This window comes from Sander lucioperca, chromosome 14 (assembly GCF_008315115.2).
Source record: "Sander lucioperca isolate FBNREF2018 chromosome 14, SLUC_FBN_1.2, whole genome shotgun sequence".
In the NCBI taxonomy this organism is placed as follows: domain Eukaryota; kingdom Metazoa; phylum Chordata; class Actinopteri; order Perciformes; family Percidae; genus Sander; species Sander lucioperca.
Genome location: NC_050186.1, coordinates 6,771,700 through 6,835,700, shown reverse-complemented (window position 1 = coordinate 6,835,700; position 64,001 = coordinate 6,771,700). Strand labels below are relative to the sequence as shown.

The 64,001-nt window shown below is 39.6% G+C and overlaps 1 protein-coding gene and 1 long non-coding RNA gene across 4 annotated transcripts; one reads left to right on the top strand and one right to left on the bottom strand.

The window, feature by feature from the left end:
- Positions 1-5,589: 5,589 nt before the first annotated feature.
- syk (spleen tyrosine kinase) lies at positions 5,590-61,496 on the bottom strand. Of its 3 annotated transcripts, none has more exons than XM_031282192.2 (15): positions 61,482-61,496; positions 40,138-40,264; positions 31,009-31,482; positions 29,827-29,987; positions 20,355-20,493; positions 18,822-18,900; positions 18,618-18,673; positions 17,643-17,705; positions 15,460-15,541; positions 12,821-12,980; positions 10,203-10,412; positions 8,968-9,157; positions 7,485-7,625; positions 6,502-6,614; positions 5,590-5,928 (listed from the first exon to the last, which is right to left on the bottom strand). In XM_031282192.2, the coding sequence occupies exons 3-15, from the start codon at positions 31,408-31,410 to the stop codon at positions 5,856-5,858; spliced, it is 1,869 nt and encodes a 622-aa protein (XP_031138052.1). In that variant the 5' UTR covers positions 31,411-31,482; positions 40,138-40,264; positions 61,482-61,496; the 3' UTR covers positions 5,590-5,855. The 3 variants fall into 3 exon arrangements, with proteins under 3 accessions (XP_031138052.1, XP_031138044.1, XP_031138062.1); XM_031282184.2 differs by lacking the exon at positions 61,482-61,496 and adding an exon at positions 40,316-40,423 and having other exon boundaries at positions 40,138-40,224; XM_031282202.2 differs by lacking the exon at positions 61,482-61,496 and adding an exon at positions 40,316-40,423 and having other exon boundaries at positions 17,643-17,702; positions 40,138-40,224.
- On the top strand, positions 37,572-54,152 carry LOC118493116. The gene is made up of 3 exons (XR_004895078.1): positions 37,572-37,743; positions 38,538-38,542; positions 54,131-54,152. It is a non-coding gene; the product is annotated as an uncharacterized LOC118493116 (long non-coding RNA).
- Positions 61,497-64,001: the final 2,505 nt, after the last annotated feature.

The following is a 64,001-nucleotide window of genomic DNA, read 5'->3' as shown; positions in this document are numbered from 1 at the left end:
TTAGCTCAGTCGGTAGAGCGGACGCACATATGCAGATGTTTATTTCTCGATGCAGAAGGTCCGGGGTTTGAATCTGACCTGTGACCTCCGACCTCTCTCGCCCCTTTCATATCTCAGCTTTTCTATCTAATAAAAGCAGAAATGCCCCCAAAAAAGTAAAAATAAATAAATAAATAAAAAAATGAAATAGATATAGCAGTGACAACAGAGTGGGTGTATATATTGGCACACATAGAAACATTTTTAGAGGTTAAGGGCTAACAAGTCAAAACATGTTTGAGTCACTGTTTATTCCTGATGTATGTATGTAATTATTGTATGCAGTATTGCAATTTAATTGGGATGGTGTTTGCTGGTATGAGTGCAAAATGACCCGTGTCTTGTCTTGACTGAGAGACACTCCCATTGAGACGTGATTGTCTATTGTACCACACCTGGAGACACAGAATGGGAGGGGAGAAATGTATTTAAAGTGGCCATATTATGCTCATTTTCAGGTTCATAATTGTAATTTGAGATTGTATCAGAATAGGTTTATATGGTTTAATTTTCAAAAAACGCCATATTTTTGTTGTACTGCACATTGCTGCAGCTCCTCTTTTCACCCTGTGTTCAGGTCTCTGTTTTAGCTACAGAGTGAGACCTCTCAACTTCTGTAAGATCTTTGTTGGCAGTCGCACATGCTCAGTTGCTAGGTAAGATCACATGCTCGGTAGCTAGGTAAGGATTACATGAGCTTGCTAGCTGTTTCTCCAACTTCGGCCTGTACAAGGCAGGATTAGCCGGGAGACTTCTTCTAAACGAGGGCGCACTTCCAACTTTGTGTGGAATACCTGCAGAACAGGGACATGGAAGTATTCTATACAATTTATTTTGTAGATTAGGGTGAATTCGTGTGTGTTGTAGCAGTGTTTTGCCATTGAGAACGAGCTAGCATGCTAGCGCTAACATGCTAACGGTTAGCCCCCTAGGCCCCTTGTTTCGGCTAGTGATGTAGAAAGCTGTGTAGATTTTGACCAGCTGAAGGAGACTGAAGGCAGGACACATTCAGAAACCGTATCTCACTCTAAACAGCATGGATGGTTTTTTTTCCAAGTTTGTATGCGTGTGGAAGCACCAGAGACACAAAATAACTCCCCAAATCACAGAAAAAGTGATTTGATTTGAGTGTTATTTGAGATACTCTTGATGAAGGTCCAGAGGGACCAAAACGTTAGTTTTTGTAAATAAAAGGTGATCCTATAACAAGAGCAGAGTGCGGAATTTTTTTCCTTTGTTTCGTAGTTGATGTTATCGTCCAACGCACCTGAACAGGAGAATTTGTTTGGATGTGCGAGCTGTTCCTACAAAAAGGCACAAATCCAGAAAACCGTCGAGCCAACATTCGGGCCAGTCGAGCTTAACAAGTGAACACTGTCAGTCAGGGGAATAATGTCGTACAGATATGTGTACAAGAGCACTCAGAAACAAGAAAAGCAGCTGTGCTGTTGGTGCAACATTCAGATTGGCATCACTTTGACTCTGCTGCCACCTGCAGTTTCCCACAACTCACCAGAACAAACTCCTGACTGCTCCAAACAAGCTTGGTAGAGTTGTATCCCAATGACCTCACTATGCACATCTGGATTTGTACATTTTTAATCTCAATTTTCTCACAGTGGAATTAATAATTCACATTAAGTTAGGTCTCAGATAAAAAGTCCTGGGTTACTTAGCCAACTGTTTCAGTTTGTTTAAGAGCCATCAGAGACAGATTTGTGACTCTGTTTAGATTTTGGAGTTTCACAGCAAAAAAAAAAGACATTTTTATATCCTGCTGCACTTCTGTACAGGGTTTAACTTTTGGTAAATAAATGGCTGGTCTTCTACTCATTTGATCAAAGGAGAAGTGAAGAGAGATGCATTATCTCTGTTTTACAATGTGTTGCAGTTTGGAATAGGGGCGCGTTTTGTCCTTAGAGGCCACCATAAAGTGATATACAACAGAACATTTAAATACTTTTTAAATAGTTTTGAAAAATATTACTTTGGAAGAACAAGATTCTTCTTATTTTTTCAGAGATCATTAGGATTTTGTTTGCCAGTTTCTCTGGTAGATGGCAGATGGATCTGTATTTTAGGACAGTGATCCATCTTGGTGTTCCTAGAAGGTTAGTCTCGCATTGCCAGACCTTCCTTCACAGCGCTGCAAAGGAAGGTCTGGCTAGTCCACACAGCATTCCTGGATGGGAGAAAAACATGCTCTGGTTTATTGGCATTTCTTTAAACCAATCACAATCGTCTTGGGCGGCGCCAAGCGCTGGACAGAGCCACGGTGCCTCTGCTAAATAGTCTCAGGAAGGAACTTGTTTTGGTGGAATGCGTATATGTTCACAGGGCTTAAAGTGAAAAAAAATCCTGAGCCTGAAACTTTTTTTTGAAGGGGGGGTGGGGAGGTATTTAACTGGTAAAACAGTTAGTCCTTCTTACATTACACAATAATAAGTCATCATTTTTAAGAAGCAAAAAGTTTCGGATACATTTGCGATAATATCATAATCCTACAGTGAATCATTGTGAAAACAAACATTTCTAGATGTTGTGTTGTCACTTTGGCCAGGTCATTATCAAAAAAGAGAATTAATACATTCATGATTTTGTCCATGCTGATATTAGTTGCTTCATGTACATTTATTAAAAACGTTGCATTGTATAGCTTTTCATATAGCTAGACGTCTAAACTCTGGGACAATGCCGTGATGTTTAAATACCTGCCATGCTGATTCCAAACACACAGCTTTGGGTTTCAGATAGCTCTTACACAGTGGCCATCGTTAATGACAAATCATATTCCGCTATGAACGTGCACACACGTATTGTTTGTATCACGGTCGGTCAGTGAAGGCGCAGTCGCAGTGGTAGCGGTAGCCGTCGTTGCCGGTAACTTACTCGTATGACACAAGGGGGTAAGCTTCGCCTCAGAGCTCGAATCTCCTATGGCGCCATTTTGATGCTACAAAGCGATCACCTGACGTTAGCATTCCATTGACTGCCATTCATTTTGACGTCACTTTGACTGCGAATAACTTTACATCTGAAGCGTTTAAAGACTTTATTTGTCCATTGTTTATTTCTAAAGAAACACGACAATGTATAAAAGGCTCCATTACCTTGTACCTTACGTTATGGCTCCGTAGCAGACGTTTTTGTAAAAATAGGCTAACGATTGGGTCATAACCACGAGACTTACTGTCTCATAGTAGAGTATAGTACAGGAGAAGCTCGCAGGCAGTTTGGACTTACATTAGCTGTTTAAGTGTAATTACTAATGTTAACTAGCATTTTAGTTAGCAATAATTAGCCTGTGTCCATGTTATCTCCTTACATATACCTACACTCTCCTTCTCTGCAAGATTGGGAATGATTGAGATTTCTCTTGGCACAGCTACCAGAAGACTTCCAACTTTCAGACAGGTTGCTCACGTCACATTTACGTCGTTTCTCTCAGTTGGAGGCTGCGCAGTAATGCTCAGCGCTCACCAGAAAAGTGCTTCTAACGGCCTTCACTGGTCTCCGTCCAGAGACACAGGATCTGTTGGTCCATTCTTATATACAGTCTATGGCAGCAACCCGTCGATGCCGCTGTCACTGCTACGTCACCCGGATCGTTGGTCTGATTGGTTGAAGGACTATCCAATTGTGCCCAGAGGCATTTGAGCGGCGTCCGTTGGTGACGCCCCTTTGGAAATGTGCTGTGAATGAACCTTCCCCAGACCCACTCTCAGTTACAACTGAGAAGGGTCTGGTGTCAACCAGGCTAGAGCAGTTAACCATAGTCCTCATAAATCCACCAGAGGTTAGAACGCCAACACAAAGACAGAAGAAGGTGACGGACATCCGGACAAAAAGAAGGACATCCGGCGGAATTTCCGTCGGCAACGGAACAATCCCGGAAGTGGAACGTCGTGGATACTAGAAGGTTGATCTGAACGCGATTTCATCATGAACTTTTCTTTAATTCATTTTATTAGCTGATGTTTACTGACACTACATACCTGTTTTAAAGTAAAGTCAACCAAAAGCTTGAAACTGTAACAAAGCTCTGTCGTTTTGGAGAAATTCTACTCTCTCATGTTTGAAATATCAATGGATTTCCTGGACACTACCTTTAACACTACCTACTGACAGGTGTTAGCATTAAACATGAGTCATGTATATGTGAAAAGGACACTCACTCGCCCAAATTGGAATTTCATGATATTGAATTTGGCACTATAATGAAGGACAAAAAAAATAAAATGAAATTATGTGTAATTGTCTAATTGTAATGGCCAAACAAGAGGTAGATTTACTGGTTCTAAGCCTTTATTTTTAATTTTCAAAAATGAACTGTTGAATTTAAAAAAAATAATTGAAAAACGTGAAATTTCAACTGTGTATGAAAACGGCCACCTTTTGTTTCCTGACTAGACCTCTAATTAAATGTATATTTATACTTTATGGTATACAAGGTAGTTCATTTAATTATTTGAAGTTATTTTGTATTTTGTTTGTCAAATATTCTATCTCAGTCTTTTTGTATCATAGATAAGTGAAAAAAATGCATAAGCCTGTATTGGTTGGTACACAATAAAGTTATGATAAAATATACATATTTATGAGTCACAATGATGGAATTTATTCATATGTGAGTACCGAAACACCCATCCTACTGATAACCACAGGACGTGGATCCACAGGATTTTGGGATTCTGGGTTGAACTATAAATTCATTGTAATGGTGCAGCTATATGAATCCAGGTAATCTTGGAATGGCAGCCTTTAGATATTTTGCCCCATTTCTCTGGAATGATTTACAGAGTAATCTAAAAATGGATGCACTGATACCAACGGGTCGATTCAAAATTCTGATTAGAGACCTCATACAAACCATATTTGACAACGCTCCTACTCAGAAAGTGATATTACAAAATGTTGTGAACCCAAGGCTTTTGTAAACTCATTTCAAGCACCAAAATAATTTAGTGTACTGTAGGTATATTTTTAAAGAGATTTGAGAAATATTTATGCTTTAGGGCCAAATTATCTCTTAACACATTGCTCTGGAACAAATTTGGGTCTCACTTTCCAGAAAGCTGAGTTTTTTCTGAACATCTTGATATGAAACACATCAGGGGATCAGGTTAGATACAAAAACCCTTAAGACGAGAATTCTAGAATTCTCGTCTAGATATCTACAAATGCCCTTAGACCTCAGAGGGTCAACTGTGACTGTTTTACATAGTGTAGTCATACGTCTTTGTTTTGGCATCAATGTCATTTTGAATACAATTCACTTTCTAGTGTTGTTTTTTCATGAATGGGTTTTAAACATTTTTCATTCTTATTTGTAGGAAATCCTGTTATACATTTTTTCCAAGTATGCCTGCATACTGCTGTCTACTTGTCTTGATATTACAATATTTTCTTATTTTCATTTAATTGTATTTTTGTGTGATATTTCACTTTGTACTCAGGCCTCACTTGCTAATGAGATCTTGATCTGATGTGATTTCCTGATTAAATAAAGTAGATATATGTTTATGAAACAAGATGTAACATGAATGTGTGTTCATAAAATAGGATAGACTTGGATATATTTATTACAACTTCCACATTGTATACATTCAGGAATGAACGAGAAAAGTAATAAAATAAATGGCATTTGCATAATTATGGTATATGTTTAAAAGTTAGAATTATTCCTCCAGTTGAAGTCAATGTTCTACAACAGCATTTATATTTCATAACACGAAACAAGTCATTCGTACGCGATTAAATGGAGCTTTTCTCATCAACCAATAGTTTGGGTTCTCTCATAACATCCATGTGAAGAATCACTGGGAAATGTCGTAATAATACTCTCGTAGTCTCGGCTCAACAACGGAGAATCCAGGCCTTTCATCCAACCTGTAAGACATGAAAACAGCAGAATGAGACAATGAATGAAACGCGAGCTGCCCTTATTATTCCGTGTGATGACTTAGAGCACATGTGTCCCTCGCACATTTCGAAATCATGGCCCACATATCAATTTTGGTTCACAATACGTTTTGGTCCACCTAGATGTGCGCCAAACCAAAAAGACGGGAAAGTGCTTTTAAACTGCAATTACGCGACACTCAAAGCAGACTTTGGCAGATTCGTCGACTTTGACACTCAGAAATTCCCCCAGAACATGAGAGTTTACATATTCAGGCTGTGAAACAGGATGCTGTCAAAAAAAATTTAATCTTTGTTTTTCATGATTTGCTAAACTCTACGATGGCTAAGGAACTTTTTTACTGCTTTATGTCAGCCAAACTGTAAGAAAGCCATATGAGACATGCAAAAATATAGTCAAAGATGTTTGACTTTCGATTAAATTAAAGCATGTCAGTAATCTCTACACGTCTGACCCTTGATGTGATTCTCTTTTTCCAATGTGGCCCTTAGTGACGTTGAGTTTGACTCCCCTGACTTAAAGAGTAACTTGTCACTTACTTGTATGTCCAGCAGGTATTCATGAGGTCATACATCTCTGGTGGACAGTTGAGCGGGGCATCCATTCGACTTCCACTTTCAATCATCTGCATGACATCATTTCCTTTCATTCCCTGTGAACAGCGGAGCATTCAGATTAAAGGTGACATCATCAGGCACACATGTAACACCAATTACCACAGGAATGGGCAGGTGCAGAATTTAAAACAAATTTAAAAAAATAAAATAAAACTCAGAATGTTAACACATCCCCAGCCCATGCAGAAAAACTAAAGTCTGCAGATTTTTTATTCTGGATCGCCGGTGAAAACCGTAAAAAAATAAAAATAAAAAAAAAGGTCGCATGCACTTTTACTTCTACATCTGCAGGTCAAACTACTGCTGCTGTTATCCCCCAGTGAGTGAGTGTGTGAGCAGTGGTGGAATGTAGCTTCTAGCATCTAGAATCTAGCTACATTTACTCAGTACTGTCCTGATGTTGAGGTACTTGTACTTTACTTGAGTCTTTTCTTTCCATGCCACTTTCTACTTCTACTCCGCTACATTTCAGAGAGAAATATTGTACTTTTTGCTCCACTACATTCATCTGTTACAGCTTTAGTTACTAGTTACTTTACACATTAAGATTTCTGCACGCAAAACACATGTAGTTGATAAAATCTGATGTTTGATTCTAAAGTAAACTAGTCAACAATATAACGGCTACAAGTCCAGATGAGATGATTAGACCATTAAACACACAACTGGTTGGATCCTTTACTCTTTCTACAATTATTTAACACTTTACCTACATTTTCATAATGATACAGACTTTTACTTAAGTAATATTTTCAATGCAGGCCTTTTACTACAGTATTTTTACGGTGTGGTATTAGTATTTTTACTTAAGTACAGGAGCTGAATACTACTTCCCCCACTGCGTGAGTGATATGATGTGTGAACAAAGCGTTGTCATGTCTCCGGCTGGTGTGAGATGTTTCTACCTTGTATGGTTTCTGGCCGTAGGAAAAGGCCTCCCACATGAGCACCCCGAAGCTCCACACATCACTTTTGGAAGAGAATTTGAAGTAGTTTATACACTCAGGAGCGTACCATTTCACTGGCCACTTCCCATGACCCTTGGCCTGGAGGAGGAGACACACAAAACATTAGTGGCTAGGACTTCAGCTTATATTGATCATTTCCAGCCTCAGAATGCAGTGTGCTGTATTTTGGGATTCTGGCAGTTATTCTAAGGCTCATTCTCATATTCTTTTGTTTGATGAGCAAGCACAGATCTCCTGTTTTGACTGACTGTGACCAACTGATGAGCAGCGATGTTTACAATATGCTCATAGCAAGTTGAGACACACAAGGAAGCAGATAGGTGCATGTTAGTCTATATCGACGACGTTTCATTTACGGCAGGGGTCTTTAACGTTTTTTAAACCAAGGGCCCCTAACTGAGAGAGAGGCGGCGCAGGGAGCCCCTACTACATTTATTGTATAAAATGAAGTTGCATATTAAAGCTATAGTGCGTAGTTTCTGTCACACCTGTGAGGAATTCTAAGTAATAACAACAAAACTGTCGGTGTGTCCACATGATACAAGCCTTCCGTGATCGCCCCCACATACCTTTTTAGTGCATATAATACTAAGCTATTAAAATAATAATTGTTGGCATGGTTTTATAAATCATCATGTGTCACAGTGAATCCTCAGGATGAGCTGTATCTGTGGATGGCTACCTCAGTGACTACCTTACCTATAGGCCAGTAAGCCTATCATCACTGGGGATTTATATTTGCTGATATATATGTTGGATTCATGTTAAGACATCTGAGGACCCTAGGGGTCCCAGATCCCCTGTTGAAGATCTCTGATTTCCGGGATTGTTCTTGTGCTGCTGGAAATTTGGCCGGATGTCCCTCTTTTCGGCCGGCTTTCCTCTTTCTTTGTGTTGGTGTTCTAACCTCTGGTGGATTTGTGAGGACTATGGTTAACTGCTCCTCAGATCTCTGCAGGGTAAATCCAGACAGCTAGCTAGACTATCTGTCCAATCTGAGTTTTCTGTTGCACGACTAAAACTACTTTTGAACGTACACATGTTCCACCAAAACAAGTTCCTTCCTGAGACTATTTAGCAGAGGCACCGTGGCTCCGTCTGACTAGTCCATACAACATCGATATAGACTAGAACTAGCCAGACCGTCCTCCGTAGCACTGTGGAGGAAGGTCTGGCAATGCAAGACTAGGCGCTTGTTAATATTGCAGTAATTTTAATGCTTGCATGTATGGGCTTACTTTAATGCACATATAAAAGGGACCAATGCAGTGGACCATCAAGACTTTTGGTGCAAATACATCTGCTTAATTTCATCATATGAAATAAAGATTTGATGTGATAACAGTGACAGATCATGTAAGAAAAAGAAATATGTATTTATTTGTGCTTCATGCTTGGCCCACAGCCTCCCAGCTGTTACCTTGTAGTAGTTCTGCTCCTCAGCGACAGCTTTGGAGAGGCCAAAGTCGCTGATCTTGGCGTAGTGCTGCGTGACCAGCAGCACGTTCCTGGCAGCCAGGTCTCTGTGGACAAAGTTATGCTCCTCCAGGTACTTCATCCCCATAGACACCTGGTGGACCAGCTCCGTGATGTTCTTCACCGTTGTTTGCCTAAAGATGATCAATTGTTTATCTTAATTGTTTAATTATAAGTAGTAAGTATCTGTTATTCTAATTTTTTTAACTGTAAACCTCAAAATATAAAGATGACAGGCTGATCACTAACAATCTTTTGAGATGACTTCAATTCTGAATATCATTTTTAAAACTGGTTTATCAATATCAAAGTGTAAATGGCTTTAAGTTTTTTGCTATCTTATTTTTTGTGGGCATTTTTTGGCCTTTATTTCCACAGGACAGCTTGACATGACATGACAAGACATGAAAGGGTAGAGAGCAGGTATATGACACGCAGCAAAGGGCTGCAGGTCTGAGCGTCGAGGAGTAAACCTCTATATATGGGCGCGCGCTCTACCATGTGAGCTTTCCAGGCGATTGTGAATGGCTTTTAATTATAGTTGAAATGTTTGCTTCACAGCCATCTGAATTAAACTAAAACTTTAGTTCTAAACGCTACATTTTTCATTTTGACAAGTCCTCAATCATTTATTATTCCCAATTCATTTGAAGTGCACGGACTGTGGGAGGAGTCCAACTGAACCGCTGCACTTTTGCAATTCCTTTCAATTTCAAACCACCTGCACTATCATGACAAATTAACATAAGTGTATGGTCTTTTTAATACTTTGGAATAACAGTCTATGTGGGTTGGGCCCAGGCTCAGCATAAATATATATGTATATAGTGGGACAGTTTTTTGAGGACAAAATAAAATGTAACTTATTATCATGAAATTAATTGTGCAGCTTTTCATGATAACTGAAGTATAACTAAAAATGGAAATGCTATGTAAATATATTTGCATGTTTAGGTTCCTTATGGCCCATAGAGTCCCTATACTTAACTACAGATAATACATTTAAATTTGCAACTTTAATACAAAGTGCACTGTCCTGCCTTATCTTTGATGTTCAATTCAGAGTAAAATGGAATTTTAAAAAGCGAGGGGACATCCACAGAGGACATCACGTCCTTAGCCTCTAGGAATGAACATACACTGCCATAGGTGTGTATCACTATGCCTCCGAGTACATACTTGTGTTTCTGCAGGAACTTGTGGAGTGGTCCCAGCTCGGCCAGCTCCATGACCAGCATGAGGCTCTCTGCCTCACATATACCGATCATCCGGACGATATAAGGGTTGTCCAGCTGTTGCATGACATTGGCTTCTCGCAGCATTTCATCGGTTATTGATTGGAGGTTATCATCATTCTTCAGGATTTTGACTGCAACTGGCTTCTCTGTCCTAGTACATGGGAAGGGGTAGCATTAGGATGGATGCGCCACACCACACAGATGCACCTTACAGAAATGTTGGCCAGTACGCCACATGTTTTAGACAACACAAAAAAGGATCATCCGCATATAATCAGTAATGCAACAAAGGGTGGAATAAGGGGTAGAAAAGTACACAAACTGAGTCAAAAGATCAATACATGAATTGCCCATCACTTGCAACCGTTATCTGCTCAAGTCATAAGTTCCGATTCACAAAAGATATTGATATTATGATAATGACATTACAGCGCAAACACGCCTGTAAAGTTGCAGTTGAGTGCAATCCCCATAGATCCCCATGTTAAAATGCCCAACTTTACAAATGAATTAAACATGTTTACAGTCTGGTACAAAAAACAAATTTCCCCCTTCATGACAACTGTACTGGCCAGAATTTTTATATAACTCACGCGTTATTTATAAACCCGTATATTAAGGCTAAAGTTCTGCATAATTAAGGGAATGGCTGTTTTGACTGGTAGGTGGCTGCCGTCACAAGGGGGAACCACTAGCTGTCAGCTCAGCTGAGGCATTTGACCTCTGGGCCGTGTTTGTGCGTTTGTGCCTTGTGGGGAACTTTTCATGCAAATACTGGACAAATAATATGGCTTTGATGTATTTGTACTAATTGTACCAACAGACCGTTTAAAAAGTCTGTGTTCCAGTTTTTTTGCTGAGTGAAATTCTAGTATCATTTTATTTACAGTATATGTTAGCATTATTATTTCTCAACAGTCATATTCAAGATAATAATCTTCACAGCACTGTCGTTAACGTTACACACAGTTTTAGTCCCCCGCAGACCATCAGTGTCAAAAACATTAAAATGTGCACTGTTTGCAATAGTGGTGTGGGGAGTTATATTCTAAAGATTATTAACATTATCTCATTGCGGATGTGTCATTGTACTCTAAATTCAGGTTAAATGATTTGCTTCAAATTGTTCGTTAGACATCTATTAAGTACAGTGTTTCCCACCGAATTACATTCTATTTGTGGTGGTAGCTGACTGAGAAGCGAGGCCTTTGGTTAGCTGCTGTAGCAACTCAAATTCAGCCAACACAAACCCCAGCACCGGGGGTCTGATTACTGTCCGCCCGACTCCCACCTGCCACCAGCCTGCAGTGTCCGCTGGTGCTGTGCTGGCTGGGGTAGCCGGCTAGCAACGTAGCATATAGGCTTGCTTCTTAGACTTTTAGTCTTTGCTAGCTTGGTAACTTCGAGCTAGGTGGTTTGTGCAACCAGGCTTTGTTCGGTCGGCCTCAGCAAATATTGGCGTAGTAAAGTCTGCAGAGGTCGGGCAATCTGCAGAGGTCGGGCAATCATAATCGGGCAATCATAATCGTGGTATCATGACATACGATATGGCGATTCAACTGGAGATGTTGGTGTTGTGTGTACGGAGGTTTAAAGGTGACATATTATGCTTTTCCATGTTTTCTGTCATATCTACGATGTTATAATGTTGGATTTTCATGTTAAACGTGGCCAAAACTTCAAATAATGAGACAAATCCCTGTGAGCTAAAACATTCAGAATTCCAAATATTCTGAACACTCTTGTTTTAACAGTTTTTTCTACTCTCGGCTAAGTATTACGCAACTCTTAGCCGGCCTTCTATGATTGGTCATCTGCTCCAAGTAGGCAGGACTGGAGTTTTTCTTTTTAAGCCACTGCGGTGTTAACATTGTCCCATCTAGCTACATGCTAACAACAATATCACCTTGGCTGAAACATTTTCTGTCAGTAGTATTTGGTTTAAAAGCCTTTAATTGCAATTTTTTGACTGTAGAAATTGCTGCCATATTCTATTAGTGTCAATTGCTAACGGCAGTAAAAAATGTCATGAAACATGTCTGATTGGGTAGTGTTTGGTTCAGAAGCCTTTATCTGCAATTTTTGACAGTAGAAAGTGCTGCTTCGTTCCATTACAAACTTACGTTAGCATACGGCAAACTATTAAGTAGCTACATGCTAACGCAACATAGCTGTAATCTCGGCCAATGCTGGTCATTTCTCCCCAAATTTCGGTCACTTTACTGCTGGGACATGTCTGGTTGTGTAATATTTGGTTCAGAAGCCTTTATTGGTGATTTTTCACAGTACAAAGTCCTGCTATATACTCTGTTGCAGTAGCTCCAGCTTCAACTAGTGAAACACGGAGCGGAGGCTCCGGAGATTCCAGGAAGCACGCTGGCCAATCAGAGCAGACTGGGCTTTTTCGGGAGGAGAGAATAAAGAGACAGGCGCTCCTACAGAGCATCTCATTCAGAGGGTGAAAAAAAACATTAAAGCATATAAACATGTTGCAAGTATAATCCTGAACATGTTATATAATAGTTGCCCTTTAATGTGATGTTATGTGATTTAGCATACTTTCTCATCTTGTAGATGCCCTTCATGACTGTACCAAAGTTCCCAGAGCCCAGTTCTCCATCCTCCAAGAAGAGCTGGCTCCGATCCACTGTGGAACTTCTTAGTTCATCAGGATCTGCGTATGGACTCTCATACACCTCCGTGTCCATCGGCATGGCCTCTGATGGAGAAATGACCATGACACATTTGAGTGATTGACACATCAGTCTGTCTTGCACAGTATGCAAACTTGTATGTGAAGTGAAGACCTAGATATCATTAAAAAAGGGGGTAGTAAAAAAGACCAAAAATCTGTCTAAGGACGCAGGTTGGGTCAAACAACACAGGACTTCCACCCAGGAGATCAGGGTTCATGTCCCGTTATGTCCTGCGTGTCACTGAAACATACATTTTTTGACCCCATCCAGTGCTTTTACCATGCACGTAGTCTGGATCGACAACAGTTTATTTACCGGATCGCCGGATCTTCCGCCGGATCTTCCGCCGGACGTCCCTCGCCTTGCAAAACTTGTTTGTTTCCGGAAGCAACAACAAACTTTGTTTTTTTTTTTTGTTTTTAAGACTACCTTGCACGTTGATAAATTATGCCAAGGGGTCCCGAGCAAAAGCGTCAAGTCAAGGTCAAGGTCAAGGTAAACTTTATTATCCACAAGTAGGAAATTCATGTGGTCACCATTACACGCTCCATCGTTATACAGCCTACTGCATAACCTTAGAAACATAAATACAAAACATTAAAAGACAGGAAAACAAGGACAAGACAGACAAGGCAGTAAAAAACATTGAGGAAACATGACAAACATGTATTTAAAAGTTGAGTGTTGATATATACAATATGCTCATAGTTTAAGATGCCTAAGAACTTATAAGTCTATTATTGTGCAGTCTAATTGCTGTAGGCACAAAAGACTTGCTGTACCTTGTAGTCCTAATGTTCCTTTGCAGGAGTCTGCCACTTGACCTGTTGCTTCTTAAGAAATTCTGATGAAGAGGGTCGGTTGAATCATTTAGAATTTGTTCAGTCTTTTTTAAACTAAGGTCATTGTACAGTTGAGCTACAGATACCTGATCAACTCCAATGATCTTACTGGCTGTTTTGACAATTCGTTGCAGTTTCTTCTGGTCCTTAATATACATGTTACCAAAGGCACAAATAAGGCCAAATGATAAGACACTCTGCAAGAGAGCTTTATAAAACATCTGAAGAATACAGCTGTCTATTCTAAAATGATTGAGTTTCCTTAGAAAAAAACATCCTCTTCTATAACTTTTTGGACTTGTTTTGTGCACTTTCATTAAATGTCAGTTTATTGTCTAAGGGCGTTTTCACACATGAAGGTCCGGACCAAGGTTCATGTTTTTGTTACATTGTAACATTTGATCCGGTAAGTTTTGGTTTCACACTGCAGTTATGCAAGCGCACTAAAGATCTCTACGTGACAAAACTACGTCCTGCCGTCATCACATACATGAGCTGCGTCTCCAGATACTTATAATTGATTGGTTTGTAGACAGGCTTCCCCGTCCTCTCGTATCCTCTCTCTGTGTCGGAGTTTTTTCAGCTGACTGCTGCTCTCCTCTACTGCCGCGGCTCTTTTTGTTTTGTTGTGATGTTGAGAAGCGAGACACTGGAACTTTCTGGAGAATTTATTCAGAGACAAACAGAAACCTACACTGTACATTTACTACCACTTAACAAATAAACTGCTGATGTATTCTCTGCTCTGATAGCCGACAGCTGTCTGCTCTGAGCGCATTCACCGTCACTCTCTCATGTACAGGCTAAGCACCGAGCTATTCCCCGGTCTTGTAACACAAGGAGAGCCTGCCAGAGCTTCTTCTATTTGGTCCGAAAGTCCGAACCATCCAAAAAATGCTTTCACACTGTAAACGAACCGGACCATGGTTCAGTTTGGTCCGGACCGAGACCACCTCTTTTGGTCAGACCAAAATTTGGTCTTTTGATCCGGACCGTGGTCCGGGTGGGGTTTTACACCTCTAATTTTGGTTCGGATCAAACTGAAAAGTCCGAAAGTCCGGACCAAATGAGGTATGTGTGAAAACGCCCTAAAAGTGACGCGCGACCAAGCCTGTTACAAAATTATGCTAAAGGGGTCCTGACCAAGCATCAGTATTTGACAAGTTGGGAGTGAGAATGTGTTGCATTAAATGTTTGGTTTTTTCCAACCTAAATGATAAAACAAGTAATTTGTCATGAGTACTTTCTGATCTTTGCCCTGCTGGCAGGACAGCATGGTGCATCAGGGCCTTCCAAAACATACATAATGTCACGACGTCTGCCTCAGTCGGTTTCTCCAGGGAGTTGAAATCTGATTGGCTAGCCAAAGTGCCACCCTATTATCCTAAACTATGATTGGCTATCTGCCCAGTCAGAGGTGTGACCTTAGCTTGAACCAACTTTTTGGCAAGTAAACCAGAGTAACATTCTCTAACTAACAGTTCCCTCTTAAACCTGAGAGCGATGCATTCACTGTGGTCTCTGGTGTCTCAGCCTCCTACCTAAGAAGTTCTACCGAAGTAACAGCAGAAGCTCTTAAGAGTGCAGGGAAGCTACAGTAGGACTAATGTACCAGCAACTTAGCAATCTTTTGAATACAAGTGTGCTTAAACGTCCTTACCTTTTCCGCCTGCTTGATTATTGGGCACTCTGGTTTCATAAGCATTTAAATTATCTGTGGTGTTGTGTCGAGATCCCCGGTTCTGTCAGTTGATCAGAGAAGACAATGTTTAAGAGGAAAAACAGAGTGAAAACACATAAAACACATACATGGTGCACTGCTAAAAAGTCATCTGCATTGAGTGAATTAAGCAGGGTGCCACTGCTAGTTTATAACCTGTGTTCTAGTGATAGATTTGCCATCTGAATGTTTAGGTTCAATAAAACATTAGAATTTGATGTGTAGTTCTCCTCATATTCAGAACTCATTCACCCTTGAAACCCCTTAAAGGAACACTACGACTTATTGGGACTATCCCCCAGAGCTAGATAAGTCCATACATACCCTTCTCATCTCCATGCGTGTTGTAACTCTTTCAGTGCTCAAGGAATATAATATTCGGCTCCACTGTTTGCAGCTGCTGCCGTGGTCCTGCTTAACACCCTGTTACACCCTGCACTGCTTCTACTATTATTTCTAGTCATAGTTCTATTATCTTTATTAGTAATATTATTGCTACTGTTCATTATACCAACTGCTATAATTATTATGAATCATATTTCTCCATATCTGTATATCTGTATCAGTGTCTCTGTGTCCCAACCAGCAGTGGCAGATGGCTGCTCACCAAGACTCAGGGTCTGTCTGAGGTTTCTGCCTGTTTAAAGGACGTTTTCCTCGCCACTAAATGCTTGCTCTTTGGGGGGAAATTGTTGGGTCTTTGTAAATCATAGAGTGTGGTCTAGACCTACTCTATCTGTAACGTGTCCTGAGATAACTCCTGTTGTGATTTGACACTATAAAGAAAATTTAATTGAATTGAATGCAACTATCAGACTCATGGCAATGGTTTTACTGGTCCGGCCCACTAGAGATCAAATTGGGTTCTATGTGGCCTGTGATCTAAAATGAGTTTGACAATCCTGGTTAAGAGGAAGTACCTAAAGGGACTTGGGGATTTTTTCTCGTGAGCGTTAGATTTTTTCCAATCTGAATACCAGTCAGAACGGCTGCTGAGGAGGAGGTATTCAGCCTCCTGAAAACGAAATGTACCTGATAGTGTCATCAACAAACTTAAACATGATAGGGTTACTGTTAACCGATTTCATGCTGTGAATGTGAAATATTAACTTTAGCCACATAATGTTAGCAGTACTTTGTTAGCATAATTTTGCTAGCCTTAGAATGGTTTCTTATGAGCACGAGATATTTTCGCACGCTCACGAGAAAAGTATCTTGTGCGCACCAAAAAGTATCTTGTGCTCACGAGAAGCACGAAAAAAAAAAAAAAAAATAGTAATCCCCATGTCCCTTTAGGGGCTCCGTAGAGGAAGAGAATAGATGCATGGGATTAACATCTTCAGTCATATGTGTTTAAAGAAGGGTTATGGAACAAGTTTAGTGTCCAAATGTTCCTCAGCCCACATCAAAACTGCTTCATTTCAATGATCTGTTCACTTTGAAACATACAGTATGTCCCACGCCCCCAGGAGGAGCCTTTGGAAGATAGGACAGAAATGTTGTTTGGTCTTGTCATGCACACATAGAAGGATGGCACACAGCTCAAGACTGCTGGAACTGCTCAGTATGTAACTGCAGTGAGTAACCTCTAGATGGTGTTAGTGTTATCACAGTAATCGCAGGCCAACGACTTTGATGTCACCATAGTGAATTGAAAAATGAATAGGTTTCTGTGTGCAGCCAGCTCCAGTTGTGAAACTATCTGCTCTGATCTGGGATCAGTCAGAGGCAAGGGCGGAGATCTTTTTTGTTTTGAGCAAAATTGAAATTTTGAGCGTATCAAACATTTCATTTCCTGCATTCTGGTGAATCCATTTTTTGCATCGATTTATGGTGCAAATGTCTTTAATTACATAAAGGAAATTATTATTAGATATTTGGGGGCTTGCACAGGCCACTTCTGATTATTGGGAGGGGGGGTTGTAACCCTCTAGAACATTACGCCTATGGTCAGAGGTGTGGAGAAGCGGCATGATAAAGAAAAGAACAAAGATGCAAGGAAAACTGTGCTGTGTTAGTAACAAAGAATCCATTCCAAACTGAAGCAAAATCACACAGGGGGAAGGGTTCGGGGGGGTTTCACAAGACATTGATCAACAGGTTTATGAGGAGTGTTAGTGCACCTTCTTTAGGCCGGGTATGGGAACAGTTCTGAGTTTGTTGATGATCCCACCTGCTGCATTCTGCTAAAAAAAAAAAAACGTCAGAAAGGTTATCAGAGGACGATCTGCTGATGTAATGGTCATGCATGTGATCAGTACAGTAGAGGCAGATTCAGGGCAAAGGTTAGCTCCAAACAGGATGAGAGAGACACTGTTCATACAGTATACAACATCTCCATGTTCATTTTACTGTACAGATAAGTACTGTACTGTACAAAAAGAAAAGTGTTGGTTCACCCTAAATTATAAAAAGATGTATTTGCTAACCTCCCTCTAGTGGTGTCTCTCCATGTGGACATCTAAATGAGCTGCTTTGATTGATTGCAGTTTTGTTTTTGGATGGGTTCATAAAAATAACAGAGCCTGTTCATCTGTTGAGCAACTTGTTGAAAGAAAGAAATCAAGAAATATGTTTATCTAAAATGTATGTTGAAAGGTCAACAACTGGTAAATGTAAAAATGTTGTGCACACAAATGAGTCTGGGGTGTTGGAGTTACGGTAATCTCTATTTCAAAAGAAACCCAAAACTGTCTGCATGCATAAATACCACTAAAGGGAAGTGAGAAAATGTATTTTTTTTGTGATTCGGTGAACCAACTCTTCAAATATTAGCCATGCAAGAAGATAAACATACATGTTTCGATCTAACTATGAAATTCTTATTATTAAAAAAAACCAAACATAATCTAAAACATAGAGTAACAAACAAACATTTCAGACACAAAGTTGTAATTGAAAATATATCTATCTATCTATCTATATCTATATATATAGATGAATATTAATACATGATCAATGTTGGCAGGTATGGGACGAGCTTACGTCCTGTTTTCTGTGGGCACAAGACCATGAGAATATGCAAATGCATAATTGACACCACACACACACACACACACACACACACACACACACACACACACACACACACAATTTACCAAAGCAGAACTTAATCCAGGATGGTCCCGTGGGAGTAGTGGCCGTCCAATCAGCACTATAAACACAACATATGACAAATGTGGATCAGACTTGAATATATTCCTAAACGTTTAGTTGTTAGATACTAATCCATGTGCAGCACACATGTGTTTGAGTGCGAGTCTTTCTGTAGACATGTTTGGATTAGCTGTGAGTGTTTTTACCATCCCCGTCGGGTCGAGGACACGGCACTGTTAGCACCCGCAGCAGGCCGTCCGGTTTGTAGGAGTAGTGCTCCACCAGCTGTGGCCAAGAGAGAAGATCACATATCACACACTATAAATGCATCAGTAATACACAAGACTAAAAGTGTAAAGTCTGTAAAAGTGTAAAGTCTGTAACATCCTTCAGAAGCCAAAATGATATGACAGCATTGCAGCGGTGTAATGTAACTGAGTACATTTATTCCAGTACTGTACTTGAGTCCAAATGTTGAGGTACTGGTACTTTACTTGAGTCTTTTCTTTTCATACCACTTTCTACTTCTACTCCACTACATTTCAGAGAGAAATATTGGACTTTTTACTCCACTACATTACTCTGTTACAGCTTTAGTTACTAGTTACTTTACACATTAAGATTTCTGCACACTAAACACATGTAGTTTATAAAATCTGATGTTTGATTCTAAAGTAAACTAGTCAACAATATAACGGCTACAAGTCCAGATGAGATGATTAGACCATTAAACACACAACTGGTTGGATCCTTCACACTTTACACAATGGTTTAATACAACAACTACATGTTCATGATGATACTTACACACTTTTACTGAAGTAACATCTTCAATGCACTTTCACTGTAACAGAGTCTTTTTACAGTGTGGTATTACAACTGAAGTAAAGGATCTGAACACTTCTTCCATTGCTGAAGCATTGTTATTCTTAGAGACGTACTAGTAGCACGGCTAAAGCACGCGCAGGAGGGGGGGGGTTGGTTTAAAGAAATAGTTCCTTAATTTGGTAAATGGGCTTATTCAATTTCTTTCTAAGAGTGAGATGTAAACATGGATATCAATCGTATGTCTCTGCATTAAGTAGAGATGTTCCAATACCATTTTTCCCAATTCCGATACCTAAACTCAAAGCCGATACCTATGGAAGAGGATTAGGGCCACGTGTGTGGGGTGCATGATCACAGAAGGCTTGTATCATGTGGATGCGCCGACAGTGTTGTTGTCATTACTTAGAATTCCTCATGGGGGAGACAGAAACTACATACTATAGCGTTAATGGCCTAAGAAGGGTTTACAGTAAAACTTTCACTTTCCGACCTTACATTTGACCATTTCTTGAAAAGATAATCATTGATAATCAAATCAAGGGAGTTGGTATTGCACCAGATATACTGGGTGATATAATGTAGAGAAAGCATGAATACATAAAATGTGAAAAAGGATAACGAGTAGCCTAAGGGTTACAGATTTCTCAGGAGGGGTGGGGTGGGGGGAGGAGTCCTGACTCCTGGCCTTCGTAGTATGCATGTGCTCAGCACATTTCAAGACAGTGTCCATAATGGATGTAACTGTAACAACCATGAAATCACATCATATTATTCCTGTAAGAATCAAATTAGTGGCAGTCACTGAACAACACTTCAGACAGCTGCTGGGAAAGCCTAAAGCTAATCCTGAGAGTCATAGTTAAAGATCAACATGAAAATAAATATAAATAAATATAAAAATGATTGCTCACCTGCCACAGGGTGTCAAACTTCTTGCCATCTGGGATGGAGAGCTTGCCAGACCCGTCCCTGTCAATGCGATAATGCATGACTTGTCCTTCATGCAGCAAACACAGAGCATAGGATCCATTCAAATCTCTCTGTCGGATCCTGCACTCACAAGAAGAAGAAAATGAGTTAAAGTACTGTGGGTGTGAATGTAGTATCATTTATAGTCTTTCTTCATAGATGTGAATGATGTTGTGTATAAAGCCCAGTTCACATGACTATATTCATAAATGCAAACTTCCAGTCCTTCCATGTTCAGTAGGGACTGGACCGTACATTTGTGTTAGCCTCAAACTAGTCTTGCATTGCCAGACCTTCCTCCACAGCGCTGCAAAAGAAGGTCTGGCTAGTCCACACAGCATTCCTGGATGGGAGAAAAACGTGCTCTGGTTTATTGGCATTTCTTTAAACCAATCACAATCATCTTGGGCGGTGCTAAGCTCCAGACGGAGCCACGGTGCCTCTGCTAAATAGTCTCAGGAAGGAACTTGTTTTGGTGGAACGTGTACGTTCAAAAGTAGTTTTAGTCGTGCAACAGAAAACTCAGATTGGACAGATGGTCTAGCTAGCTGTCTGGATTTACCCTGCAGAGATCTGAGGAGCAGTTAACCATAGTCCTCACAAATCCACCAGAGGTTAGAACGCCAACACAAAGAAAGAGGAAGGGGACGGACATCCAGCCAAAAAAGAGCTTGATCTGGCAGAATTTACAGCAGCACTGGAGCAATCCCGGAAGTGATCATGGAACACTGTGGATATAGACTAGGATCCCACAGTCTCCCCATTCTCTCTGCTGATTCCTCACGTCTGTTTCCACTTTTGTCTTCATAAAACTCAGTTTTTCAGGTCGGCAGCTTATAAAAACTTCTGGGTTCTTGACCCTGTTGGTAGTGTGTATCACCACACAGCAGCTTTTAGGCATGTTTCTGTTGTTGGCTAGCAGACGGAATTGATGTGTAGGAAACCTTCACGCAATACAAGTCAATGGAGAGAGGAGAGTTGTTTCCCTCCCCGATGCTCAACCCAGATTCAAGTCCACAGTTTTTGAACCCTTGCAACATTGAGTTACAGCTACTGTGTGTGCTAACAGATGTGTTAAACACTGTGAACAGGACTGTGACGGCCCTTATGTAGTAAACCTAGGCCTATAACAATTATTACATAGCTGTCTAATTGTCAATTTCTTCTCATAATCGTGGTTTCTTTATTTAACAGCAATGAATTGCTAACATGAGCTAAGGTCTTAAGACTGTATGTATGTATGTATGACTGGTCATGTTGATTTTGTTTAGATATGCCAAATTGTAATTATATAAGTGATTATTGGTATATATTATTATTGTTATTTCAATTGTTAGTTGTTGGCACTTGATCCTATACATGTTCATAGCAACACAAACGACAAACAGAAAAAATGTTTCATGATAATAAAGAGGCGTGGTTTACTTCATAGGCTTTGTATTTGTGTTATTATATTATCTGGGTCACATGACAAAGATGTATCCTGGGATTCATTCAAAACTTTACTTTGTTTGAAAAAAAGTAATACATAAATACATATTTGTATATTAGACACAAAGAGACAATTATATTGTTGATCCCAATTATTTCTGAGACAATTCATTGTACAGCAACATCTGGAATTGTTCCAGCTCTACGTTGCCTACACTTGTGTGTATGTGTTGAGCTTTTTGCTTTTCTTTGTTTGTGAAGGTAGTCAGGAAGCCTGATGGCTAGTAGTTTTACTTGGACTATTGTATTGCGTTACTGCCATACTACTTAGACATCACATTGCAGTGTTTATTGATTGATCGTATTTTTGGTAGACTCTTTACTTTATTTTGTATGTTTATATTTTGCGTATTTAATGTGTAACTTCATGTTGTCTCGCACATTTATGCTTTGTCTTGGCCAAGTCGTCGTTGGAAATGAGAATTTGTTCTCAATCGGCCTACCTGGGTAAATAAAGGTTAAATTGAAAAAAAAAATATTATATATATATATATAATTTATTTATTTATTTTTTAATATATATATATATATATATATATATATATATATATATATATATATATAAATGGCAGTCCTTCAGCCAGATTTGGAGCACAGGGCCCAGTGTTCCTCAGGCTATAAAGGCCTAGATTTCGGTCTCTCGCTCTCTCTTCCTTCCTGCAACCCTTTCGCTTTGATGAGATGATTTGTCACTTATCTTTTACTTCACAACACCTTACACTACAGGTTAATATGATACAGCACCTTCAGAAGACAAAGTCACAAAGTGCTTCACACGGTAAATGTGTTACAATAAGACTCAAACAGTAAAATGAGGAAGCAAGAGAGAAATAGGAAATACAAATTTTAAAACATTGACACTACACTGTCAACACACACACACACACACACACCCCCACATGAACACTACTGATGCCACTGACTAACACACTTGAACTTGTTGACTTATAATTTGGCTTTCTGTGTCCCTTAACGTTTTTGTCAGAGTTATGACAGTTCAAAAATAAACCGTACAGGAAACACATTGAGGTTAAGAGAAAAGCTCGACATGAATTGAGGAATGTGTAGGGTAGACATGTAACAAGTGTCTCTTTGAAGAACACAGATCATTTATACATCCTCTTCTTCAGGGCTTGACTTCCTCTGTGAGGCCATGCACAAGGCCAGGCTCAAGTCGCCCGATTGGCCCTCTCTAGCTATTGTTTCATTCTTGCTGTGGCTGCGTTAATACGAGTAGCCACTAATTGCTAAAGTTAGACCAAACGAAATCACCACACATCCAAACGTGTATTACTTTTTGATGGACATGTCTCCACAGGACACAGAGATGGGGCGACCCAGCAACACATCCTCACACCTCAACAACATTATAGGTCGATTTCTGAAGACAGTTCTATTAAACACGTAGTTTTTTAGGCACGTAACTTTAGGCAACAAAAATACTTAGTTAGTGTTCAAGGATGGATTTAAAAATAACTGATGACTTTTGGTTTCACGGGAAACACGGACCGCTGTCATCTCGTTGACTATACCTTCGCGCAGAAACAGCTAACTGTGGCGCGCACCTCTCTCTCTCTCTCTCTCTCTCTCCCTCTCTCTCTCTCTCTCTCTCTCCCTCTCTCTCTCTCTCTCTCTCAAATTCAATTACAAATGACTTTATTGGCATGAATGTCAGGAAAACCATAATGCCAAAGCCTCAAGGATAATACAATTCAATAATAATAAGATATGAAAAAATACTGTATACAATTCATTGAGTAAACCAAAATATATAAATTTATAAAAACAAGAAAATTATAAATATAAAACAATACGTGTGTGTGTGTGTGTGTGTGTGTGTGTGTGTGTGTGTGTGTGTGTGTGTGTGTGTGTGTGTGTGTGTGTGTGTGTGTGTGTGTGATAATTAATTTGTTTAGGGTCAATAAAGAAACAACAACAGTATATTAATATAAATTGTAAGTGTCAAATGTAAGAAAGAAATACATCTCTCTCTCTCAATTTGAAAAAAAATGTATTTTTAAAACTGTCATACCCGCCCAGGGACTACAGGTGGAAATTAGCAATTGTTGCTATAACCTGGCCCAAGACATATTCTCTTGTATTACAAGTTTAATGTTTATTTGTGCATTGTCCCTGTTTCAAATAAATCAATTTCCATTCCATTCTCTCTCTCTCTCTGTCTCTCTCCCTCTCTCTCTCTCTGTCTCTCTCCCTCTCTCTCTCTCTGTCTCTCTCTCTCTCTCTCTGTCTCTCTCTGTCTCTCTCCCTCTCTCTCTCTCTCTCTCTCTCCCTCTCTCTCTCTCTCTCTCTCTCTCTGTCTCTCTCTCTCTCTCTCTCTCTCTGTCTCTCTCTCTCTCTCTCTCTCTCACATCGAAACAGTTTAGGAACCACGGCTTTAACCTTTGAATTGACAGCTTTAAATGTTCTTTCTATTTCTATGTTCTATCATGTGTATAACATGATTGGCCACAACCTGCTGAAAGAGCAGATTTTACACTTTAAATATATTTAAATCTTTACACCAAACTAAAACACACATCCTGTTTGTTTCTGTGTAAGACTTTGTCACACAAGAATATTTTTTAAAATGTAATAATAATAATACATTTATTTTATATAGCGCTTTTTTGTTTAAAATGAATTAGTTTTGAAAATGTGGAAATGCTCATTTTCAACAGTTTTACCAAGGCAAGGCTGGAGAGCATTGTACAGAAGAAAACTGTAAAGCACACATAGATATTTATTTACAGAAAATATGATTCAAAGTAATAATAATACACATAAGTATGTACATTATCTACACATGATTTTAAGATATTTCACATGTGAAATGTAAGACATGAGATTTAAAAATACACACTGTATGAAATAAACCCATACAGGCACAAGTGGTCAATCACATGCAGACCTCACATACTGTATAGGTTTACATGGTTTCCAGACATTTCACATGTGAAATTTCAATTATAAACATTTGAAACGGGAAACTATTAATCACGTGTGCTTTTTTTAAATGGTAATTTTAAGTGGCACACACACATGCCATACAAAATGTGAAGCTAGACTAAATGTGTATTTGTGTATTTCTGAGAAAATATTTATTCAGTACAGTGTGACGATTCTAAACGTGTTTCTTCGGGGCCATCTCCACTCTGACAAGAGTCTCGGCTGAAAATGGACCTCAGACTTTGAAGCTATTTGTGACAGAACACTCTCTTTGTCTGGAGGGGATTTCAGAAGCCGGATATGCTCTACTCTGTCTTGTGTTGATCCTAAGAAATGTGTCACATTTAGATCAGGTGTATCCCTCCTGTTCAGTAAAGTTGATTTTTCAGATTCTACTGATAGAAGAAAATTTGTCTTGGACACACAAACAGTATCTGCTGTTTAGAGAATTCAACACAACATAGTGCATACATACATACAGTACACACACACACACACACACACACACACACACACACACATACATACATAAATACATACATACATGTACGCACACACACGCACACACACACACACACACACACACACACACACTTGCATGCATACATACATACATTACATGCACCCATACATACATACACACACACACATACATACATACATTACATGCACACATACATACATACATACATACACACACACATACATACATACATACATACACACACACACATACATACATACATACATTACATGCATACATACACACAAATACATACATACATACATACATTACATGCACACATACATACATACACACATACATGCATACATACATACATATACAGTCCACAGACACAGACTGTTGCAGTTACTTTCACAGGCTGGCTCCTATACCTTTAGAGGATTATTTAACACAGTACTGCCTACGATCCCACAGTCATGGACCTACCACTGAAAACTCTGAGCACTGTGTCATCGGTATTCTTTATAGGAATGTGATGGTTTAAAACCTCTGCATTTTTAAATTACACATGTAGCATTTGATATTTTTGAACAAAATATCATAAAATATACTGTCTCTTGGAAACAGCAATTAGACCTTCAAAAATATATTTGAACAGTTAAATTAAAAAAAGCAATTCTCACACTTTGATAGTTATTTATTTCATTTTGTTGCTAGTTTTGTGTCAGCAATGAGGGCTTTCAGACATGCAGATTAAGGGACATTTTTTAATTTCACCTTTTAAATGAAAGCTTGTAATAGCTTTTATTTAATTGGTCTTATTTTATTTTATTCTACTGCAATTTTCAATGACCTGGTTTTATTTTTATCTCATGTTTTTTACTAATGCCTCATGCCTGCTCTTATTTGTTACTGTTTTTTTTTTTTTTTTAAATATCTCTATTGTTTTAGTCTTGACATATTTAAATCACATGCTCCTGTAGAACACCACTTTGTTTTGAAACAAATAATCATTTTTATTCTATTTTACATTTTAAGTTTTGCCACTATCAAAAGTTTTTTCACACACTTTTTTTAAACACTGGGCACTGGCGTTACAGTGATAAAGAGAAGCCCAGTTTCAGACAATAACCAGGAACTTAAATAGGTGGCCTGTGTGTCATTATTTTTTAACTAAGCTAGTCCCTTTTGTGTTTTGTGTGTGTTTTGTAGTATACCCTAAAAACATAGAAAATGCTAACATATTCTAGAAATTTAAATATCTAGAAATATAGCCTTACCAATTATATATATGGGCCTGTGCAGTGTCTAGAGCACTCTCTTAAAAACAATTATTTATAAGCTATATATAATTGGAAACAAAGTATTTTTATGCTTCGTGAGAAAAGGGACAAAACAGTCTCACATCTCGCCCTGCTGTCATTCTTCTTGTTTGCTTTGGCTACTTCAGGAAGTCCTTTGCAAACTGCCAGAGCGGAAACCACAGTGTGTGTGTGTGTGTGTGTGTGTGTGTGTGTGTATGCGTGTGTGTGTGTGTGTGTGTGTGTGTGTGTATGCGTGTATGCGTGTGTGTGTGTGTGTGTGTGTGTGTGTGTGTTTCTTCAGCTGAGACCACTGCCTCTCAACTGAAGCTTCAGCTGCCAAATGTGCAAAAGACACATTTTAAAGACATTCATATTTTCATGTAAAGTGATACTGTGCTGTTGTAGTAGTAGTTGATTTGGGATTTCGGCTTTGCAGCGTTTCATTTCACAGCTCTCAGATCTATATAACAGCATTGAGTGAACACTGTACTGGTCTCTATATACTCTACGTCTCCTCCATTTAACTTAATAATAATAATAATAATTACATTTTTAATTAATAATTTACTAGCAATAATGACAAGATATTGGTTTTTGTAGCTCGGTGTACGTACAGGTATCTCTGCCCTAACACTAAACAGTATGTAACAAAAGGATTTTTTTATTTGATGTTTTTGTAAGATACTTCTTATTGAGACACAGACACACATTTTGTCACATTTATCTGATACTTCTGTAAAAAAAATAGCGGAACTAAATCTGAAACAGTCCAGGCAATCATTAATAATCTGTTAATAAGAATTAGCTGACAAAAGGCTAGATGTTAACTAAAGGCAGCTGTTTGTCTCCCCAGTGTGTGGAACCGGCTCTAACTGCACGCTACATCCGGGTTCATTTGATAAAACGTATTACAATTTAAAAGAAAAAAAACGACGACACAATTAGAGCTGGGCCGATAAATGGACTGGATATTGAGAAAACATAACATAAGTATATCCATTATTCGCTGCCTGCTTTGCTGTCATGTGCATGCTCCAGGTGCTTAACCTTTGTGTTGTCTTCCCATCGGCCATGAAAAATACACTTTTGTTTCCCGTCTTAACATTTTGTTGCTTTTTTCAAAGTTGCTTTTTTATGGGGTTAATTTTTTCAAAAAGAATCATGCTTTTCTGACGCTTTTTCTAGTGTTTTTGTCGCTTTTCCAATGTTTTGTTGGTTTTCTCGAAATTTTCAGCGCTTATTTCGACGTCCCATATTTGTTGATATAAAAACAAAATTCAAAGCAGGGCATCGGTGAAATTTGACCAGAGGACAACACAAGGGTTAAACTTGAAAGAAATTCAATAACAACAATATCAGTGCCATGTCTTTGTTGTCCGTCTACCAGCACTAACTAAAATAACCTTCCAACGCAGGAAGTACCTGGTATTAAAGCCTCACAAGGTTCCTAAAAAGTTTAGGTTTGGAGAAGCCCCAGTTTAAAATGTTGTTTAGTTCCTGCAGGCTGGGCCATGTAACCAATATATTCCTAATCATTAACTAAATTAGGCAGATAGGTTGTTTTCATCATACACACAGCGATACACTGGTAAGAGCACATCACATTTAACCATGTATCAGCTAATTTAAATAGCTCACGTTACTGTATCGTGTCAACAGTTAACTTGATGTAATATTGTATGTTGTGTTTTCTGTTGAGGGGTGCAAATGTTCCACCAAAACAAGTTACTTCCCGAGACTATTTAGCAGAGCCACCGTCGCTGCGTCTGGAGCTTAGCGCCACCCAAGACCGTTGTGATTGGTTTAAAGAAATGCAAACATCCCAGAGCGTTTTTTTCCTGCTATCCCAGAATGTATGTGTGGAGGAGCTTGACCTTACTCCGCAGCGCTGTGAAGATAGAGCTGGCAATGCGAGACAAAGTAACAACCTACTCTATATACTCCTTGTAGTTACTTTAAAGCTTTATTGCGTAACTTTTTTTATATTAATGAACGTCCGTTACATTCAAGCCATTGCCAAATGAGTTGCTACAAAGCTAATTAAGACTATCAGCTCCACACAACTCTCTCTGGATTTCTCAGTATGGCTATGTTCAGAAGATTGTGGCGTCCGGCGACTTTTGCATGCAGAAACTGGAGTGAAGGTAATGGGGGGGGGGCGTGTGCAATCACGGAAGGCTTGTATCATGTGGACGCGCCGACAGTGTTGTTGTCATTACTTACAATTCCTTCCTTCCTACTTAGGGAACTACTCAGCCTGGGAAGAAACCATGCCTGAGAAGATGGCTTTAAAGGGGCGCTATGCAGTTTTGGCCATTTCTTCGCTGCTTTCTCGCTTTTTGCTCGCAGGTTTCTCTATAGAGCCCCCCCTACAGGTTTCTCTATAGAGCCCCCCCTACAGGTTTCTCTATAGAGCTCCCCCTACAGGTTTCTCTATAGAGCCCCCCCTTACAGGTTTCTCTATAGAGCCCCCCCTACAGGTTTCTCTATAGAGCTCCCCCTACAGGTTTCTCTATAGAGCCCCCCCTTACAGGTTTCTCTATAGAGCCCCCCCTACAGCTCCTATGTTTACTCGTGTCTGACTCCTCTCTCGGTCAGTCTGCCGTTTCCTCTTTCTCTGTTCCTCCGACAATGCTTTCCTAGCTTTCTGTTTCTTTTTAGCCGGCTCAGCCATGATGATAGTGTGGAAAACTCCATCACTACCTTGTTAGCCGGTTCCTGAATGGGCGTACGTGTGCAGTGCCGTGAAGCAATTTGTTACATCGCGAGACCTGATATCACGCGATACTTCCTGACGCTCACCGGCCGCAAGTTGCGAGGGTGGTTTTTCCGCTAGCAGAAAGCTAGGGGGGAGCGAGACGACCACCATTTCAACGAAAAAAGTCATATAACCATTCCAATGACTCCGAAGCTGTTCAGTTAAGGTAAATTAAGCTAAAAAAAAACTGCATAGTTCCCCTTTAAGGGCAAGACAGTTTCCTAGAAATGAACATTTGCAATCAAGTAGTTTTTTTTGAGCCAGAGGTTTTGATTTTGTGTGATCTGGATCTGAATTTGATTATTTAATGTGGAGAATGGCTAGTGTTTATGAGCATATGCTTTGAGCACGTTATGGATATTGTGAGTATAATAATTGATCAAATTCATTTCCCACCATTTAGTATAAACAGCTATAAGCCAAAAGCTAGACACTTGTAAAATACTTACAGGAATTTTCCATTTGTACGGGAGCCGTTTTGGAGCCTGGGCTCACAGCCTTCCCGTGTTATGGATCCATGGAACCAGGGCATTTTTTCGTGTGCAGTGGTGGAAATGAGCTTCTCCAGCTGAGGCCTCTGGCTGATGATGGCCTGCTCCAGAGCTGCCCCCTGCACACACACACACACACACACACACACACACCCATGAGCTGTCAGCAAATGCATATAATATTTCTCGACAACACACTCCCATTGCGTCAAAAAGCAACGCTTGGTCAGCTGGTGTTTGTTATTGATGCAAAAAGTTTCCTTTAGCGTCATATTTAGACGTGCTTGGTCGGGACTCTTGGCGTCACTTTTTTAAGCTCTGGGTCAGGACGTACATTTAATTGACATGCAGCACAAGACAGGGCATGAACCCCGGTCTCATAGGGGAAAGTCCTGTGTTGTTTGACCCATCCACCACCCCAACCTGCCAGAGGTTCTAGATTTTGGTTCGAAAGTCCGAACCATCCAAAAAATGCTTTCACACTATAAACGAACCGGACCATGGTTCAGTTTGCCCTGGACAGAGACTCTTTTGGTCGGACCAAATTTCGGCCGTTTGGTCCGGACCCTGGTCCGGGGAAGGTTTCACATCTGTCATTTTGGTTTGGATCAAACTGAAAAGTCCGAAAGTCGGGACCAAGCAAGATAGGTGTGAAAGCCCCCTTAGACACGCTTGGTCAGGACTCTTGGTGTCACTTTTTGGCGCTCTGTGTCGGGACGTACATGTAACTGATATGCTTGTGATACATTGGGGGGGATTAAAGAATTCAACAGGGCCGTAAAAAATAAAGATGCAATTTCAAATGTCATGTCTTTTATGTAGATTTAAACTTAGGAGCTTGTGGCTTTAACAAGGTATCCTTCTCTAATAGATTTGTTGTTGAGATGCACAGGGTTCCTTAAAAAATCCCACAACACGTGTGATGTTATGAATATGCAGATAGTTTTGAACAATATATACAATCATTAAAATAATAATAATTAATGGCATGTTAATGTTCCATGAAAATTCACCAGAATGCAGGAAATGAAATGTTTGAAGCTCACAATTTCTGGTGGAGGGCCCCCAGACCCCCCACTTTTAGCTAAGGGGTTGAAGACCCCTGTCTCCTTCTACTTACAGAATAGAGTTGAAACATACCTGCAGGTTCCATGTCTGCTTCACATACTCCCGGATCAGTTTTTCCTTCAGGTCCTCAAAAGGCCCCACCTTTGGCTGCATGTTCTTGGGCCTGTTGCAGGGCTTCTTCAGCAGACACACAAGGCCATCCATCTCCTGGGCGTGGTAGTCGATCACATCCACAGGGCTCCTGTGGCTCTTACCGCCAACGATAGCGTATGTGTCATTGGGTTGTCTTTCAATGGTGTAGTGGTAGCAGCGGCCGGAATGCAACACAGACAGTGCAAAGCCTCCCAGATAGTTTCGGCTTTGACGGAGTAGGTACAAGCCGTTGCTCGTGCCCGCCTGCCGCAGGTATTCCTCCGCCTCTTCCCTGGTGATGTTGCCATAGAAGAATGGCAATGCATTCACTGCATCAGCCATGTTGGCTTCTGTGGGGGTGGCTCCCTTAAGGAAGTCCCAGAACAAAGTTCAGCCACCAGGATGCAATCAACCCTAAAACAAACAAAAGGAGAACCATGTAACAATCAAGATTAAGACACAAGTATTGGGTTCCAACAGGATGACTGATCAACAGGGCCACATGGAATCTGCGGACGCATAATTCTGCTGAATTTTCAGCAGATTTTAAACGAATTTTGTTTCCCCCTCTCATTCCTCCTGCTCTGGCATTTCCCCCTTTCATTCCCCCTGCTCTGGTGTTTCCCCCTCTCATTCCCCCTGCTCTGGCATTTCCCCCTTTCATTCCCCTTGCTCTGGCATTTCCTCCTCTCATTCCCCCTGCTCTGGTGTTTCCCCCTCTCATTCCCCCTGCTCTGGCATTTCCTCCTCTCATTCCCCCTGTTCTGGTATTTCCCCCTTTCATTCCCCCTGATCTGGTGTTTCCCCCTCTCATTCCCCCTGCTCTGGCATTTCCCCCTTTCATTCCCCTGCTCTGGTGTTTCCCCCTCTCATTCCCCCTGCTCTGGTGTTTCCCCCTGTCATTCCCCCTGCTCTGGTGTTTCCCCCTGTCATTCCCCCTGCTCTGGTGTTTCCCCCTCTCATTACCCCTGCTCTGGTGTTTCCCCCTCTCATTCCCCCTGCTCTGGTGTTTCCCCCTCTCATTCCCCCTGCTCTGCTGTTTCCGAGCCCCTAAACCAGAGACATTAGGAAACACTTCTGACCCGTTGTGGTTCTGAATCTGCGGGGTTGTGTTTCAAACGGAGACCTTTGACAACACCGACACTGACGCCAACGTTTCTCCTCCTGATTGGGTCTTAACGGTCACGATGTCTTGTTCTCTGAGACTAAGCTGCTAACGTTACCATGGCAACTACTAGCAGCGGGCGGAGTATATACGCTGCCTCCTGTTTATGTCCAGTATACCAGAATGTTGATGAGATATGAGATTTGGGCGTGATAGTTTAAACAGAGATTAGTTCTTCTACTGGAGATAAAAATACTTCTGTGCACAGAGATCAGTTTTGGCTCAAAACTCCACTCAAAAACCAAAACGTAGCGATGTAAATGTAACCTAAGAAAAATTTAAATAAGACTCTGAATGATAACACATCACACCAGGCAGGAAAATGATTCGCTAAATTCCGCAGATTTTCATTCTTGATCACCGCTGAAAACTGTAAAAACTACATCAGCAGATTTCATTTGGGTCTGCTGATAAATCATCCGACCCTTCGCTCCATTGATGCAGTTGCAGGGAGTGCTGCTTCTCACTGTGTGAATGTACTGTACACCATTACAGTACATTCACACAGTGAGAAGCAGCACCCAAGCTGTTTTGGGCACTATCTAAGCCAAATTAATGTAAAATCAATATGAGATATATATATCAAAACTAATTTTAAAGATCCTCAGATCTAATGATTGTAGTTGGACTTCTATAGCAAGCTTTTTCTTAGTCAAGTTTTCTAGCTTTTCAATGTTTTAGACACATATGGTCATAATAATGGTTCAAAATGATGTGAAATTGTGCTGTTTCTTTACTAAAAAAACATAACACCCCTAACCCCCCCACCAAATAACGGCATCTAAATCTTTCACAAACCTAAAGAAAACACTATTTAACTTGTATGCTTGCCAGTGTACAAGTTAAATACAGTGTAGTGTAAAAATAAAGCTTAGGTTCCGACAGGAACATAATGTCATTTGCACCACCCAGATCAACTGATCATCAGTTGATCACCCTAAAATAAACCACACAAATATAAACACATATTACATTGCAGAGCAGTCTAACATCACAATACTGTTTGCTGCTGCTGTTAGTTACGATTACTACTGCTAAGTGCTGCGCCATTTTTACAGAGCTGAGTTGGTCAGAAATTCTTCCCTAAGACCAGGTAAAGATGTCTTTATTTGCATAGCCTGGTTCACATGGCAGGATAATTAGGCCGATTTTAGCCCCAATTCACCCCTTCTGACAATCTTAAGGATGCTCCGATTATGGTAAAATAATCTGATCAGTTATTCCTGCCGTGTGTGGTGTGTTAAGACTGCTCTCGTCTGCTCGCTCCCATCTCAAATCGGGGATATCCAACATGTTGGATTGTTTTGGCCCGATTTCTCCTCGTGTGTGGTGTCCCCCGGGGACAAACGAGCACGCAGCCTGTGGACTGTGGCGTGTAGCCAATCAGAAAGCGAGGTGATGAGGCGGCGAGGAAAGCACCGGGAAACAAAATCAAAACAGCCGGCGGCATGGCGCACCAGAAAGTCCGGTGGACGTCGGAGATAAGTAGAGCAAGTATAGTCCATGCTCGCGTTGTCTCCACTTCTTTGACCATCGCCTTTTCTTTTGATAACGTATTTTTTCGGTTAAAAACAAACCACAAACTATCACCACTGCATCCTCTTCGTCCGCCATGATTGTTTACTCTGAAGTCACGTTTGATCTCGAGGGATTTTGCGAGATTTCCCGTCTGACCTGGGAATGCTCGGGAGTCAAATCGGTTCGTGTGTGATGTGTTGATGTTGCCGTGTGCTGCGCACCACACGCCGTACGACCAAAACTGTTAGACCGTGATTTTTTATCGCCGTGTGTGGGGTCTCTCAGGATTGGAAAATCGGCCGACAATTTTAAAATCGTCCCGTGTGAACCAGGCTTTAGTAGCTAGTAGGCTTCATCCTCTGGTGAACATGAACGTCTGTACAACATTTTATGGAAATCCATCCAATAGTTGTTGAGATGTTTCAGCCTGGAGCAAAGTGGCGGGCCGAAAGACTGACATTTCTATCCATAGTCCAAGTCCACATCGAAATGTGGCCAGTAGTTGGCCAGATAATGGTTTGGATCCAACCTTTGGATCGTGACGGGTTGCATCAACTGACTGACCAACATCTGACCAGGTATACTATACAAGCAGGGCAAAACTGACAAGAGCAGAAAGGCCTTGAGCCATGAAGTATGTCTATACATCTTCCCTTACATTAGTGGTGAGATAGTCTATATCGATGACGTTTCATTTCCGGGATTGTTCAGGTGCCGTCAGAAATTCCGCCAGATGTCCGTCACCTTCTTCTTTCTTTGTGTTGGCGTTCTAACCTCTAGTGGATTTGTGAGGACTATGGTTAACTGCTCCTCAGATCTCTGCAGGGTAAATCCAGACAGCTAGCTAGACTATCTGTCCAATCTGAGTTTTCTGTTGCACGACTAAAACAACCAAAACAACCAAAACAAGTTCCTTCCTGAGACTATTTAGCAGAGGCACCATGGCTCCGTCCAGAGCTTATCACCACCCAAGACGATTGTGATTGATTTAAAGAAATGCCAATAAACGAGAGCACGTTTTTCTCCCATCTAGGAATGCTGTGTGGACTAGCCAGACCATCCTCCGTAGCGCTGTGGAGGAAGAGCTGGACATGCGAGATTAGCGGTGAGATGCCTGTCACAGTCACCACAGTAACCACAATACAGCTGCAGCAAGACACCTGACCAACTCCTCTGCACCACAGTCATGCATGTCTGCAGTCTCACAGTTGCCAGAGTGTTTCAATCAATCAAACTTTATTTGTATAGCACTTTTTTATACAAAGGTCATGCAACACAAAGTGATTCACATTATAAAATCACTGTGGCAAGCTAGTTTAAGTTTTTGATCAGTTTTAGTTGAAGCAAACCCTAGGACTCTAGACCCGCACCCATTCAGATCCACGATTTGTACGGTCAATCAGGTCTTGGTTGGGTCCTGTTCTATTATCACAGGTCCCAAATCTGTTTAACATTATGTGTAATGACCAAGAAGACCCAGCTGTAATCAATGCACACTGCAACAGCGATGGCTGCAAAGCCTTCAAACAAGGCGCTGGGCTGCGCATCGGGAGCGACTTGGGGTCCAACATTAACTGTCACACAGGGCTCTGCAGTTATACTATTCAACAGTTCCAAACATGTTGGGAACGTTGACAGCAAACAGTCCTTTGTTCTAATGTTGCATTTGTTTGTAAGAAAGTCCAACAATGTGTTTGCTGTGAAAAAAAATAACTCTATTGTTTGTAGCTCCGAGAAGACTCCGTTCTCTTCCACTTGTATTCAATCTGTTGTACCTTTTTTGCTTCCTGTGGTATGGAAGAGTTATTATGGATCCCACAAGGTTTCTTGGCAAGATCCGCCCTACGAAGCTGCCCGATTGGTTGGGGTTAGGCATTGACCTTGAGTTGTTAAGGTTAGGATAGCTGATTGGACTTGAGAAAATTGGGTTCCGTTACCTCGCGCGAGCATGGACGCCTGGCCAATCGTAGCACAAGACGCCTGGCCAGTAGCGCAAATGCTATTGAAGGCGAGTGTTCTCCTAGAACTGCAGTGGGTTCCATAATAATGCGGTATGGAAACCTCAGCCTGTCAAAAACAATAGTGTTGTCAAAGTGGCAGTGAAATTAGTATATAAGTCAGGTCCAGTTTTTTGACTTTTTAAGATTATTTTTTGTGCTTTTGTGGCCATTAGTTGATAGGACAGTGTGAAGATAATAAAAGGGGAGAGAGAGGGGGGGATGACATGCAGACTCACATACTGGGTGAGCTAGAGGTCGCCCCAGTTTCTTTTACATTTAAAGTGAGATCTAAAGAAGGCTGAGGTTGTTGGTTCAGGGAGTTTGACTCCCTGCCATCCCTTCAGGGCTCCAGATAAATCCTCCTGGGTTGGTGCTGCCATAGGCCTTTACCCTTGTATGTCCAAAACTGCTGTTTTTCAGGAATTGAAAGAGGCTCATTTAAAAACATTTGATTGAGCTATTTACCTTGGACAAAGTCAGATGAAATCGCCTCGTCACTGTTTAAATGTTCGTAAAATCCACAGACAGACGCAAAGGGCGACCACTAGCATTGATTTATGACAATAAATTTAAATGACGTAATATGGAGATACAAGGTTTCTGCCTGATGTTATGTTAATGCATTATACATTATATTTCTATCATGTTGCTATATTAATACAGACCACACTGAGTATCATTACTGAATCACATTAAATATTATTCTCCTGGGGCGCCTGGGTAGCTCACCTGGTTGAGCGTGCGCCCCACGTGCAGAGGCTTAGTCCTTGTTTCAGAAGCCGTGGATTCGGTTCTGACCTGCAGCCCTTTGCTGCATGTCATCCCCCTCTCTCTCCTACTTTCCTGACTATATCTGTCCTATCAATAAAGGCAATAAAAGCCTAAATATATATCTATATATATATAGATATATATATATATATATATATATATATATATATTTATATTTTTATTATATTTATATATTATTATATATATATATATATATATATATATATATATATATGTGTGTGTGTATATATGTATGTCTATATATATATATAGATAGTAGTACAGCTAATATGTATTTACAATCAAACTAGTGGCTCCTGTGATACATAAGATATTTAGTTATACATCACATTAAAATACTGGCGGTGGATAGTTTTAACTACTTTTTTTTAGAGTAGATTAGATTCAACGTTATCGTCATTGTGCAGAGTACAAGTACAAAGACAACGAAATGCAGTTTGCGTCCAACCAGAAGTGCAAAAAAAGCAGAAAAGTGCAATGTGAAATACAAGTATAGACAGGTGGTGCATAGACAGGACAAGAAATATATTGCAGTGTAGACTGTAGTGTACAGTTGGTTTACAGAAGGTGGTTTAGAGTAATATAAATTAAATATAAATATGTGTAGTGTATTAGCAGTTATCTTATAAGAGCAGCATAAATATGGCTATGTAATTTGAACAATGTATGAACAACATGTACAGATATGTGCAATGTAGTAGCAGTGACATTATACTAGTAGTAAGAATAATATAGATATATACAGTGTATTATTATAAGAAAAACAGAATAAATATGGATATTCAGTATGAACCATATAGACAGATATGTGCCAGTGCTCGAATTACGTGGGAGCCAGAGGGAGCCGAGCTCCCATAGAGTGACGACTGGCTCCCATGAAAGCAACAAAGTCAAAAATCTGAGGGGGTCTCTCACATCTGAAGGTGTCTGCCATATGTGACATTGTAATTTAATCTTAAACAACGCTCATTATCCATCCCTGTGCAGTCTCTTACCATTAAAGACGGTAAATTAAAATATAAAATATAGGCTACTACGGGACGTAGACCTGAGCCTACCCTACGCTCATGAACGCAGCATGACTGCACTTCATCACCACACCACTAGGCTATGTGAGCAAACTGCATAGGCTACGATCGATTTGACAGCACTCGCAAGTCCGAAGAAGTCACCTTGCTTTTAGCTTAATGTGCTTTTGAGGTAAATACCACCAATACATCTTAAATATAAATACATCTTTAGCTATCCTCTGCCATTCAGAGCTCCCGAAAAGTTCCCAGATATTTTGAAACACCTGTCAGCAATACAATGCAATCTCTGATGGCGGAATATTCAGTGAATATTCAAGCTTATAGGCTTCCCGACAACATCGCAGTGCAAATTCCAAAATTGTTTGTCTATTTATTTCCACGGTTCAACACACGAGACGACTGAACACCCAGGTGTTGTTATCACTACGTGTACATTATAAGACTAGAACATAGTTTGGCTGTACAATGGCTTTATTCATTTCTGCCAGTTAGTGCATGTTCCCTGTGTAGAAGCTAAAGACTACATGTATTATTGGGTCTGACACTGAGGAGATCTGAGACGGTGGTCCGTTTCAATGAGTTACGTTTGATTTCATTGTGAAATTGAGAATGACACTCAGACTAAATCGTTTAGTCTATTTCTTTGTATTGCGAAATTTAAATGAAATATGGAGTATTACAATCAATAATATGTTGAAATTAATTAAAAGGAATCCTCTCTCTGTCTGTTGTGTGCGTGTGTCAAGTTATAGCCTAGGCCTACCGTGCACATATACTGCGCAAAAGCGCCACTCGCGCCTAGGCTATTTAATTGTGTAGCCTTGTTAGGCTATGTGCGGGGTGTGCCAACTTTTTTTTTACGAGATAGAGAGACCCCCTTAAAGACAAAAAGATAATTCGAGCACTGATATGTACAGTATGTACAGCTATGTGCAGTGTGGTAATAGTACCATTGTAGTGCAGAAACAGTAACATTAAAAGAGTAGTAAGAATAAGTGTGTGTGCAGGATGAATAGTATGAATAGTATGAAGAGCAGTAGACTTTATATACAGTTGGGTATTAATTCAGTGTTTCCTAACCTCAAGGTTGGGCCCCCAACTGAACAACTTCACATGACTGAAGGGTCACAACAGGGAGTCTTGAGATGGTTCATGTGGTTGCAAAGAAGCAAAGACAAAGTTGTGCTGCACATACCAACATGCAACTTCTTGGTTTTGTGACCCTTTGGTCTCACACAGTTATTAAAATGAAACCATCAGATAAGAGGGGAACCGCTTACAGACATCTCAATGTGACGAGCGTAGAGTTGATTTGTTTATGAGGGGGTTACCTCTCTGGTTAGAAGCTTCTCGTGGGTTTTTAATGTTGTGTGTATTTTTAATCTGCAAAATAATGACAGCTGTCAAAATGTTTTTGAGGCGTAACAAGTACAATATTTCTCTCGGGATCTGCAGTGAAGCCATATTAAGTATAACCGAAATACTAAAGTAAAGTTCCTAAAATTGGACTTACATACAGTACTCCATTACTTTCTACCACTGATAAAGACATGGACCAACTGTATTTTTACTCGTGAAAATAAAAGTGCCTTCTGGTCCACACCCAACATGTTACAAGTCTGTTTCCATTTCATATGTAAAAAAAACTCTATCAGTGGGGTAGGTTGATAAAAGGGCAACGTTAGGGCATTTCATTTGTCTCGGAAACACATGAAATGTTTTTATGCTGTTATATGCTTTATTCATTTCAAGATAATAATTAATTTTCTGAAATAAGGGCAACTGGGGACAAGAGGAATGATCTAACCCCCTTTGGCAGATTTCTTTCTTGTTTAATCAAAAAAAAATGAGCAAAGTGAGCGATGAAATAACTTGGTAAGACATGAAAACCCCAGCAAGAAAAGGAACTGTAATTCTTGGAAAAAAAAAAAAAACATTGAACATTTTGAAATAAGGAAGCAAAAAGTCAAAAAGTCTACCTAAACCAACAAAAAAGATGAAAGATAAATACTGATGTTAAGAGCTGGAACAATTCCAGATGTTGCTGTACAATTAATTGTCTCAGAAATAATTGTGATTAACAATATAATTGTCTCTTACAGTCAAACTTAAAAATATTTAGTTATTTATTTATTACTTTTTTAAACAAATTAAAGTTTTGAATGAATTCCAGATAACATATTTTAATTATATATCACTGTCATGTGACCCTGATAATATAATAACACAAATACACAGCCTATGAAGTAAACCTATTATCATAAAACATGTTTTCTAACTGTCCCCCCCCCATCATTTTTGTTTCTATGAACGTGTATAGGCTCAAGTGCCAACAACTAACAACTGAAATAATAATAAAAATATATAGTCTGACCAATAATCACTTATATAATTACAATTTGTCATATCTAAACAAAATCAATGATTACTAGTCATACGCCTTAAGACCTTAGCTCATGTTAGCAATTCATTGCTGTTAAACAAAGAAACGGTAATAATGGAGAAGAAAAAAAAGACAATTAGACAATGATGTGATAATTCTTACAGGTCTAAGTGAGCTTACTGTATACGATGTGGTGAAGTAGTCCCGAGTGCGGCTCCTCCTCTGGCTCGGTTCTCTCAGTCCTTCAGCATACCGGCTGCCAGCAGTCTGAACATGTCCAACACATCATGTTAAATTCAGCCAGCTCCTTAAAAAACAAGAAATATGCCGTCAAAACCACATGAAAAGCGTCACTCACTCGCACTGTGCTCCCCAGCCGGACTACGGCCTATACTGTGTACTGATCATATATGTAGTGAGGTGACAGAGCACTGAAGCTTCCTCATTTCAACAACTTCCTTGACAATTTAATTCTTTTACTTCCTTTTTTTTTTTATCCGAACACTGACCAACACCGCCTGCTGTGCGCAGGAAATGATGTGACAACTGCAATGACACCAGTGACAGCGCAATACAAAAAATATAAACATATAATGAAATACCTTAAAGATCACTTAGATGTGTTTTATTTATTTTTTTATATATATATATATTTTTATTGGACCTTGATATTCATTTATGTTTAGTTTGTTGGCTTTTTGTGCCTTAAAGCCCCTGCCTTGATATACAACATATAGGGGGATTGTTCCATAGAACTTGTATTATTAACTACAGTTGATTATAATTAACTGTTTTTCATCATTCCACGTTTGTTTTTGTAGCGTAGTGTAAATGTAAGTATTATTCAATGTGTTGAGTCATGTTTCATGTACTGTATGTTTTTAAATGTGCTGAGTCATGTTTCATGTATGTTTTTAGATGTGGACCCCAGGAAGAGTAGCTGTGTTTATGGGCATAGCTAATCCCAGTGACAATTGACCTACTAAACCCCCCCCCCGGACAATTTTCACTACCCTACCCCATCCCATACTGTTCTATTTATTTTAGGGCTGTCAATCGATTAAAACATTTTATCGAATTAATTACATACTCTGTGATTAATTGATCTAAATTAATCGCATACATAATTAACGGTGCCTGAACCGATACTTTTTAATTAAAAAAAAGAAAGGTACTAAACAACAGTTGGCGACTTTATTGCTAAGGCCATATAGTCAAAATTAAATGATTTAATAATAATGTATAACAATAACAATAACTTATTTCACTAGTAAATTGCTGTTGAACGACAAAAACAACCACCAGATGGGAAAAGGACATTTACAATAACTTCAAATGCACCACGAGGCTGTAGTTTACCAGTTTCATTGAACGCAACGTTTGTGTTTTTCCGACGTAGGCGGCTGCATATTGTTACACCCTGGTGTTGAATCCTCTACAGTAAGACACAGTTAAACTTTTTTACTTTTTTAATCCAGCTACTAGCTAGCGGTAGGCTAACGTTAGCTGCTGTTGAGTATAGTGTTAACTAGCTAGCGGTAGGCTAACGTTAGCTGCTGTCGAGTATAGTATTAACTAGCTAGCGGTAGGCTAACGTTAGCTGCTGTCGAGTATAGTGTTAACTAGCTAGCGGTAGGCTAACGTTAGCTGCTGTCGAGTATAGTGTTAACTAGCTAGCGGTAGGCTAACGTTAGCTGCTGTCGAGTATAGTGTTAACTAGCTAGCGGTAGGCTAACGTTAGCTGCTGTCGAGTATAGTGTTAACTAGCTAGCGGTAGGCTAACGTTAGCTGCTGTCGAGTATAGTGTTAACTAGCTAGCGGTAGGCTAACGTTAGCTGCTGTTGAGTATAGCGTTAACTAGCGTCACGTGCAGCGGTGTTTGTGTTTCCTGTATCGTCTGTTTCAGAGCATCAGAGAGAAGAGCAGACATATCAGTGGCACCAGATTTCGGTAGCCAGGGTTGGCAGGAAGAAGATTTTTACAAGTAAATGTTCCAGTTAATGATCCAGGCAGCACATTCTCGTCTCCCTCCTTCATTTTACAGTCCAATGGTGGCTAGAACGGCTCCGGGTCAAACGTCAATGTGGAATGGATTAATCGGCGTTATTTTTTTAACGCGTTATTTTTTCTCAGATTAATTAATTGAAATGAACGCGTTATTTTGACAGCCCTAATTTATTTATTTACAAATGTACATACTGTAATTACACCTATACATAACCATATTCTACTGCTCTTCATACTATTCATCCTGCACGTACACTTATTCTTACTACTCTTATGTTACCACACTGCACATAGCTGTACATACTGTACATATCTGTCTATATGGTTCATTCAGTATATCCATATTTATTCTGTTTTTCTTATATATTCTGCTAATACACTGCATATATCTATATTATTCTTATTACTATTATAATGTCACTGCTACTACATTGCACATATCTGTACATGTTGTTCATACATTGTTCATATTACATAGCCATATTTATTCTGCTCTTATAACACTGCAATATATTTCTTGTCCTGTCTATGCACCACCTGTCTATACTTGTATTTCACATTGCACTTTTCTGCTTTTTTGCACTTCTGGTTAGACGCTAACTGCATTTCGTTGTCTTTGTACTTGTACTCTGCACAATGACAATAAAGTTGAATCTAATCTAATCTAATGGGGATCCTATAATAAACTCAATAAACTAAACTACTCCGCAACGCAACACAACACAATATACCACACACATCACATACCAGCAGTCCGAAGGTAACAAAAAAACTAGCAAAGCACAATACATGAAAAATTAAGAATAGGCAATAAAAACATTAAAAGAATGTTATGTAAAAAATGTATATATGCACGTATGTATAAATAAATGAATAAATAAACAGATCAGGTATTCATGAGTTTATGAGTCTGATGGATGTAGGTACCGAACTCAACATGGCTCTCTTAGTCCTGAATGTGGACATGGAGGTATGGTGTCTCTGTGTTGCTCTTCTTTCACTGCTAAGTGTTTTCTCTACCCAGGAGACGGCTGTAATAACACAGTGTTAATATGCTCTATTACAAGTCAAAGTCATGCATTTAAAATCTTATGTAAAAGTATTATCAGCACAATGTAAAAAAGCATCTTATCATGCAGAATGGCCCCATTCAGTGTGTTCATATTCATAGTGTTATTTTGCATATTTGATTATATTGCTGATTATTATTCTTACTGATGCGTTCATAAGCAGCATCGCTATGGTCAAGGTGGGGCTAATTTTAACTACTTTGTATATTGTTCGGGGGTTTACTGTAAGCTGCACACATCCTATGGTGTGTGTGTGTGTGTGTGTGTGTGTGTGTGTGTGTGTGTGTGTGTGTGTGTGTGTGTGTGTGTTAGCACTGAGCGGTGTAAGTGGGGACAGTTTGTCAGTCGTGTGTCATAAGCAGAACGTGTTTACCAATCAGGAAGTGCCAGCTGGCTTTGGTGTGTTTTACACAACATGCTGTCAATAAAACACACACACACACACACACACACACACACACCACCCCAGCCTGCTGCTGATTGGTAGTGATGTGCTAGAATTTCCTTTCAATTAAATTAAATTGAGAAACTCTATTTTAAAAGGGGATTTCCTAATGTAAATGTGTGTGCAGGCTGGGGCAGTGTGTGTGTGTGTGTGCGTGTGTGTGTGTGTGTATGTGTGTGTATTTTACTGACAGCATGTTGTGAATTATGGGTTAGTGTTGGGTTAGGGGCTACACAATTATGTCGAAACGCATCCACACAAATATAGAAAAAAAAAAGTGTTTGGGTGGACCTGCTATCAGCAACATTTTACAAATTTGCATCATAAGTGAGAACCAACACATCCTGTCTTGCATACTTCTTCTTGCGTGCCTTTTTTTACTCGCCTGTAACTCAAAAACCATTAATGCTATATTTACCTCTCCTATGTAAATTTGTGCAGTCTCCTGCAAAAAAGTAAATTCTAAAGTTGCATTTATTTGCCCATTTAATGAGTTTTTAAAGCCACACATCTACCAACAATATTGATAAGTCAGATTCTAAAAAGAATTCTGTGGATTCAAAATATTTAAACTTAGAAAATAGCATTTGCACATTCTGCACTCAAGCAATTCAGCCTCTTTTTTCTGTTCTTATGCAACAGTTATTTTGTATGTATATATTTGTTTTCTGTATTTCATTTGAATGTTTAATATCTTTGTTTGTTTATGTTTGCACCATTCACCAAGACAAATTCCATGTATGTGTACTTATTGTGGCAATAAACCTTTTTCTGATTCTGATTCTAAACAATAAAATAGAACTTTATGAAAGTAGAACTAAGGGATGTAATAAAGAGGAAAACGATATTATATTTACAAAGAATATATATACATACACAAAATATATATATGTGTGTAATGTCACTGTAATATGAGTGTCTTAAAGCTATAGTGTGTAGTTTCTGTCTCCCCCATGAGGAATTCTAAGTAATGACAACAACACTGTCGGCGCGTCCACATGATACAAGCCTTCCGTGATTGCGCATCCACCCCAACCCCAAATTTTCAATCGCGATTACGATATTGGCTCCTAACGATCACAAAAACAGTGTAATCGAGAAAAACGTCAATTTTGCACATTACGTTGTGCAAGTGAACTCTTATTTTGTCTTGTGGTCTGACTGAGAGAAAAAAGTTCAAATGGGAAAAAGTATGAAGTGAAATGACACAGTACAAGGTGCTTTCACCGTTAACACAAGTTTTTTAACTTCAGTAAATCTTTCCATAATGAGTCAATGAGGAATCGTGTTAAGTAATCCAGCCCTATATTACATTATAAACACAATCCCATATACAATGGCTGAGATATTATATTTATATCTCAGCTATAGGCCTATGTCACACTTTCTGCTTCCGGAACGCGGAGTAGGGAATTAGAACTGTCTTTCTCCATAAGGATTATGTTTATCAGCCATAATGTCTAAACCATCCCATAATATCTAAACCATCCCATAATATCTAAATCATCCGAGGTAGACTGACCCCGAGCTACGTGGTTGTGTAACGAAGGTTTCTGCTCCTGTACAAGCTAGAAGTCTGTATGAAATCAACCGTGTTTTAAGAAAAACATGTTTTATCCACAATTTTATGGAGAAAAACTACACCACCCACAATCCTAAGTGTAACAGCAACGTCTCTGATTGGTCCAAATCGCTGTTACCATAGAAACGTTTACCGTACCCACGAAACCGCGAACGGCTAGAGTGAGCTTCTACCGTTGAAGTCTCTGATAGTTTCTCTACACGGTCTTGTAACTTTTGCCTTTTTTGCCCTTTTCAAAATGTTTTTTACTTTGAGAGTGTTCATTTACAATCCCAACCACGTGGTCAGAGGTGACTTCAGGCAGGTAGCGGAGAGACTTGGTCCAGCAGGATCTATCGGGCTCCGCCATTGTAAAAAGCTAACTGGAAGAGCCGTATCCCCACTCAGAGACATTCTTCCGGTCTTCAATTGTTGCGTGACATAGGCTTATTGTATACAGTGCAAACACCATTCCGATCTCAAAATCTTCTATATTACACACTGTTCAACTATGAATACTGCTACATACCTGAATGTTTCAAAGTAGTGCTGTCAAACGATTAAAATATTTAATCGCGATTAATCGCATTAATGCCATAGTTAACTCGCAATTAATCGCACATTTTTATCTATTCTAAATATTCTAAATTTCCTTTTGTCCAATTATTTTTTCTCATTTTAATGCTCTTATTAACATGGAAAAGTGGATCGGACTGGCTTTGATGAGGGGGTGGAGAATTGGCATCAGCTGTGTGCTTGGCCATCAGCTGTGTGCTTGGCCATCAGCTGTGTGCTTGGCCATCAGCTGTGTACTTGGCCATCAGCTGTGTGCTTGGCCATCAGCTGTGTACTTGGCCATCAGCTGTGTGCTTGGCCATCAGCTGTGTACTTGGCCATCAGCTGTGTGCTTGGCCATCAGCTGTGTACTTGGCCATCAGCTGTGTTCTTGGCCATCAGCTGTGTACTTGGCCATCAGCTGTGTTCTTGGCCATCAGCTGTATACTTGGACATCAGCTGTGTACTTGGCCATCAGCTGTGTACTTGGCCATCAGCTGTGTGCTTGGCCATCAAGTGGTATTTCAGACCGACGTGCTGCGATGATAGCTCAGTTCACAACGACAAAACACACAGATCACTTTGGTCTTGTCAATGGAACCATTTGGCAACTTTTAAAAAAAAGTAAACTTTCCATTCAGAATCTTATTGGCATCCATTTCAGCGTCTCGCGCTCGCCATCCACTCAAAACGTAACGTTAGCCTACTACTCTTTGGCCGGCTCGCAAGCCCAAACAAGTGTGTGCGCCGTGCCTGTTGTTTTGTTTCCGGTCTAGCTAGATCTGTTGTGGTGATGTAGTTTTTCTAACGTTACTACAACAGCATGTAAAAAAAACTACAAAGTTTGCTAGGCCAAAAATAACGTTAATCTCGCGATAAAAAAATTGACGCTGTTAAAATGGGTTTGCGTTAACGCCGTTAATAACGCGTTTAACTGACAGAACTACTTCAAAGCCTAATGCAGAAGCATTCACTCCCATTCCATCTACAACTAAGCCAATACATAAGGATCGCAATGACTTTTCTTATGATTATGAAGTCATTAAGTAACATCAATCTGCACCAATGTGCACAGCAATCACACACATTTTCTCCAGAAAATGCTTCTCTAGTTTTCAACTGCTTTTTCTGATTATTATTTTTTACCTGACAGTAAAACACATGAATACGTGAAAAACAACTATGTTTTAGTCTCTCATCATCTCTAAAATTGTATTTTAAGCAAATAATAAATGAACAAAAAGTAAATAAACAGTAAACTCTTTGAGGCAAGTATGATATTTTTTTCTGCAGCGGCAGTAATGTGCATCACAGTGTCAGAGTCAAAGTGAAAAGCCAAACAGCAGAGCTAATGCAGTGGGGAGGAGATTGTGCAACACGGTGACATTTCAGGCTAAACAGGCTGCGTACAGACTGCAGTTCATCTTCGAGGTGAGGGGCCTCAGATTTGTTTGGAGTCGATGCACTGAGGAATGGAAAGTGTCGCCATATGATGTCTACGTTACACTTTGTGGTCTTCGCATTGCTCACATCTCTTCCCACAGGAGGAAGTGAGCTGCCTTCACTTCCTCAGCTGTTCTTACTTCAGATGAAATGTGGCCTCATGTCTCAATTCATTTTTAAAGAGCCCCTATTATACTCCTTTTCAAGTATCATATTTGTACTCTTGAGGTCTCCTAGAATAGGTTTACATGCGTTGAAAATATATTATATTAACATGTTATGTTTCTCATACTGCCCATTGCTGCAGCTTCTGAATCACTGGAGCTGTGTTGGAAACCGTTCCCTCATTCCCTCACTCGCTATTCCCTATATAGTGTTGACTAAATAGTGAACTATATAGGGAACGACCAAACGAGATTTCAGACACACTGAAAGTATCGTTGCAGATGAGCCGGTTAATGTGTGACAGAGGCGGGCACACCCAGCATCATGTAAACAAACCATATATACATATATATTTCCTTTTCAGTTCCTGCGGGTGCTTCTTCTTCTCCTCCGGGAAAACTCGACCGCGTTGCATTGTGGGATACAGGAGTAAAATGTAGGCTACATTGTATGTACATTTAAACTAGCAGTGCATTGTGGGTATTTTATAGTGGACTATATAGTGAATGAAATTAACCGCGGAGAATTCGCACCACTTCAAAATGACGAACACACTATACAGGGAACTATTTCTGTGATAGGGAACAGTTTCTAACACAGCTTTTGTCTAAGCTCTTGTCCGCCTTCCTGAAAAGCTCAGTCTGCTCTGATTGGTCAGCTGGCCCACTCTGTTGTGATTGGTCAACCTAATTCAAACAAGCCACTGGGCAGGCTGTGCTTGCTCAGTCAGCACCTATGGGCAGCACATATGAAAAACTGGGCTTGCTTTCTCAATCAGTGACATCACTAATGGAGGAATTTCAATCAGGAATGTGGTCGAGGCGTTTTTAGGCACTTGAGAAAAAGTGTCTGTGGGAGAGAAAGCATATGGAGTGAAATGTGTTTTTAACTTTTTATGCATCTATTGCATACACAAAAAAACTATAAAACACACTAAAAGACGGAAAAATCCAAAAAAGCATATTAGGGGCTCTTTAAGTGTCACACTTACTTATTTAGAACTAGCAACTACGACAAGTCTGTGACATGCGATGACTTTGATGATCACATGATGAGCTCACTAAATGCACCTGGACTAGTTTTACTTTTAGCCAAAAAATTGAAGGGATGGCTTTTTTAAGATGCGATTTGATCACACTTCCCATCAGAATTTCATAACCAAAAATGACACTACTGGAAGATGACTCATAACCTTAACTTTACATATGGCTCCACCTGCTGGAACAACAACAGCACTTTCGTAAACCAATAGGAAAACTTCCTTCAATCAATCAACCTGGAGTGAGGAACACGTTATTGGTGTTTTGATGGATAATTCCCCCCCCCCTCCCCTCCCCCCCCCCACACACACACACACACACACACACACACACACACACACACACACACACACACACACACACACACACGGCGGCCTCTCATTTCTGTTCCTTTTACTGACACACATCAATGATGCAGAGCCATGTTAGCACTTGCACCCCTTCTTTTCCTGCTAGGAGTCAAAATGCCTGCTGTGAAAAATAATATAAAATATGGACATTGCCCATTCATCGTGAAATATTTGAAATGGATTCAACAAATGTAAGCATGTGTTGAGGTCTTCAAACGATGTCTGTGTTCATGTATATAGGTCTTCCAAGTTGCAGTTCTCCTTTTGCTTCTGTTGGGTTCCTGTTTTTCCTGCACGGCTGTGTGCCTTAAAGACATTTCCTTGTTTTTTCAGATAGACATTTTTATGCTGCATACTTAAATTGTTGTTCCACGTTTAATGTTGTTTCTGAAAAAAAAAACAGAAAACTTACAAGAAAACTTGTCAACTCAATTTCAAAGCCATTGTGTTAATCTAACTTGTTACTGTAACTTGGTTTGAAAAAAAATGTATTTGTGTGTTACCAGTTAATTACTTTAAGTCAATTGGCAATTCCCTATTTAGTCCTTTCACTTTTACAGAAACCAAGGCTGTGCTAGTATTTTATTCTCCACCCCTTGACTTTAAAGGGTAACTTCTGTTTTTTTCAACCCTATGTTCCTATGTTTTAGTGTCTAAGTGACTGATGGGAACAACAGTCTTTGACATTGGTCCAGTATTAAGAGAGATCTCTGCAGTCAGCAGCAGAGAAACAAGCTACAATGTAAGTTAATAGGGCAATTGTGCAGCTTGTATTTACCTTCACAAAAGTGCTCGTTTTGCCGCTGACAGACTCAGATTAATATTCTAAGTGTCTGACAACATTATGGAAAGGATTTCTAAGGAGGTCGACCTTTCTGTTAAAGAGTAAGATCCTTTTTCAAACAGGGGAGGCCTCCAAATTATTGTTTTTGAAAAAACTTTAAAAAATGAAAAAGTCTTAACATGAATCCAATATATTAGCAAATATAAATCCCCACTGCTTACTGGCCTATAGTCAAGGTAGTCACTAAGGCCATCCACAGATGCATTAATCCTAAGGATTCACTGTGACACATGTATGTTCAACATTAAAACATGATTTATAAAACCATGCCAACAATTAGTAGGCTATTTTAAGAGCTTAGTATTCTTTGCAAAAAGGTAAGTATAAAGGCTTTATGCCGCCCTCCACGTTATTGTTGGCCTAGTTTAATATGCAACTTCATTTTATACAATATAATTAGTAGGGGGTCCCTGCTCCGTCTTTCTCTCAGTTAAGTGGTCCTTGGCTTAAAAAAACGTTGAAGACCCCTGCCCTAAACCCACCAGACTCCATGTAAATAAACAGTAATATAAGCATCGTAAAACACACTTCATTCAAAGTGGACAGAAACAAAATAAATCTATGAAAAGCCATTTTGGGTCGTCTTTCCACTTTTCCAACCATCACAACTCTAGTTTTGGTTGAAATAAACACATAGTTTACAGATTTGGCTCTATACACGCTAAAAGTATTGCTTTTTTAAATGGAGTCTGGTTGGTTTAGAGCTAGTGACTTCAGAGCGGTTTCTGGTTAAACAGAAAGGTCTTAAAGAGGTTTTACAAAGGTCTATCTCTGTAGGAATCCTTTCCATAATGTTGTCAGACACTTATATAATAATAATAATATATATAATAATAATAATAATCTGAGTCTGTCAGTGGCAAAAGAGCACTTTTTTGAACGTATATCCAAGCTGCACAATCGTCCTATTAACTTACATTGTAGCTTGTTTCTCTGCTGCTGACTGCAGAGATCTCTCTTAATACTGGACCAATGTCAAAGATTGTTGTTCCCATCAGTCACTTAGACACAAAACATAGGAACATAGGGTCCAGGTTGAAATAAACAGTAGTTACCCTTTAACACTTTGATTCTCAAACAAAGACTGATGGATGTCGGTGTTTAACCCTGCTGTTGTCCGTTTTTAAAGTTTCTATATCAGACATTTGGGTTTCTTTCAACCAAACTGCCCAACAATAAATGGTTTCAAAACAGTATCCCGGAATCTAAACTTTGATAAAATTCTACCTCTGATCTTAACTATTAGTCAAAATAATTCATAATTTCAGCTTTGTTAACACAAAAATTAGCCAGTGCACACAACCCATTTCCTTGTAAACATAAAAAAATGAACAAGGCGACAATAAGACTGTCAGGCCTGTCAGGGCTTATTAAACATTCCATGAAAAAGAGACTAAAACAAAGAGGGAATCAGTGTGACAAACTTAAAATGGACACATGACAAATTAGATCAGCTTTACTGTTCATAGTTTATTGCACTCACACTGCATTTACAGACAGTTATGGACAATGACTAATTACACTGATGTATGTCGTCAGGCATGTGCAAACGGATCAATAAATACAGGAACTGTCAACAGCATGGCTGATATTAATTATCGTGCATTGCACTGAATGCTCAATTCAAAACTGCTTAATGTGTTTCTCTGATTAAGGCACCATTAACACCTCAAGCTCTTATATGTTGACACATCAATTTATATTCTGCGTGATTTATGTGAGAAAAAAAACTAAATGGCAAAAAGTAGAAAAAACACAAGGGAGTAAAATAAATAAAAGTGTAAAATGATAAAGTCAAATGAATCGAGTAGAACGGACCAGGACAATGTCGTCCAATGCACATGTGAGTACACACACACACACACACACACACACACACACACGCTCTAAAGACAGGGAATACATTTACATTAAGAAATCTTTTAAAATTGAGTTTCAATTGAAAGTAAATTCCAGCATATAACAACCAATCAGCAGCAGTGTGTGTGTGTGTGTGTGTGTGTTACTGACAGCATGTTGCGTTGTTTGCTTGTTTAGTATGGGACTGTGTACTGTACACCGACGGTTTCACTTTTGCAGATTTAACTATTTAAAGTTGTCGCACACATTTTTTCTTCTCTGTTACATTTCTGACCATAATAATACCAGTAATCTCCACTGATATTGCCAGAAATGCATCTCTCAAACCAAATACATAGACTTTTCTAGAAAGCTTAAACATTGATGTGCCAGACCGGGTCCCAGTAACAACACAGCAGCCGTCAGACCAGTCGTTTCCACTCGGTTTCACCCAAAATACAGCCATCCACCAAAATAAATCACAATTTGATATAAAAAAAATAAAAGTTAAAATGTAAATAAAAGAAAACGTTAAAAACATCCAAGCTGTGTACAGTAAGGATGGGACGCTGTTGACCTCAACTGAGGAGGTAATAGGGCGGTGGAAGGAGCACTTTGAGGAACTCCTAAATCCGACTAATACGCCCTCTATGGTAGAGGCAGAGCTGGAGGATGATGGGGGATTGTCATCAATTTCCCTGGTGGAAGTTGCTGAGGTAGTTAAACAACTCCACAGTGGCAAAGCCCCAGGGATTGATGAGATCCGTCCAGAAATGCTTAAAGCTCTGGGTGTGGAGGGGTTGTCTTGGTTGACACGGCTCTTCAACATTGCGTGGAAGTCGGGGACGGTGCCTAAGGAGTGGCAGACCGGGGTGGTGGTTCCCCTTTTCAAAAAGGGGGACCAGAGGGCGTGTGCCAATTACAGGGGTATCACACTTCTCAGCCTCCCCGGTAAAGTCTACTCCAAGGTGCTGGAAAGGAGGGTTCGGTCGATAGTCGAACCTCAGGTTGAAGAGGAACAATGCGGATTCCGTCCTGGTCGTGGAACAACGGACCAGATCTTTACTCTCGCAAGGATCCTGGAGGGAGCCTGGGAGTATGCCCAACCGGTCTACATGTGCTTTGTGGATCTGGAGAAGGCGTATGACCGGGTCTCCCGGGAGATACTGTGGGAGGTGCTGCGGGAGTATGGGGTGAGGGGGTCCCTTCTCAGGGCCATCCAATCTCTGTACGACCAAAGCGAGAGCTGTGTCCGGGTTCTCGGCAGTAAGTCGGACTCGTTTCAGGTGAGAGTCGGCCTCCGCCAGGGCTGCGCTTTGTCACCAATCCTGTTTGTAGTATTTATGGACAGGATATCGAGGCGTAGTCGGGGTGAAGAGGGGTTGCAGTTTGGTGAGCTGGGGATCTCATCGCTGCTTTTTGAAGATGATGTGGTCCTGATGGCATCGTCGGCCTGTGACCTTCAGCACTCACTGGATCGGTTCGCAGCCGAGTGTGAAGCGGCTGGGATGAGGATCAGCACCTCTAAATCTGAGGCCATGGTTCTCAGCAGGAAACCGATGGAGTGCCTTCTCCAGGTAGGGAATGAGTCTTTACCCCAAGTGAAGGAGTTCAAGTACCTTGGGGTCTTGTTTGCGAGTGAGGGGACAATGGAGCGGGAGATTGGTCGGAGAATCGGCGCAGCGGGTGCGGTATTACATTCAATTTATCGCACCGTTGTGACGAAAAGAGAGCTGAGCCAGAAGGCAAAGCCGTTGAAAAGGAGCCAGTTGAGGTGGTTCGGGCATCTGGTAAGGATGCCCCCTGGGCGCCTCCCTAGGGAGGTGTTCCAGGCACGTCCAGCTGCACTGTAAACCCGAATAAGTTACCAGAACTCAAAAAATGTGAGGCAATCAGTTGCCACAATTTTTTTAAGTTGATTAACTTAAAAGTCAAAATTTTCCAGAACTTAAAAGGTTGGATGAATTGCTACATGTACCTTTTGATAACAGTTAAATTAAAAGTGCTCATTTAACTCAACTCAAATATTTGCAGTTAATATGACTTACAGTTTTCTGTTAAGGCAGCTCAATTATTTTCAGTTATTATGACAAACCACAGGAATAAGTTCACAGAACTTTAAAAAAATAAGTACACAACCACACCAGTTTATGTTTACCAAACTCAATGTTTATTAGTTTGTGTTGTCATTGTTTTAAGTACACATTAGTCAAATATGTTGAGTTTGTTTACTTAAAAACATGTGACTCAAAACTTAAAAATTTTGTGGCAACTGATTGCCTCACTTACATTAAGTTTACCTAACTTAATATATCTAAAAGTCATGAAAGTCCGCTTTTGAACAGTTAAATTTAAAATTAAATACAAAAATAAATAAACATTTATAAATTAAAATAAATAGAATAAAAAAATAATTTTAAAATATACTTAAATAAATTGTATATAAATAAATAAATACATTTGAGAGATTTTTAAGAAGAAAAACTTCTAGCCTTCCAAATGTGTTCCTGGTCACTTAAGGAACACACCGACTTATTGGGATTTTAGCTTATTCCCCATATCCCCCAGAGTTAGATAAGTCCATACATACCCTTCTCATCTCCGTGCGTGTCTGACGCACCCACTGCTAGCTGCTGAGAAACAGCCATCTTCTAACCGTATACATACTGACAACTATTCTCAGAAAGGGTGAAGCACTGATACTTCTGCTACTTGGGCAGAGTGATTTGCACCTGAGAAGCCCCGTGGTGAGGAGCAGAGAGTTCGCCTGGAGTTCTGCAAGCAAATCACTCCACCCAAGTAGCAGTGCTTTGCCTTCTGAGAATATAGTTCCCAGTTTGTATACGGTTAGAAGATGGCTGTGTCTCATGTGACCTTGTTATTCGTACACGCTGTGACTATACAAATCACAACATGTAAATAGGAAAATGTTGGCGTTATTTTGTCACTTATTAGGAGCATAGATGGAGCCGGTTACCTCCAGGATCTGTGCTAAGCTAGGCGTGGGTGCATCAGACAGAGTTACGACACGCACGGAGATGAGAAGGGTATGTATGGACTTATCGAACTCTGGGGGATACGGGGAATAAGCCCCAATAAGTAGGCGTGTTGCTTTAAGGCCCTAGGAAATAAATATGTATCACAAATTTCTGATATTGACCAGACAACTAATCAGATAGTCAGGAAAATAATCGGAGTAATCAAAAACAATAATAAATAATACCAAAATGAAATTATTGTTTGCTACAGCTATAAAAGAAAAAAAACACTGCTTTTGGCTTCCTGGTTAATTCCTGAGTAAGGCAACAGGGCAGCAATTTGGGTGAAATTTCAAAAATTCTATAGACTGTTTAAGAACATTTTCACTTAAAACTCTAAAATGTAAATGTTTTACATAACCAGTATCAAATGCACAGTGAAATGTGGGTCATCTTGTGCAGCCCACAATGGTTAAGAAAAACATTAAAACATACAAAACATTAGCGTTACTTTTGCATTATATTAATGAGAACAAAGGCATATTGTGTAGTTTGGGCCTATTGGCTGAACACCTGCAAAGTAGTGCAGTAACTTTTTGAGGCATTATTTAGACAAAAGGAGATAACTTTGAACTAGCCTTTTATAATGCTTTACCCTGCAGCCTTTTTTCAGATGAGTTTCTACATCATTAAGCCATTCTTGAGGGTCTGCAACCTTGGTGGTAGTTTACCACTTTCTAACCTGTTCACATCTTTAATGCAATCAGACAAATGGCAAACATAAAGTGGACTAATTGCAAAATTCACAAAGCTCATTTGAATCATTGAACCTGTTCAATGTTCCACTGGGTCAACCTATGAAATGTGTAAAAATCTATTTACCTGTTCATCATTGATTTTTTTTTAATTTTAGCCAGAGCATCTGCTGTCTTCCCAGTTTTTGATGCCTTCTGTCTGAATAAGGTCATCGGTTGAGGAAGATGGCGGTCAAGCTCAGCATAGCATGTGTTGGGCAGGTTCTGATTTGTAATCCGCTGGAACTCTGCATACAACTGCATAGAAATAACAGCAGGAGGAGAACACTTAAAAAAAACAGTCCAATTTGACGAATCTAGCACACATTTATAAAGCAAAAATATTGGCCAAATGAGTAAGAATCACAATTTTCACTTTAAAAGAGAGAGCTGATCCATATTACCTCAGACTCTATTTTGAGACCAGGCCAGAGGTCCATGAGCTCGTTCACTGGTGGGCAGGATATCACTATGGTCTGTCGGCATAGGGGGAATGTGGTCTCCACCATCTTTCTTCAACAATATTTGCAAGCAAATACAAAGTAAAATATGATCTGTTCAGTGCCAAAGGTTAAATATCAATTAGGAAGATGATATTCGTGAACAGAAGACATTCATGAACTGTTGACTTGAATACGGCAAAAAGCATTATTTTGATCAAACAGGCAAGTAGAATAAACAAATGATATGTGTATGTGGGAGTGTGTATGATTTAGGGTTACCACACTAAAACATTGTCTGAAAAAAAAAAACCAATTTAAGTTACTGGTATTTAGAGGTGTGTGTGTGTGTGTGTGTGTGTCATTGGATTACCTGGTATCTTTATCACATCTCCAGTTATCTTCCTTAACTTTTTGAAACTGGAACAGAGAGATGCAAAGGCATAAACTGATCTGAAACTGAACAAGTAAAAGCATTCAAAGAGTGTCGAATTATAAATACTTATAAATGTTCCCTGTTAATGATCTTTTCATTTGATCCCTAAAGTGTGAAGTTACTAAAGCCATCAAGCAAAATTAACATTACTGTAAAGAAAAGCAGCAGCACTTGAACCTTACTGCATGCTTAATCAACAATAATGCCATTTCTACAAACCAAAGCTTTACTGTTAAGGGTTTTTACTTTATTCATCTTTGTCATGAAAAGCAGCTTGCCTCCAGCAGGGTCGTTTGTTTTAAAACCGACGCAACACAAGTGGGCGAGCACGGGCAGTTGACTCGTGTTCTGTTAACAGCAATCTCCGTGTCTCAGACAGTCTGCTCACACAGAATTTAAAACGAGCGTCCCTAGAAGCTACAGGGAGCGCGGACTTGCAGTGTAGGAACTCAGTTTGACTCATTATGCTCTTTTAATATGATATTGGACCTTAGCGGTGCACTATTGAAAGTTTCCATCAACAAAAAACTAACTATCGCATATGAGGTGTCTGTTAGTGCTTCTACTAACAACTCATTTTCTAACACCACCTTTAAGCGGGGAATGAGCGTGTGATTACTAGATTCATCCGTCGTAAAATTCTTCAGTGAGTCTGGTAGTGGTAGGTCGCTAGCTGTGCTGCTGGAGTGTGTAACGTTAGTGGTCGCGCTAATTAGCTAGCTAGCTAGCTAGCTCTTTAGCAGCTAACCTATATCTGACAAGTTGCCAATCCCTACAAGACTTCCGTGATAAGCAAGTGAAGGGCGGGGGCTTGGAGAAGTTCTACACTCTCTGAGACAAACGCATGTAAAAATGTATAATGTATAAAAGAAGTAAAAGTGAATGAATATTAACATTCAAAACTTACAGTAAGTCCAGTGAGGCTGATTGCTGCTGCTTAGGTAGTAACTTCTGCAAGCCTACTGTCTGTTGCTTCCCGCCTTGCTGCGTTGTTCAAACTTTTCTTCTTCTGTTTTTTTCCAAAGAGCGGTAAGGAAGGTAGTATGCAAATTAGCACCACCTTCTGTTCGCAGGTTGAATCAGAGATTAACTCGGCATAAAAAATGATCCCTGCAGCTGCTCAACACTTAAATAAAAATAAAAAATATATAAGCAACATTAAATTGATGACAATAAAAATGCAAAAAATAAATACATTTTGTCCTCCACTAATGTCTAATGCATTTCAGACCATTTGCCTCAATCAAATTGTTACTGTTTTAAAAATACAAAAAATAAATAAAATAAATACATGTTGTCTTCCACTAATGTCTAATGCATTTCAGACCATTTGCTGATTGCAATTTATTTATTATGATCAATTTTACTTATTTGGTGAAGCACTTTGAGATTTTATTGTATTTTAACATGTGCTATATAAATTAAGTTTTTTTTTTTAAATAACCCCTATTTGAAACAATAGAAATAACAGGACTTTATCATTCTTAGTATGTAATTACTTAATTCTATTAAGTTGCACTTAAGTTATGTTTTTAAGTTATGCTTACTTATACACAAAATAGTTCCATTTAATCAAAAATTATTAGTTAACAATACTCAAAAATGAAGAACATGTTACACCAACTTGACAAAATTAAGTTAGTATAACTTTTTCTAAAATTTTGAGTATACCCCACTTAATCTATTTAATTACTTTGAACATTCGGGTTTACAGTGTGGGAGTAGGCCTCGGGGAAGACCCAGGACTAGGTGGAGGGATTATATCTCCAACCTGGCATGGGAACGCCTCGGGATCCCCCAGTCTGAGCTGGTTCCCCTGCTGGAGCTGCTACCCCCGCGACCCGATACCGGATAAGCGGACGAAGATGGATGGGTTAAAAACATGTATGTGATACGACATAATGTTTACATTTTCTGTTTTCTTGTGAAATAATTCCACTTCATCAGAGCCCTAAAATCCTTCAAATTAGTAGTGGGTGATGGGAATAACATATTTTATTGCTAGAGCTGGAACAATTCGAAATGTTGCTGTACATTAATTGTCTCAAAAATAATTGTGATTAACATTATAATTGTCTCTTTTAGTCAAATTTAAAAATATTTATTTATGTATTACTTTTTTAAACAAATTAAAGTTTTGAGTGAATCCCAGGATACATCTTTTAGTTCTATATCACTGTCATGTGACCCTGATAATACAATAACACAAATACACAGCCTATGAAGTAAACCACGCCTCTTTATTATCATAAAACATGTTTTCTAACTGTTCCCCCCTCCCCCCCTGTCATATTTGTTTCTAGGAACGTGTATAGGCTCAAGTGTCAACAACTAACGATTAAAATATTAATACAAATATATATAGTCTGACCAATAATCACTTATATAATTACAATTTGTCATATCTAAACAAAATCAACATGACCAATCATACTCCTTAAGAAATTCATTGCTGTTAAACAAAGAAACCGTGGTTATGTATTAGACAATTATGTAATAATTGTTACAGGCCTATTTATTGCTGCATATGAAATTCAGATTGTGGTATCAACATATACTGTAGTGTATGGCCTAGTATAGTACATTTTCTGGAAAATCAATTAAGAAAATGCTCATGCTGTGAGCAGCCCAACATAGATTCAAAAAACACATATGTTCAAACCTGGATTCATAAAATCAAAACTATGTGAGTGAAGAGATACCTAGAGCAGTGGTTCCCAAACTTCAAAAGCAAGGACCCCTACACTGACTCCATTTGATAACATTCACAGGACAAAGCCTGACATCAGGCCGCTCCCGCTATCTGCGTTCTCAGAATCAGGAAACGACAGGCTCCCAATGCAACAAGTCAGGCCTGCTTGGTTCTTTCAGGGAATGATTGTAAAGATTTACAAAGAATATGTTTAGATCATTTCCTCTCTAACTGGGACATTTTGGGACTGATTGGTGGGATTGCTGTGGACGAAGTACACACGGAGATACACTGGTAAGATCATAGAGCTGGGACGATATGGAAAAAATCAAATACCACGATATTTTTGACCAAATACATGGATGTCGATACTGCAGCGATATTGTAGGGTTGACTATTGGTGCTTTCAGAAAACATTGACACAATGAGAGATTTGATGAATAATCATCAGTAATGTAGATATAACGACTAAGTGGGTAAAGGCAGATAACAGAATATCTAGAACAGTCTGGTAAGTTCAGAAAATGACATCACTTTACTGTAATAAAGCCTTTTAAACCAGGAAAAGACACCACTTGTGTCATATCACGATATCCAAAATTGAAGACGTTATCTAGATATATCAATGTCGATATATTGCCTAGCCCTATAAGAGCAAATGAGGTTTAACCATGTATCAGCTAATTTAATAGTTCATGTTACTGCATTGTGTCAACAGTTAACTTCATGTAAGAATGTATGTGGAGTTTTCTGTTGCGGGGTACAAATGTTCCACCAAAACAAGTTCCTTCCTGAGACTATTTAGCAGAGCCACCATCACTGCGTCCGGAGCTTAGCACCGCCCAAGACCATTGTGATTGGTTTAAAGAAATGGCAATAAACCAGAGCATTTTTTTTCTCCTATCCCAGAATGCATCTGTGGTGTAGACAGACCTTATCCACAGCCCTGTAGACAGAACGAGACTATGTAAATGCTAAATAAAATGCAGTGGCCCCCAATTTTTGTTGCCCCTGAGGCCCCAACCTCCATCTTTGAATTATGAGTTGTATTCAAGCTCATATTGTAAATATTATAGATAAGTTCCTGCACGGAAAACTAATCGGTATGGAAATTCTTTCATTCCTTCAGCCATTAGGCTACTGAACACGAACCGTTGATCTGATCTGTCTTTGTGTTGGCGTTCTAACCTCTGGTGGATTTGTGAGGACTATGGTTAACTGCTCCTCAGATCTCTGCAGGGTAAATCCAGACAGCTAGCTAGACTATCTGTCCAATCTGAGTTCTCTGTTGCACGACTAAAACTACTTTTGAACGTACACATGTTCCACCAAAACAAGTTCCTTCCTGAGACTATTTAGCAGAGGCACCGTGGCTCCGTCTGGAGCTTAGAACCGTCCAAGACGATTGTGATTGGTTTAAAGAAATGCCAATAAACCAGAGCACGTTTTTCTCCCATCCCAGAATGCTGTGTGGACTAGTCTGGACATGTCAGACTATGTTTGTACCTCAGGTTTCTGAGCTCAAACCTCAGACAACCTCCGAGTACCCCGAGCTAAAAATCCAACATGGCTGCCCCGTGCAACAACAGTAGTGAAAGCTGTAGTAACATACAGTTATTAGCACGTCTTATTTGTGTCTCACTAAATCAGTCGTACACACAAGCCTGTCCAACTTCTATCTGTGGACATGTTGCTACGCTGTTTGTATGCACAAAAAACAGCCTAATGCGTTGTTATCAACTGGTATTGCTAACAATGGCTAACCTGGCTAGAGCTACCCCCACAAGAATCCGACTGGTAAATGGAACTCATTCAGCTCGGTGTGACGTAATTCCCAGCTCTGGCTTCCAAGGGAAATGGAACAAACCATTTAGCATGCATGTAGCCTGCAGGGAAGTGTGGCGGACTGAGCATATAGAAAATGTATATTGTATTCTGATATACAATTTGTTTAAAATTAAAACAACAGAAACTAATAATGAATGTGATGTTTTATTTAGCAGAATTACATTATGTTGTTCTATCCTATCCAATATTTCCTATATTTCTATTAGGGCTGCACGATATGAGGAAAATATCTAATTGTGATTATTTTGACTGATATTGCAATTGCAATATGATTCACAATATTGATGGGAAAGATCATTATTCTCATTTTCATTGACTAATATTAAATCTTAAAAAAATGTAATGATTATAGTGTGATTTTTGCAAGGATCTGTAGGATAGGATTTGTAGGCCAGGACATGTCTGCAGCACCACAGTACTTCATTCAGAACGGTTTGACATATATTTTGCCATATTGCGCCCCCCCTGCGATTTGGATATTGCACTAGTCCTTATTGTGATTTCAATAAAATTGCGATTAATTGTGCAGCCCTAATTTCTAAGCAGATTTTCTATGCTGTATTCTGATACAAATGCCCCTTCCAAACCCCAAAGATTTAGCCATACAGGCTAATCTTCATCTGCAGTCCCTTGGCAGGTTGATGGCTTATAACATTAGATAAGATATACAACAAGACAACACACAAGCCAAACAAGAACACATAAGCATAGACAAGTCACATGACACAACCACTATTCCAGATGATGACAGCTGGCAGGTTGATGGCATGAGAGAAACATAACACAAGTAGCATATACAGCAGACAGGTAAAAGTGCACAGACACACAATAAGACACAGCAACAACACAGAAGCACCAAGCACAGAAGCACACACAGAGACACTACTGTAGCGACAAAGACAAACATCTTTAACCATCTCTGCTGTTTCCTATGCACTGCTAAATAAATAAATGATAAATGAGATCTGGCAGAGAGTGTCCCAAATGCTGGAGTTAAACGGCTCGGTATACACTCACCCTGTTGTCCTCTGCTTTCCCAGGCAGCCGCTCTCTGTCTCCCCATGCTCCGTGTCCTGTGTCCTGTAGGCTCGCCTAACGTCCCATGTCTGAGAGGGGAGTGGGATGCTCGCGGCTCTGCAGCATCCTGTCAGCACTCCGCTGCAATGTTCGTGTGTCTTTCCGTTCCGGAGCGGCTGGATTCCCTGGCTCACTTCCTATTGGTCCACAGCCGTAAACAAGGAGCTCATTCAGCCGACCAATGAGGCTCGCTCAAACACATCCCCACGTTGTCAACATTTTAAATTAGGCCTGGATATTGTCTGTTTTCATTATTACATTCATGTTTGTTCGCATTGTGCATCCATTATCAATTTACTGTGGTTAAAAAAAGGTTGGCCTTAATATCACATTAGACAATATCAGATTAAAAAAAGGATGTAGCTTTTATTTTGTAATCATGTGTTAAAGATATATCACCAACAGATGGTGCTGCTGCTACAGAAGCAGCTGATTCTAACAAACAGAAACAGCTGCTGGGACCATATGCTTTGGTCCTGACTCGATTCTTTCCTGATACATGGGTGCTGATTGGATTTGCATTGCCATTCTAGAAGTATTGTGATTCGATAGCAGTTGAATAATACACTTCTAGAGACAATATATCATGAGCCATTTCTAAAAACTGAAGAATGACATCACATGTCAGTCAGTCAGTCTGACATTTATTTACTTTGTGAAGAAGAACATAAGATGGATGTTCTGCTTTTTCGGCTTTCACTCTGTTCCGCTGGAAACAGATGTGATGTAGTTGCAGTCAGCGGTACCGCATAAACAGGAAATATGTAGCTCAATCATTGGCAAAAAAAAAGTAAGAAAGAGTCGATTTTGAAAAATATGATATGTACGATTTTCGATTATTTTTTTCCCCACCCCTACTGTACACATTGTCGCCTTTATTTCAGTTCATTTCAGATAGCCTATACCACACATCACATTAAAGACCTACCTGCATACACATAATTACAAAAATCATTGGAATAAAAGGTCTTCTCCCCTTCTTACTGCATTGTCACGGTTCAAGTTTAATGCAAATGTGCATTCAACCATAAATGACACCTATAGCTTTAGGCTATTAAACCTCTTGGTCCCTGATGGGACATAAGACTTTACGTTTGAATTCAAATAAAGTGCACATGGTCCTTATTACATTTCAATAACAGCATCTTTATTGCTACTAGAAGTGCTGGGAGGTTTGGCTGTGTATGTTTGTGATAGATGAGGTGTGTATGACAAAGTGCTGGTATCAGTTGCATCACCTACATTTGGTATTACAAAACAAGATTTCCTGTGAAAATTGCATAAGAAATGACATTTTAGGAACGTTTAATACAACTCTGTCTGTATTGTGTATGTCTTTTTATTTAGTTTTATCAATCATACTTATGTTACAGGCAGTGTTTTCTTCTCCCTGATGCTTGGACATTGTTCTGTTAGCTCTTTGGTTGTGCTAACTTCCTGCTTTTCTAATGCAGGCTGTTGAGCCAAGGGGGGGGGGGCCTCTGGGACTACAGCGTATTTATATCTTAACTAATAATCCAAACTTTAAAAATAACTTGTTTTCATTTAGTTTTCTTCCCAGAAATGAATGAAATGCTGAGATATCGGCCAACTGTATATGTAACGTTTGTTTGATTGAAGTTAATTTTGAACATGTTTAAAAAAAAATAAAAGATAAATAGGAACATATACTTTTTAGTACAAGCAAGAAAACCAACAAAAACTAAATATTCAGCAAACATATCTTTCAAAATGAGTGTAAATGATTCAAACAAGGATTTCATCTTCAAAAAGGAGTAGAAAGTTCAAAAATATTTTCTGGCCCTACCTACTTTTTCTATTTTCCTACTTTAGTTATATACAAACAATTTAATTATTCACGTATTTATATATGTATACATACACATACATGCATATATACCTTCTTACAGGCACATGCATACACACTTTTTTTCAGCTATCACCCACCGGTGTCCATGTTTCATCTGTCAGTTAAATCAAACCGAATAATAAGCCATCCAAAAAACTAAAAAGTTGTCTTACACCATACATCCGAGGCTCTCCGGTCCTCCGCTCAGGGCTTTCTGAGTGTACCTCGAACTCGTTTTAAGACTGGAGGAGACCGTGCCTGTCAGTCGGTAGCTCCATGAGCTGTGGATTAGTCTCCCAATGAGCCTAAGGTTGTTAGACTCTGTGGGCTCTTTTAAAAAGCAGCTAAAAACCCTTCTGTTCAGACAGGCATTTGGGTAGCATGTGTTAAATGTGTGTCTCCCTGTATTATTTGGTCTTTTATCTTTCTTTTATTTCATTATAGTAGCCTACTTAATGTGCTTGTTTCTATGTGTCTATATCAGGGATGCACCGAATCCAGGATTCGGCTTCGGATTCAGCCGAATATTAGGCTTTTTGACGGGGTTGGGTTTCTGCCGACTCTTAGAATTTTTTTCCACCGAACCGAACCCTACGCTTGCACTACGCGCG

What these genes read in the sequence shown, in the direction of transcription:
- syk (XM_031282192.2), bottom strand. Translation starts at nt 31,410, where the DNA reads ATGGCTGATGCAGTGAATGCATTGCCATTCTTCTATGGCAACATCACC. An exon ending in CGTACAAATGGAAAATTCCT is followed by an intron (nt 20,494 to 29,826) that starts GTAAGTATTTTA and finishes TTGTGAGTGCAG; the next exon opens with GATCCGACAGAGAGATTTGA. An exon ending in AAGTTCCTGCAGAAACACAA is followed by an intron (nt 9,158 to 10,202) that starts GTATGTACTCGG and finishes GATCATCTTTAG; the next exon opens with GCAAACAACGGTGAAGAACA.